The 72,089-nt window shown below is 38.7% G+C and overlaps 1 protein-coding gene across 2 annotated transcripts; it reads right to left on the bottom strand.

Annotated features, from left to right (window-relative positions):
- Positions 1-13,477: 13,477 nt before the first annotated feature.
- Positions 13,478-69,845, bottom strand: CNOT10 (CCR4-NOT transcription complex subunit 10). Of its 2 annotated transcripts, none has more exons than XM_081072108.1 (19): positions 69,566-69,845; positions 59,119-59,213; positions 57,718-57,879; positions 54,349-54,499; positions 51,747-51,889; positions 48,764-48,850; positions 48,070-48,153; positions 46,331-46,448; positions 43,582-43,731; positions 42,266-42,468; positions 38,803-38,924; positions 37,195-37,371; positions 36,178-36,258; positions 21,886-21,999; positions 19,034-19,164; positions 18,432-18,467; positions 18,114-18,241; positions 14,870-14,945; positions 13,478-13,951 (listed from the first exon to the last, which is right to left on the bottom strand). In XM_081072108.1, exons 1-19 carry the CDS (start codon positions 69,585-69,587, stop codon positions 13,800-13,802), a joined length of 2,232 nt encoding a protein of 743 aa, XP_080928234.1. In that variant the 5' UTR covers positions 69,588-69,845; the 3' UTR covers positions 13,478-13,799. The 2 variants fall into 2 exon arrangements, with proteins under 2 accessions (XP_080928234.1, XP_080928235.1); XM_081072109.1 differs by having other exon boundaries at positions 13,505-13,951; positions 36,178-36,255.
- Positions 69,846-72,089: the final 2,244 nt, after the last annotated feature.

Raw genomic sequence — 72,089 nt, 5'->3', positions numbered from 1 at the left:
ATCATAGCGGCAGATAAATGCTGATTATGACTTGGACCAGGGTGGAATTTGTAGAGGTAATGAGGGGTGGTCGAGTTCAAAACACTGTTATTTTATGGACCCTAAGACCCCACTGATTATAAGACACACTGTGGCTACTCTAAAACAGAACCACTCCTCTCATGGAGAGGTTGGTGGTCTGTATGTCTTCCCCTAGAATCTGGGCAGGTTTATGACTGCTTCAAGCAACAGAGTACAATGGAAGAGATGCTAGACCATCTCAGAGGCTAAGTCCTGAAAGACCATGCAACTTCTGCCTTGCTCACTGGAACATTTGCCCTGGGAACCCTGAGCTGCCATAATAGAGAGGCCATGTGGAGAGTCTACATGGAGAAGTCCTGAGAATATATAAAGATGATAGATAGATTAGATAGATGGAGGGAGGGAGGAAGGAAGGAAGGAAGGAAGGAAGGAAGGAAGGAAGGAAGGAAGGAAGGAAGGAAGGAAGGAAGGAAAGAAGGAAGGAAGGAAGGAAGGAAGGAAGGAAGATATCCTGTGGGCCCCAACTATTCATGTCATCCAAATCAAGGAGCCGGACATGTGAGTGAAATCATATCAAGGTGATTCTAGCCTCAAACCCTTGGAGTCACCCCATACATTTAAGCCTTCCCAGCTGAGATTTCAGGCATTGTGAAGCTGACACAAGCCACCCCTGCTGTGCCTTCTTGCGTTCCAGACTCACATAATCTGTGAGCATAGTAAAATGGTGGTGGTTTTATGCAACTAAGTTTTTGAGTGGTTTGTTAAGCAGCAATGGATAACTGAGGCATATACCATCATTACCCGCCACTAATAAAACACTACCAGTTTACCACCCTGTACCATCAATTTCAATTTCAGAAACATTAAGGTATGAAAAGAATATGCCTCTTCAAATTGATGAAATACACTATATTTTTGCTTTTTTCAAAAATTTGTATTCAATTTTTTTAAACAAAACCAATTCAGCTTTTTCTCCTCACCTCCACCTTGCCTCTTACAACTAACTACCAATCTGTTTTCTGTATCTATGAACTTGGTTGTTTTTTTTTTTGGATTTCATGTATAAGAAAGATCTTACAGTATTTGTCTTTCTCTGTCATACTTATTTCACTTAGAATAATGCCCTTGAGGTCCATCCATGTCACAAATAGCACGATTTCATTATTTTTATGGCTGAATAGTATTCCATTGTATATATCGTACCACCTCTGCTTTATCCATTCATCCATCTGTGGATGTTTCCATATCTTGGCTATTGTTAATAATGCTGCAATGAATATGGGGGTGCAGATATCTTTTCAATTAAGTGTCTTCATTTTCTTTGGATAAACACCCAGGAGTGGGATTGCTGGGTCATATGGTAGTTCTATTTTTAACTTTTTTTAAAATTTATTGGGGTGACATTTGTTAGTAAAATTACATAGATTTCAGGTGTACAATTCTGTATTACATCATCTATAAATCCTATTGTGTGTTCACCACCCAGAATCAGTTCTCCTTCCATCACCATATATTTGATCCCCCTTATTTAACTTTTTGAGGAACCTCCATACTGTTTTCCATAGTGGTTATACCAATTTACTTTCACACCAATAGGGCACAAGGCTTCCCTTTTCTCTACATTCTTGCCAACATTTGTTATTTCCTGTCTTTTTGATAACAGGTATTCTAACAGCTGGGAAATGATATCTCATTGTGGTTTTGATTTGCATTGTCCTGATGATTAATGATGTTGAACATCTTTTTACATACCTGTTGGCCATCTGTATGTCTTCTCTGGAAAAATGTCTATTCAGATCTTCTGCCCAGTTTTTAATCAGATTTTTTTTTGGTTGTTGAATTGTATGAATTCTTTATATATTTTGGATATTAACCCCTTCTCAGGTGTATGATTTACAAATATTTTCTCCCATTCGGAAGGTTGCCTTTTCATTTTGATGGTTTCCTTGGCTATGCGGAAGCTTTTTAGTTTGATGTAGTGTCACTTGTTTATTTTTGCTTTTGTTACATTTGCTTTTGGTATCAAGATTTTTAAAAATCATCGCTAAGACCTATGTTGAGAAGCTTACTGCCTATGTTTTCTTCTAGGAGTTTTATGGTTTCAAGTGTCATGTTTAAATCTCATCCATTTTGACTTAATTTTTGTTCATGGTGTAAATTGGAGATCAGTTTCATTCTTTTGCATGTGGCTGTCCAATTTTCCCAGCACCATTTATTGAAGAGACTCTCTTTTCCCCATTCTTGACTCCTTTGTTCTAAATTAATTGACCATATATGGGTGGGGTTATATCTAGACTCTCTATTCTGTTCCATTGATCTATGTTTCTGTTTTATGCCAATACCGTGCTGTTTTAATTATTATAGCTTTGTAATAGAGCTTTGTAATCAGGGAGCGTGATATCTCCAGCTTTGTTCTTATTTCTCAAGATTGCTTTGGCTGCCTTGTATTTTGAAAGTAGGAAGGGAGGGAGGGAAGCAGGGAGGGAGGGAGGGAGGGAGGCAGGGAGGGGAAAAAGGGAAGGAAGGAGCCGGAAAAAATTGCTGATGGATTGGTTGAGAGAAAGGGAAAGTCAAGAGATGGGAGTGGGGGTGACTCCAAAGTTTTGGCCTGAGCAGTTGGATAAACGGTGGTATTATTTCCTGAGCTGCAGAATGCTGGGGCATTGAATGAGTTTATGCTGATACTGGTACCAAAAGGACTGAGCAATTGACATACAGGACAGAAAAGAATTCCTGGAGAAGTCCTGACGGCACTGCTCCTGGGCCTGTGAGCGTTCAGATCGGTTACTTGCCCTCCCCTGCTCTGTTCTGCATCACAGAGGGGCTGATCCTTGCAGTGTTCCTGACTCAGTTGCCTTCCAACTGGGTTTGGCCAATAGAAGGCTGGCGGTTGGAGAATTGAGAAGAAGGGTATTTTCAATTGAGAGAATTGAAAAGCCACGGTATTTCTTCCCTTCTCTCTCTGGCTTGGGTAGCAACTCCAGTTTCCATGCATCTCTTCCGTGGCTCCAGCTCCATGCCTGTTGTGGTTTCAGCTTCCAGCAGGTGACTTCAAACGCTGCATTCTGGTAGTATCATCTCCTCCTTTGACGCTCCAGCCAAGGAGTTGTCGTAAGTTTCCTGCTCTAGCTGACCTCTGGGTTCCATCACCTGTCCAATTAAACCTCTCCATTAAATTCCCTCTGTATAAATATGTAAAGTCATTTCTGTTTTTCTAAGTTGACCCTGACCATTGGACTATATGCGGAGGACTTAAATGAAAGCCTGCAGGCTCAGGTGAGAAGCAAACACCTTGCACAACCCCACCTTGTGCAGACTCCTGGGCTCCAGGGTGTTTACCAGCCCTCACCTTGGGATTTGCTCTTTCCTGACCTCTGTGCTTTTGTACCAGACGTTCCCTACGTCTGTGTGTAATATAGTTTTCATGCATCCGTGGCAATCTCCCTCTTCCCATCTCAGCTCAGAAAGCCTGGCCTCTGCTAAGGCTTCCAGCAATGACTCATCTTTCCAGCCTCCAGCCTTTGCTCAATGTGCACTTGATGAAAATTGCCCAGTTGTTGCATACTGTCTCCTACCTCTATGCTTTAGCAGACTGTCCCTCTACCATTGCTCACAACTCTCTTTTATTGGAAAACTTCTACTCAGTCTTCAAAACCTATTTCAGGTGTCCCATCTGGGAAGTCAGTCATTTCTGGTTTGTTTCCTCCCCAGACTCAGACGTACAGTTCCACATTCATGCTGCCATCACAGTTCCGTCAAACTGCACTGCAGTAATTTTACATATCTGTCTCCCTTATAAAACTGCCAGCTCCTTAGAGGCAAGGGCTAAGTCACAAACTCTGGCCTGGGCACCAAAGGCCCTCAGTAACTCATTATTGAAAGCTGGCTGCTGGCTGCATGGATGCCCGAGGGTTTTCAATGATTGCGAGCAAGTGCCTCAGGTTTTCAGGTCATAAACCTCTCTTAGGAGGATTCCTAATTCTTTTTTTTTTTTTTTTTTTTTTTAAGATTTTATTGGGGAAGGGGAACAGGACTTTATTGGGGAAAAGCGTGTACTTCCAGGACTTTTTTCCAAGTCAAGTTGTCCTTTCAATCTTAATTGTGGAGGGTGCCGTTCAGCTTCAAGTTGTTGTCCTTTCAGTCTTAGTTGTGGAGGGCACAGCTCAGCGCCTGGTCCATTTGCTGTTTCTAGTTGCAGGGGGCGCTGCCCACCATCCCTTATGGGACTCGAGTAGTTGAGCCGGCAACCTTGTGGTTGAGAGCCCACTGGCCCATGTGGGAATCGAACCGGCAGCCTTCAGAGTTAGGAGCATGGAGCTCTAACCACCTGAGCCACCGGGCCTGCCCAGAGGATTCCTAATTCTTGTGCAGCCTGTTGGCACCTATCTTAGGGCATTATCTAGCAGGAGGAAACCAATAAATGTTGTCATCAGATGTGAACATTTTATTTCCCTACATCTCACCCCTTTCTTTCATTTTTTTAAAGCTTTTTCTCGTCTTAAGTTTATTTATTTAGTTTTACTTATTTTTATTTTTGTTTACTTTGTATTTTGAAATAATTTTAAATGCAGAAAAATACTACAGTAATACAAGGAACTCCCATATTTCCTTCAGCCAGTCCCGAAATGTTAACATTTTCCCCACTTGCATTATCACTCCCTCTCCCTCTATGTGTATGTTACATGTACATAATATGTATTATATATGTATATGTGTTATGTACATGTGTTATATATAAAATTGTTTCTCGGAACCGTTTGAGAGTGGAAACGATGCCCCTCTCTTCCTAATCACTGCTTTGTGCGTTTCCTAAGATTACAAACATTCTCGTATATAAATAACCAAAGTACAGTTATCTCAATCAGGAAATTTAGCGTTGATACAATACTATTATCTAATCCCCAGACTGCATTCACATTTCACCAGTTGTCCCAATAATGTCCTTTCTGGGCACATTTGTTTGTCCCTTCCCAGGACCCAGTCCAAGATGACGTGCTGCCTTCGGGGGTCACGTCTCCGTAGTCTCCTTTAATCCCGGACTGTTTCCCTGTCCTGCTTTGTCTTTCAGGACCCTGACGTTTTTGAAGAGTCCAGGCCAGTTGTTTTGTTTCCTCACAGATTTCAAAATGCCCCTAAGATTATACCTCTCACCACGTTGTTACCAAACTCTCTTCTCTCCAGACTCAGGGGAGGGACTCTTAGCAGGGCCTTGTAAAACCTTAAATAAACTACATGAACAAATTCCACTTTGACCACTATCTTGTTAAAATTCCTTAAAAAAGTTAACTCGTTGGGCTCAAAGTACCTGAACAAAAGCCAGGCTGTACTTCTCCCACTATTCACTGCTCCTCAAAGGGTTTTATGTGCTGTTTAATGATTTTTCACCAATAGTTTTTCTTGCCCTTAAAGTTGGATTAATTGAATTTTAATTCAGTAGGATCACCCTCTAAAAAAAGGAACACTGGTTATGCAGGTTGACTTAGGGGCTGCTAGACCTAATTAAGGCCTTTTTCAAGCAGGGTGGGATTTTGAAGGATGCAAAATCCAGCAGTGCAGCACCCTAATCTCATCTCTATTTTGGATCATAATGAAAAAGTCCCCCTTTCCTTCTCAGCGAAGGAAAACCTGGATGGCCTATGAAAGGAAACTAACCATTGTAGTTTTCTCAGGCTCAATCTTTATACCCCCTCCTATCCCTGCCCCTCTGCAATCTCCGTGTGAGCTAGATGTCCCCAGACATCTTCCACCGTTCCCCCTCCCTGTGCAGATGGATTAATCCCCAACTCAGGACTGCTGTCCACCCTGCATTTCACCAGATGAGCCTCAAGCATGGACAGCTAACCACTTCTCACCACTGTAGTCCATCTCCTGACCCCAGCTGGGTCTTTCCAACTGGCCTTTGCACTGTTGCTGGGTCTGCAACCACTTCCCATCTCCCAGATTCCTCCCTTTCCAGCGTTCAGTGCGAATGAAAGCCATAATAATGAGATGGAAATAGAAAGTTGACTTTCTCAATTTGGAAAAGGTGCCATTTTTAGAAAGAGAAACTTGGATGTCTTGGTGCTTTCCTTATTGGGTTGTTTTCATCGTGGTGTAAGGACAGGGGTGCTGGAATCTAAATGGACAGGAAAGCACGAGCAGAAAAATTTCAAGAAACCACAGTTCTGGCTTCTGAGGAGAGGTCCTTGAGCTTGGCGTGCATGTGTGTGTGTGTGTGACAAATGAAATGGGCCATCTTGCCATAAAAATGCATATACAGTGTCAACAAATCAGATAAATCTGGGTGGAGGAAATTTCTCCAAGACCACTGGCCTAGAGCCCTCAAAACTATCAAAGTCATGAGTGACCAAAAGAGCTGGGGGAATGTTCTGAATTAAAGGTCAATGCTGGACCGAGAGGAAAAAAACGCAATAAAGAGCATTTTGGGGGCAACTGAGGAAATTTAAATACAGACGGTGTATAATTAAATAAAATTATTGTATTAACTTTCTTGGGAGTTATTGTTATGGTTATATAGAGAATGGTCCTGTTCTTAGAGATACAGGCTAAAGTGTTCAGTGGTGAAGAATCATGTCCGCATCTTATTCTCAAAAGTTCGCTAACAAAAAAACAAAACATATACATATTTATGGGTGGCCATTAGCTCGGTTGGTTAGAGCCATGATGCTGGTAGCACCAAGGTTGTCAGTTCGATAAAAAATAAGTAAGTTAAAAAAATATATATGTATACACACACATATATAGTTTAATATTTTTCAAAATGACAGGTTGGAAAAGGTGAAAATTTAGAAACGCAATTCATAGTGCTTTCTAGGGAATCTAGGAAATAGTGACTCATTCTCCCCTTCCCCCAAATAACCCATAGTGTGTACATGGTCTTCCTAGCGTACATAGTGCACATGCTAAGACCCTCCATGGACCCCACATAACCATAGTCTGAGAACCGAGACTTCCCTTCCAAATGACCCCTTGCCTATCAGATTACAGACCACTTTCCCTCGAGCACCTAAGATTCTCTGCAGTGTGACAGAGACCTTCTTTCCTAGTTTTATTGATCTGGAACATGTCCCCTGTCATCCAGTCACTTGCAGCAGCCTCTAGCTCCTGTCTGTCCACCTGAAATGGCACTTCCTCAATGAAGCCCTGTTTGAATTCTTGGGTCCTTGTCTCTTGGGTCCTGTTTGGCTGGGAGCTCTTTACGTTGGACTATGTTCTCTCACCTTGACTTCTGCTCTGTATATGTGGCAATGTGCCTTGCCCACAGCGTGCACATTGATGGAGTTTAAAAATTGGCTTGTTGGGACATGCAATGAGTGTTTTATATTTTGTCGACTTAAGAAATATTTATTAATGACTTGCGGTGAGGTAACACATTTCCCTGGCCCAATTATAACCTCAAACCTTGTCCCTGACTTTCATTCAGGCGCTTCCAGTTTAGTTGTGGAAATGAGACAAACATCCTGATAATTAGCTGAGATAGTATTTGTTTTCACTATTTCTCAAAATGCAGAGGCAGGAAAACACATAAGCCTCAGAACACTATGCAAAAGGTAGACAATTTTTCCTTTCACCCACAAGTAAAGTAAAATAAAATAAATAAAATAAAACAAATTAAAGATAAAATGAATAAAATGAAATGGAAATTTAAACAATGTAATAAAGAAAAAAGACAAAGAAAATGAAAACAAAATAAAGGGAATTACGAAATAAAATTAGGAAATGAAATGAATATGAAATAAACCAAGTAAAATAACGACGTGGAATAAACGAAATGAAAACTAAATAAAAGAAAATAACAAAAAGAAAGTAAAATAAATAAAAGGAACTAAACAAATATAAGAAAATGAATAAAACGAAACGAATCGAACACCGTAATCATTGAAGGAATCTGAGCAGTCATTTGGGCAGGTGGAGTTTTCCCGCCTGCATCTCTGGGCCCCCGGGTGTCGGCCAGAGGTAAATCTCAGCTGTAGGAAATGCTGGGTCTCCAACGCGCCGCATCCCTCGGAAGCGGGTGGTTTTCCAAGCTGGTAAATGTGGAGCCCTGCTGGGGAGGAGGGGCGCTCCGGGCTGGCTCTTACCCCCCTCTTCCCGGGCTCCTTCACCGAGCCAGCCGCCCGTGCCGCCCGTAGGTGGCGCTCGGGGCCCCAAGGCCCAGGCCCAGCGCCCGCGGATCAAGTCCGCCCACCGCTGCCCGGGCTGCCAGGACAGCCACTATAACGCGCGTCTGCGCTCGGCCGCCTCTTAACCCTTGGGGCTGGGCGTCTGCCCCCTCACCCCCGCCACTTGGCCATCTCTCGGCTGCTCACTCCGAGGAGGAACCACGTAATGGTTAGTTTGGAGGCCCTGCAAAGTGTCACATCAAACTCAGGGTTCTTGCCACAAGAACATAAATGTGAAACTGGCATCCAACTCCTTGATCTTTCTTGGTGCAATAAGTTGTTTTATATAAAATAATTGAAACTGTTAAATAACATCTTGAAACTGGAGTAAAAAATAAAAGTTCACTTGCCTGGTGCCTCACCTTATAGATATTGATACAGTTCCCCAATGTGCTATCTGTATAGCCTTAGTGGGGATTAAATAAATGATGGCAGAGGACATTTGCAGACGGTCCTTCCGTCAGTCCCAGAGGTCTCCAGTAAAGCAGTGCTGGGGGGAGGGGAGAGATGGGGGTGGGGATGGAGACAAGGGGCCGCTCACATGCTAATGCAGCTGTGACAATCCGGCCGGGTGCCTCCCAGCCTCTCGGAGGCCGAAGTTGGAACAAAGCATTAGCATTTTCTACATGTGAAAAGCCCGCATTCCTGGGCCCGGAGGCCGCGAGAGCGCAGCCCCCCTCTCCCCATTCACGCTCCGGACCACACAGAGCGCTTCTCGCGCCAAATGCTCGAAGGTTCGTTTCAGCTTTTCTTTTGACCCCGGCGATGCATACGAAATGTAGATATTTCCCTAAACGCCGGCTTTGACATTTAATGCGATCCTAAGTAGTCTGAAATGTGGACCGGATTAGGACGAGGCTTGGGGCCCACAGGGACACTTGGCCAAATCCTCCTAAATCCTCCAGGACAATTGTTTGTCACCACACGGATCCCCTTTGCCCCAAATAAGGGGGCTAATGAACTTTGCTGCCTCCTCCCGTGGCACCCCCACTGCAACCCCAGCGCCTGCATTTCTGCCCTGTTCTTCCCAGGGAGAAAAGGAAGCCGACTGTGTCAATTGCTTGCTTTGTGTTACCTATGGGTCTGGTTCCTTTAGGCTGAACCTGCTGAGTATGACCAGTAACCTACCCGAACTGGACCACTATTTAACTCTTACTTGATAAGGCTCCGAGGGCCATGAGAACCCTGGGATGATGTTAATAGGCCATCCCTACCTTGAAAGTAGTAGTTCCTGTGGCACTTCCAGGCCTAGGAAGAGAACCTCATGAAAAATTCTGTGCGGTAGATTTTGTTGTTCATCTAGAACAATCCACACATTGTGTAATGCACAGCCCTGTCTTCAAAATACTCGCAATCCAGCCAGGGGACAACAACAGCTGACAAAGAACGGAACATACACTTGTGCTCACAAATTTGCCAGGTTACTATGGGGCTCAACAAAACGGCTCACCAGCCCAGAACATGCCCTCACTTGGTAAGCATGCGTGGAATGAAAGAAGAGTGGGGGCATAAGAGGAAGCAACTTGCAGGTTAGGGACACGGAAGGGCAGTGTGAAGTGGCCAGGATGTGGACACACTGAAACTGGAAGAAAAGTTCGAGGGAGTGGAGAAGACTGAAGCAAAGCGGTAGGGGTGGGAAATGGTGACGCCTTTTGGGAGACGGCAGAGAATCCAGTGTGGGTGTAAGGGAGGGATAACTAGAAGCTAAGTAGGGAGAGGTAAGCAGTTACCATGAAGAGACCTTGATGTTCCTGAAGGAACTCGGGGGCAGGAGTTAGAGCTGTGCTGTGGCCAGTCACAGGCAGTCAGAGGCGTGGCGACGAATGGGTGGGAGAAGGGACCTAAGGCAGGGAGACGTGGGCCCCTTGTCATCACAGGAAAGGGCCGAGGCAAGGTAGGTAGGAATGGGATGAGAACATAAGATGCCAGTATTTACTGAACTATGCACCAGACCCTGGACAGACCCAAAGTAATTTACCTCTAGGAGCCCCCCCTGCTCCCTGCCACCCACTCAGTGCTACCTCCACAATGCCAGTGGTTCAGGCAAGTCTCTGCTTTGGTATCTTTTACAGTACAGTGAAAATTGTGGAACTCCCTTTTGAACATGTGGAGTTCCAGGCACAGCCAGCAATAGCGACAATGACCAGTCCCCTACACTTCATTACAACCCTGTGAGGAAGGTACTGTTAGTTATCATCTTACAGATGAGGAAACTGGGGCACAAAGGAGCAAAACAACTTGTTCCAGATAGAACTTGTCCCAGTGAGAGAACCAACATTTGGAGCCAGTCCGAGTCTGGCTCCAGGGTCCACAATGCCATCCCTTTTCTCCAGGTGGCTTCCAAGAAGGGGAACAGATGGGAGACTAAGAGAGGGAACAAAGAGCTTACAGGGTGACTGGGCTAAGCAGGTCCTTTAGGTAACACTAGGGGCAGGTGAACGCACCTGCATTAAATGTCTACCCAGTGCACTTTGCATTCATCTCATTTGAATCCTCACACTGCACCCCTGAGAAAAGGGATCCTCATTTTTTTTGTAAACCAGTCAAAAAACCTCGAGAGATCAAGTCATTTGCTCAGTCACTTGGGTTGAGTAAGGGGCAGAGCTCCCACCTAACTAGTTAGATAAGGGACTGTAAGTGGTGGAAATATCAGTCAGGGCATGTGATGACCGGTACTGGAGGGTGAGAAAGGCCCATGAGCAGGCAGGTGGATGGAGATCAGGAGAGGACACTGAAGGTTGCTGGGCCGAGAGGCCAGCCAAGGACGTGGCTAGGACAGAGCTCTGTGGGGGGCCCTTCTAAAGGATAAGAGCCAGGGGGCAAAATGGAAGACTACCCTGGCTCTTCCAAGGCTTCATGCCTTGCGGTTTTGGGGACACCAGCAGTCACATTCTCAATGGGGCTGTGTAGGGATCCCTGGGGTGAATTTTGCCCCATTTTGCAGATGTTGCGAAATGGGTAGTGGAGCTCCAACGGAAGCTAATGGGGCTCTTCTCAGAATTCACACCCCCATCAAAGAAGACACCCTCCTTTGAGGCTGGTGTCCACAGCACCCACACCTGTTGAACTACAGAAAACCACATATCATAGAGAAAAGGGACGTATAAGGAGACATACATAGAAGGAAAAATTGGGGATGGCCAGATAAAACTTCAGAGAAGTGGCATTTAAAATCATTTAGCATAGTTACCGTTTCCCCAAAAATAAGACCCAGCCGGACAATCAGTTCTAATGCATCTTTTGGAGCAAAAATTAACATAAGATCTGTTTTATTTTATTGTAAGACCACATCTTATATAATTTATGTAATATGACTTATATTAATTTTTGCTCCAAAAGACTAATATTAGAGCTGATGGTATGGCTAGATCTTATTTTCAGGGAAACACGGTAGGATTACCTTAGTAGGTGATGTTAAGAAATGGGGGTGGGAAAAATAGGTGGGAAGAAGCCTTCGTGGCTGAGACGACCAGTAGGAACAGAGTCCCGGAGGGGAAAAGCTTATACTTAATGGGCTGGGATCTCCCAAGGGTGGGCTGTGGCAGGTGAAGCCGGACTGCTGGGGTGGTAATTTGACAAGGTATGAGCTACAGTCCTCAGGCTGGGAAAACATTTAACTGGGCTATCCCAGCAACTGCAGCCGGCACTGTTAGCGACCTGTTGTCTTTCCCAGCCTTCCCTGCAACTATGGATAGCTACGTGACTTAATCTGACACAGATGTAAAGTGAGGTCTGTTGGGGTTTTCTGGGAAAGCTTTGCTCCTGATTGTCTCCTATCAAGACAGGCTGCCTTGGCCCTCTTTTTCTTGCCTTCAATGTAGATGCTATGCTGGCACACCCTGTGACCATGGAGACAAAAGCCTACATGCTAAGGAGAGTGGTGTGGAAACAGAGTCGAGGCCCTGATGGCGTCACTGAGAACTAGACCCAAGGCCGGCAGGTAGCTGCCCATGTATCCCCTTCTCAAGTGGAAAATAACATTCTTCCTTTAAACCACAGATCCTTTTTTTGCTACTTGCGGCCAAATGTATTCTTATTTCACACAGTAACATGGGGCCTAACCTGCTTCATAGCTATTCCTGCTTTCCATAAACTAACCAGCGAGCAAGGAAAGTTCTAATCTGAGATTTCTCCAAAGATGTCCTGTCCTCGGGTATAATTATAGGCCTTTCCCTACACTGTGGGACCCTAGCAAATGATGAGGTCTGTGGATTCACTCTCCAGAAAATGGCCAGGCTAAGCAACTCTGCTCCCATCCTGCAGGTGAGCGGGTCTCTTAGAGCTGCTGCTTGACTGAGACTCGGGAAAGTGAGGCAGCAGACGTGGACCAACACCGGTGCAGCTTAAGGGTCCTCTTGTCTCATCTGGAAAAGGCTTCGAGAGGCCCAAGGAAGATTAAACACTTGTTTTCCGTATCTGCCTGACAAGAATCTACGCAGTGTATAAAATGACTGCAATGTGACAAATGAGCAATGGAGCCCCCGTGCACACATCCACGCCACGCTGAAGTGCAGGAAGAAACTCCCCCCATCTTCGAATCACTTGTGGGAAATGTCGAGCTCATCATATATACTCAGTTGTGATATATATCCTTGTTTTACTTCAGCCAGAATAATTCAGAGGAAGTTTTAAATAGATCATTGCTTATCCAAACACTCCTCTCTCTTAGTTGTGAAACATAGATACGGCTAGTGGGTTACACGTCCCTATCTGAAATTGGTCTCCAAATTAGGGAACTCAAGAGACATAGACAGCAAGATATGCACCTACATGGCAAGATTTCATCAATCTGCCCAATGTGATCTTAACTAGGAGGTCACCCAATTTTTCCAAAGCAAGTCTGTATTAGTTTTGTTTTTTTTTCCTACTTAAAAGTTAGCGTTATTGACCCTATGGACAAATTTTGGTCACGTCAATCTCGCAACACATACCTGTCTCTTAGAAAGGAGCGTTTACTTTTTTGTTTGCATTTGCAAAGAAGTTAGCAATAAATCTTGAGTTCCCACTAACAGACTCCAGAATCCGACCTTCTGCATAAGCGCCTGGGAGGGTGCCCCACAACCAGCGCCCGAAACCCTGTTTGTCTTCATGCATAATTTTTAAGCAAACGGATTTCTAATTGCCTATGACCTAGCCCTATGGGTTTCGGTACATTTTCTGGTCCTTTTAGTCACCACTAGGCATAATACGCATCAATCTCTCCGCTCTGCCTCCAGATCAGCTTCCGGGGTACACACCTACTGCTGATGTTCTCTCTTTTAAAACTTGAACACTAAATTTCAGATGCCAAAATAACAGTTGCAAGAAAGACAAAATATATTATGTAAGACTGTTCTGATAAGACCATGTTTTAATTGCCTATGACACAGATACATAATGACTCAAAATTAATAGTTTAGCAAAGATTAAAGAAAAACAGATGAAAATGAGTTTGTGAATCCCTAATTTCAAGTAAGCTTCCGGCAAAAAAATCAGGAGTTAGAATCATTTTAAATTGTGTCTTCAAAACTAGCACCCTTTTCATCATCTGTCTTTTATTCATTTTGCTGTGATACAACTAAAAAAGGTCCATAAATACTCCCCTGGGTCTCAGATAAGTTTTCCAAGAGCAAAATATCACTTTCTCTGTACAGTGAAAGCCGGCATTTGGATGGGCTGGATCGGGTGGACAGGCTGAAACACTGGCTTCTTTCTCATTTCAGAGAGTGTTTTCACTGTAGGGAGCAGTTGATTCCTTTTGATGATCTGTAAGGCCAGCTGGGTATTACCTACAAAAACACCTCCCATTAAAAAACAGCTTACAGCAACACTGTCACATACAAAGCAAGCCATCAGAATCCTGCGAGGGAGCTCAAAGACGACCTAGAAGGGCTGTGGTCACAGCCTTCCCTACACACTGGAATCACAGAACGCCTCCATCTAGGGTGTGACCTGGGCAACGGGACTTTTAAAAGCTCCGCAGTGATCTTACGGTAGAGCCCAGGCTGAGAACTTGTCTACAGGGAGAATGCACGGAAGGGATCCAGAACTGTGCGCTAAACCTAATCACGCCTTTCAGGAAACCAAGGCCTGCTGGGTGCCGGGCACTTATCGCCCCTTCTTTAGCTCCAAGGGGGAGCCTTGTAAGGATTCCCACAAGCCACAAGAAGGTACGACTTTCAACTCTTACTATTTCTGTCTCTTCTAATTTCTCCTATTGAATCACATCTCTTTTCCACTTCATGCTATCCCTTACGTAGGCCCACAGCCTTTCTTCCAGTAAGCCAGATCCTGGAGGCTGTACGTGCCCCAGAGACATATGCTGGACTCAGGTTTGGACAAATATTTCTCAGCCAGAACTGGCTTACTATAAAACTCATTAATGACATCTGTGTTCAAAACACTCCGGTGTACAACTCAGAGCAACTGGCATTCTGACTCATGTTCTCAAGTAGTCATATGGCTGCCTAAGCAAAAGGTTAATTAGTAGGGATTAACTGTAATTATCAGAAGTTATGCTATTCTACATTTTCACAGATAAAAGGAAATATAGGAATTGGTAAGATACCCAAAACTTCCCAGCCACACTTTTATTTAGAACTTGATGGGTAATATCTTCAAGGAAGGCAAAGTTTCAATTTTGAAGAGAAAAAGCTGACAACAAAACTCTTGGGCTCTTTGAAGAAGAAGAGAGAAGAATTACTTACCGTTCTGCAGTTCGAGGTAAACTGCCAGTAAGATGGCTTCAGGCGGCACCTCTTTAGGATGAATCATTGAAGCCGCCTTTGCTCAAAACAAAAGACACCCATGAAACCCAACAGCTTACAAACTCCAAGTAATGCCACAAAACAAACAAACAGAAAACTGCAGAGTATGCCAGCCTACTAATGCCAAGTTAGCCGACTGAGTCCAGTTCCTCCCCACACGACCTCTAAGGACCACTTCAGTTCTGCTCTGATGGTCCTCAGCCCTCTTTGCCTTGAGCCCTACCAACGAAACTAGACACTTGATTTTCAGGTAAATATTTATTTTCCCTTGCCCCATCCACAATGAGTTCTTCATGGGGAAAGCTTTCTTCCCTCTTGGTTTTCACCGGCCTGGGGTTCTTCCTGTCTCCTGGCTATATTCCGTTTATGAGATGGGTGGTCAGACACTGCTGATTCTACACTCCAATCATCCATCCACATCTGCCAGGGGCTTTCCTCCATAGATACCGCTGCACTTGTATTAAAACCTGTAACCCGTTCATCCTCCTAAGTAACAACTCAGTATTGTAACCTGCAAGTTCCCAATGTGGGTAATAAGAATTGAAACTTAAAAGGTTGGCGATATAGGAAAAAAGTACCACTAAGCGTAGTAAATGTCTTCATTCTAAGGACTAAAACAGTACAATTCAGTCAAATAAAATAAAATAATTTGTTTAGGCAACATGCTATCCTTTCCTAGGTCTGAGAGCCAATCACCAGTCAGCAGTTTCTCTCTCACTTAGTCCCGAGAAAAGGAAACCTGGACTGATCTGGTCAAAGGTGCTGAGGTTACAGGTTTATTTCCTCACCTTACTTTTAAATCATGTCTCTCCCTCCACCCCTCTTCCAGTTGGAGGTGCTCATGCTTCCAGACTGCTTTCTAACCAGAAAGTGTCCTTCTACAAATACTGATTGACCAGAGGTGGGTGCGGGGTAAGATGGAGACTTACCCTGATAATAAACGAGCATGCAAACTACTAACAATAGTCCACACAAACTGACCTAAGTGCTAGGGAGAGAGGAAAGGGCGAGTACTGTAACATGGAGAGAGAAAGAATTTCTGCAGAGTTTTGGGGCAAGGGAAGCCCGCTTGGTCCTTGCAGGGCTGACAGCTGATAGGCAGAAAATGGGGAGAAAGGGCATTGCAGGCCTCAGTGTGAATGCAGGAGAGGTCTGGGGGACCAAACACTTGCCCAAGGTCAGTTCCTGGCAGCATTAGAAGAAATCCGACAGACTAGAGGGGGATTCTTGTCTAGAGCATACTCCTACGTTCCTCATGAATGAAGCAGGGAGCTTTTTATTCTTCAGCACATCTGTGAGGTATAACAACTCAGTTCAGAAAACGCGATTTTATACTTCTGGGCCTAACTTTATACAGGCAAGATCACCTTTACAGCATTTTGTGAATATTAAAATCTCCAGTTTTCCCTCCAAGTGGCTAGTTAATACGTCACTTATTGTTCTTTGCATTGACCACAGTCTGCAGCTTTTTCTATTATGAGACTTACTGGTATTTTGCTTACTGGCTGTTCAGAATGGTTAGCGGTGGGCAGACAAGCTCTCAGACAGCTACTTGGGAGCCCTTTCCAAGCCCGTGCATCGTTATTCTGCCCTCGCAGGCAGGGTAGGCCTCCCAATTAACAAAGGTCCAGCCATTGGATTAACCTAAAAACCAGGGGACCAAAACAAACCCCCTTCAGCTCCGAACCAGGCCAGGCCTGACCCCATCTGTCTCTCCGGGAGTGGCAGCCGCCATGGCCACCTGCTGTACCAGGTCCTGAGCTAGGCCGTCTACGCTGTAACTTTAGAGCAAAGCCTTGTTTGCTGCAGTCATTGGAGTCCACGAGCACTTTCAGAAGAGCTGTTAAACACCCTCGCCTTGCCACTGAGAACAGCGAACCATTTAAACTCTTACCCAGTTAACTCAACTCCTAGATAATATCATATGTCTTTCCCTTGACAGTCCATCACTTAACTTTTCTGATTTGGATCAGAAATGCTGACCAGATGCCACTAAGTTGAGTAAACATCACTCCTGGTTATCTTCCACAGGGTAAGCTTCATCACTGCGAGGCACACAGTGGCCTACCTAGGAGGGAGATTTCCCAAAGCTACCCTATCTCCTGAGAATAGGCTTAATTTCAATTTCAGTTACTCTGACAAGCATATGGGGCTGTGGGCTCTCTCCTGTGCTGTTGGTGACCGTGCCATCTGGCACAAACTTTCTGTATTAGAAACCCTTAAACTCTGTACCACCCCTGACCTTGCGATTCCCCTTTTAGGAAGGTGTCTCCTAACCGTGAGGCCCGTGGGGGCAGGGCTCTGTCATGCCCCCTTACTTATTCCCACAGCTGAGCACAGAGGGGAGTGCTCTACTGATAACTGCGGATTAATATCCTTTGGAGGAGTCGCCCCTTTACGATTCTGTGAAATCCCTCTCGGGCTACCCACAGCGGGACATGTGACCCACTGCAGGTTAGGATCCCTGCCCTGACTGGCCCAGGGATGGGCACGTGACCTAAAGAAGCCCCATCAGAATTTTCCTGGAGACCTGCTAATGATGCAGCATTTCAGTGGTTGAATTCTGAGGTCTATTTTGTCAGTTATACATTGTCAGTATGTGGAGTTTATTTGGTACTGGCTTTCTGAACTCCATCTTTCTGAAAGGTGTATTTGTAATTTAACTTTCCAAATAGATACAGATTCACACAACTCAAAATTAAAAAGTCTAGGAGTATCTAGTGAAAAAGTCTCCCATTTTAGTGTTCTAGCTGCAGAGTACTTATCCTGCCACCCCTGAAACCAGTGTTAGCAGTTTCAGTGATCCTTTATGTATATACAGGATTATACAGAAACTGCTTTACATCTTGCGCTTTTCACTTAATATGTTGTGCACAGCTGCATTGTGTTCAGTTATATGGATGCACCATTATTTATTTAAGTAGTCCCTTATTTAGATGGTTTCCAATCTTTTGAAATTTTAATTGTTAAAATCATCAGAAAAAAACTCTCCATTAAATGCCTAGGTTCATTTGCAATGCTGATCAATTGTGTTCTTCGCAAAGGTATTTTTAAACTTGGAAAAGTAATATTACAATGTTTAACCAACTGACCAGGAGTCTCAAACAAAACAACAAAACCCAAATTCCACACCCTTTACTGGCTGCCTGTTAAGAGGGTCTGGCACTGCCCTTTCCAGCCTCACCTGGTGCAGACACTTTCGGGCTTTGTCATACTCGCTCCTTAGGCAGTAGGCGCTGCCAAGGTTGAATAGCATCACGGTCCTGGCAGAGTTGACAGAACTGGGGTAGCACTGGGGAGCCCGCTTCCCAGCTGGGGAGAAAGAGCAGAGACACTGGTGAAGAGGCTGGGCCAAAGGCAAGGGAGTAGCCCAATCCACGACCTCCTCGATAAAGCGCAGCACTGCTCCTCAGGCTGACAAACGAAGGACACAGAAAGCTCACGTCTAAATCTTTGGGACGCTGGCCAGGCTACTTAAGTATTTACAAAACTTCTCACTTACAGGATTCCATGGCTTCATTTTCTCCTTTGTCTGATCCTACAAAAGACATGAAAACAAATCTGAGACAGGACAACAGAGTATATATTCTAAAAATCTAATTTTCTTTATGAAATGGAAATCTAGTATCAAGGCAACTGTCACAGTATTTACTTTTCTTGTAGTTCTATTAAAAGACATCAGAATGCTACCACCACCTACCATCTTATGCCTGAGAAATAACCTTGAATAAAATGAATCCCAGTCTCGGTCCTCAAAAAAAAACTTAGCCATGATTTAAAACTAACTTTTGAATGAAGTATTTTGCTTTTCCTCTGGATTGTGGAATCCCTCCAAAGAGAAAAATACAGTATGAGAATCAAAATGAATTGTTCTAACACTATCAATCAGCCTTTCAAACACGAGAATTTAGAGCATGTGGTAATCAACTGCTAGGTCTACTCAGCAAACAATTACTACAATTTAAGTACAGCCAAAAATGTGGACAGCCAACCTAAAACTTCCTTCCCTTCACAACTGTGCCCTTAAATTTCTACACATCCTGAGATACAACAGGAAGGCAGTGGAAATGGTGACCAGTTCCAATCAAATGTGTCCTCATTGACCTTGGTCCTGCTCGTTTGACGAGATCCCTAAGGAGACATCAGTGACGTTCTCTGGGTTCAAGTGAGTAATGGCATCAGATATTCTGTCCAAAGAGATGAGGGCTTCTGCAGCGTATAAATGGCCCAAAAACCTAAAATGAAAGAGATTCCAAACTAAAAAGTAGGTCATCACAACAATACCTGAAGTATAAGATTTGGTATATGTTTCATATATTTCAAGTCCTTGAATTGAAATCTAAGTTTATAAATGGATCAATTAAGGGTCACTTAAATTTTATCTCTTTAAAACTACCTTAAAATATACAATGGTCATTTTTACATTAGTAGGTAAGTCGGAACAAATTACACATATTAATTAAGAAAGCACTTCACAATTGGTCAATTTATGCATTCTACTTCTACAGAAAATAACATTAACAAAAGAAGATAATGAGGGTCTAAGGTAAGAGGCCGGTTCTAGGAAGGATGCCCACCAAGCAGGGCCTTAGAATCAGAGTCCTCAGCGATTTTATGCCCACGGGCCCCGGGCAGACATGCATCCTTCTGGCTTCCAATAGCCTGCTTCTTCCAGTCTCTAAGCCCTTTTCCTCATGATCACCTGATTGATGTTTCAAAATTAAAACAGACTTAGACATATTACACCCTAGCTCAAAATCTTAATGACTTTTTCTGCACGAGAACAAAACTTTCATAGATTTAAAGCTCTCCAACAATTTGGTCCCACTTTCCTATATCCAATCAATATTCTCACTCCCCTACACATGCCTCTTTGTCCCAGTGTCCTGGGCAGAGCACACCCACTGCTCCCGTGACCTTGCCTTCTTGGGCTCAAAGCTAGGCCTCATCTACACAAGCCAATATCTAACTCCTCCTTTGAAAGGGCCAGCTCAGGACTCACCTTTGGCTAGCCTGACACAACTGAGTGTCCACATGGATCTTGGGTCCTCAAATCTTAGGCTCTTTTCAATTTAAACATTTTCTGGGATTTATGCGTATTAACCACTCCAAAGCTCATTATTAAGCAATTTCTTTCTTTGTTCTAACTAGCTGAGGCTGCAATGACCTCTTACTTTGCTCCCCTATCAAACATCCTACCAGAAATGACATTAAAAAAAAAAAGTCAGTAACTGAAAGTATATTTTGAAATATTTTAAAGATTTTATTAAAGCAGTATCCACAAACCAATGATCACAAAACACAAACACATGAATTAAAAGAACTACTTCAAATTGTTTTCTGTGAATTTATAAAAACAAAAATTTTTTTAAACAAATGAGAACGCCTTCATGACACCTGAAGCCCAGTATCCTTGACTAGGTGTATAGAAGGCAGCAAGCAGTGGGATAAAGTTGCTAAAGTATCTAGGCTTCCAAATGCCCAAAGACCTGCTTATCCTCAGTGGGAAGGCAGATTAAGAAACCAATGCTTAGGATAGGTTCGTTAAGAGAATTAAAAAGGAAATTACCAGACACGGCTTGACCGATCCCTCAGAAGGAGGCTAAGAAATCACCGCTAACCTGGAAATTTTGTTTCTTTTGACATTTGGAGGGATGAAGTTAAAAACCATCCAACAAATGCCAAGTAAAGAATCTACATGGGATTATTTAAAAATAGTAATCACGATGTCAACCAAAGGATTAAAAAAGGCAGCAAGAATTTATGTTTCATTTTTGTTAAAAAGAAAAACAAAACACTGCTCTCATAATGGTTGTGCACAATCTGAACCCTGCAAGTCACAGCGGCCGCAGCTTCCGAATGGGCAGGACAGTGGTGAGGATGGAAGGCGCCTGAGAAGTAACCCAACTGCCCGGAAGTGGAACTCAGGGTCCCCCCCCGCCCCCCCCGCCCCCCCCCCGGCCTGAAAATTGGACAAGTTTTTCTCAAAGAGGAGCTCCCTAATATTTGAATTGTGACAGTCTCTTATGTTACTGGACGCACAAGGTATGTTTGGGAACGCTGGTCTCAAACAGCCTTAGTCAATGCTAATGTTAGATGCTCATGTAAAGTAATACTTTTCTTTTAAAAGACAAAAATAATTAAACATTTACAGAATCATTCCTCAGAGTATGATCTCACTATTCTAAGCACTGCGTATTATAAACAAAGACCACTAAAAGGCAAAAGAGTAAATAGTTTTATTTTGGAGATTTGAGTATAAAGATATGCCCACAGGACGGATGAAAAAAAAACAAAATGAAAAGAAAAAAAACCTGTTTCATATTATGCAGAGTACCTGTGGCTTTCGATAAAATTTCTAGTATCAGCATGATAAAAAGATTCAAAGCATGCTGCAAATTATTCGATTCCATAAAAGACAAGATGATGTGCTTTTGAAAATTTTGAAATGACAATGACATTAATATTGAAGAGGCATCTGGAGAGTTTGGGTAAAACTCATGTACTCAGGAAATGGTACAGCAGTTTGAAAAAAATATTTAAAAATTCTTTTTTTGTCGATTTAAGTTGTATTCGTCAAAGCAGATTTATCATGATGACCAGACTCCTTTTCTAATGTGGGTCTTCTGAGGACCTCTCTTATGCTGTGGCTAACACGTGACAACATGTTCCAATGACGTGTTCTAGTGAAATCTAGCAGCGGACCCCACAGAGTTCCAAGTTTCTGCCTCCTAATGCTGAGGGCAGCAAATGCCATCTCCACTCATCCTGAGGCGCAACAAGTGTGAAAATGTCACTGCCAAACACGAAATTACTAAATTAAGACATTTTTCAATCAGTTGCTTTCCCTAGATAACATTTATTCCACTGGGGGGAGTAAAGAGAAGCGACACGCACCCGAATTGAAAACCTGTACACAAAACAAACCAGGGACACACAGGGCGAGTCGCACTTACTTAAGGGATCCTGACAGCTTGGGCTGCTGAAGAAGTTTATCTGCATGATTCAGAGCCATAAGGTTATCGCCCAGAGCCAGGGCCACGTAAGCACTACAGGCCAGTATAGAGCATCTGGAACACAAAAAAGAAAGGGATGAAAACCTGAGTTACAAAATTGACAATGGTTGTATTTGTTAAATAGGAAAGAACACCCTAATTGTAACCGTGACAATCTGGACACCAGGAAAAAAGAGAGGAGCCACAATACTAATGGTTAAGAATTAGGATGATGTGTATAAAACTACCGTCTGAAGCACTGTGGAGCTCTTTATCTGAGTCATCTTTAGCTTCCATCCAACTGACGCCCATCTCAACTAAATGGAGTTATAATATATATTTAGCCTTTCAAAAAATAATGAGGTTAATAGCCTAGTGAGAACTTACTCCTGTAGGACATTTTTTTTAGCATCGTAGAAATAAAGCTATAGAAGCATACGTTATTCTTTCTACACATCTTTGTGATTTTGCGAAGAAACGCAATTAACTTACGAAAAATCCATTTCACTTAGCTACTGTAGTATTCTTCTCTGAGCCTATTAAGAAGACTGTAGTTCTTGCTAAGCAACAGTATCAAGAGTAAAAGAATTTCAGTCACATAGGTACTATTATCTTAAATAAATATTCAAGAAAAATACCCCGGTTGAATAAAATACATGGGAAGGTAAAAAATTTAAATTACACTGATTTGCTAAGTTGGGTTGGAAACTTAAATTTCTATTTGGTTTTCTGCTTAACGGGCAGCTCATTTAAAAAACAGGTCTAGCTAAAGACTTGACACTAATAGATCACTTGAATGTTAAACAACCGCTCCACAAAGCAATCTTAAAATAAACCCTTGTCAAATAGAAATGAGGTCTGAATGGCCGGCCACAAATGACCTGACTTAGATACAGGGTTTTGAGTTATGTTTACAAATTACAATACATATGTATATCATTAAGTGCATTTGGGCTGTAATTTCAGTCTGAGGAAGAATGTGACCCATCATATCACCACAGAGTTTTCTAACACTGAAATCCTCTGACTAGAAATGGCCCTTCTAGTAAAAGCAGAGTGCGGCCAGTTTAGAAGTACTCTGCTGTTTCCTCTTCACTGGCTCGCTCCTGGTTGCTGGAACCTTAGGACATTATCCATGAAAGGAAAAGTAGCCCCTCAGCTTCTAACACAGAAAAGTAGACTGACCCCAGAGAAGACAAAAGGAACAAGAGATTTTATGGCCTTAGGCTACAACGGTAAGACTGAAAACACTGCCTCATGCGGTTCCTTGTTTTATTAATGTAGAAACTGAGATTCAAAGTAATTAAATGTACTCTTCTCTAGCTTACAGTGTGTGATTAGTCAGGCTAACATGCAGACTCCCAATCACTGCTCTTCCTATTCTGTGACACTGCTTGGTGAATTCACGAGATCGGCCTAAAGATAAGGTAGAAAGATTCTGATATGATTTTCCTAATACATACATAACTGTGCATACATATGTGCTCTCACCTGCCTTTTTAACAAGGGAGCAAACATCAGAAGTTTAAATTCTGTCGCTGAGCACCTCATTTCAGATCTGAACCCTGTTCATAGAAGAGCAATGCTAAGAGCAGGCAGGTAGTGTCATTTCCAAAGGGATCTTCCTGACAGGCCCACTGCCAATGCCCCTGTATCTCCAAGAGCTGCTTTTACCAGCAAGACCGACCTGTGGTGACGGCCTGGGGAGGGTTCTGGCCCTGACAGGAGACTCACAGGCCCAAAGGAGGGAGGCACTGGCTAGTTAGCTCCCATTTTCAGAAGCACTTCAGTAGTTAGTTCCAGGTAGTGAGATTAGGGTAATTTAATTTCCGGTTTTGGCTTATTTTAAAATGGCAATGTACATTTACTGATCAGCCAGGTATGTACTGCTTACGAAAAAAAGACTTTTAAAGCCCAATATCAGGTTTCCAGAAGCCCAAGAAGACCATCAACTCAGGGCCTATAATGAATGACAACCACAAAGTTTAATATCCATTTTCATTTATGACTTTGCCAAAGATGGAGGAAATACGTAAGCTCCTTAAAAGCAGAAGCCCACATCTTTTGTTTCCTACACAAACACCAGAGCAATTTCTCACCATCTGCAATAGGTGTTTAATAGGTATTGGCTGAAGACCAGTTTTCCAGGTTTTCAACTGACTTCTCCGGGCAGCAGCCCCCACATGTCCTGCTGGCAGGCCACCTAGCTGACCAAGTGGACTCCTTCCTGGCTCACAGGATGGGCGTCACCCTGAGTACTCTTCGTCCGAGTCCAGGACAAGGCTTACCTCAGGCAGGCTGGGAAAAGCCTGCCCTGGCCTCTCCCGACAGTAGGGGGGCTATTACTGCTCTAGTCCACTGTCAAGCCCACTTTGGGTCCAGAAATCAGTCATGTAAGATCTGCACCACGATTCTGTGTCCCGGGAAGTCCAAAGTATAATTATGTACAAGGTAAAAATCTGTTTTTCCTCAACTTCTGTCTCTTTCCCCCTAAGACACCATATCCAATCACAGCAGGGTAAAAGATGCTAATAAAACACTCCTATAAAAAAAATAAACATGTGAACGCAAAACTTTAAGGCTGGCATTCTGATCAAGAAACATTGGGATTAAGCAAGTTTCATTGCAGGAAACTCAGACTAACATTTATGTTCCTCTTTCCTTAGTGCCTTACAATTTACCCCAACTCACTTCTCATCACCCTCTGACTCATCCTCATTTTCTTTTTCGAAAACTATCCTGCACTCTGCATACAATATTTCCCCCAAAATAAGACATAGCCGGACAATCAGCTCCAACACGTCTTTTGGAGCAAAAATTAACATAAGACCCAGTATTACATTATATTATATCATATCATATAAAACACAGTCTTATAGTAAAATAAGATTGGATCTTATATTAATTTTTGCTCCAAAAGACGCATTAGAGCCGGCTAAGTCTTACTTTTGGGGAAACACAGTAATTCTCACAGACTGAACACTAGAAAGATGCATGGCTTTATCTTCTAAGCCCCTGGAAAAATCACTCTACTGTTGATAGTTGCTATTTAAAATACTGACACCCCCACCCCACCCGTCCCTCTACTTCCTCGAGTCACTGTCCAATCTGCTTTACCAACCACTCAGTGGATCTGACAGTGCAGCAGACTGGAAGAACTATACCTCAAGGGAAGAGCCACATTACCTTCTATCCCCCCCACCCGCCGTGGAAGATCTGACACAATCCACACTCCCTCCTCCACATGCTGGAGGAGCTGGCTCTAGGGACACAGAACACCAACCCTTGGAAATGAAAAAGATGAAGAAGGAAAAAAGAAAAACACAAAAGACCCCAAACAACTTTCCTTAAAGCACCAAATTACAGCAACAAGCTATACAAGACTGGGCATTAAAATGTGTCAAGCCATATATTCTGTTAATTAAATAAATCTAAACCAAGAATTGAAATAGTTTAACCCTTATTAAAAGAGGTTAAAACGGGTAAATTTAGAAAGTCACCAATTGTCAAAAGAAAATAAAAATTTACAAAGCAATATCATAGCAAACATTATTTGAAAAACTGGCTGCAAAAATCCAGTAAGAGAATTTCTTCCAATAAACTGAATATGAGACTGGATTAAAAAAAAAAAAACCCTCTAACTGTTTTCATTTATCTATAACCATCTAGAAAATGTTAAAGTTGTCAACTTTCAACTCTTAAGAAAATGTAAAGTTAAATTAGTAAGTTTTTTACTTCGTATCTTCTGAAAATGTTTTGCTTTCTAATAACAGTTCTGTGCAAAAAGAATCTGACAAACACACCCAAACCCAACACAAACAACCCCAGCACAAAGAAGGTGAAAAAGTTTTTCTCTTTAAGTAAATCTAGCATCTCAGAGAACCCAGTCCTACCCCAGGCAGCAAGTAAAATGCATAAAGTCACAGACGTGGCATTTCATACATGGACAGGACCTTAACATCACCCAATCCAATTTACTTATTTGACAGAAGAGAAAAGTAAGGCCCAGAGGGCTTAAATGATTTGTTCAATGTCAGCAGAGGCCTCGTGGGGTTTCCACAGAGTGGCAGACCACTGAAGAATTATTCTAACCCTGGCCTGTGATCAATCTGATCACCAGTTCATCTAAATGAAATCCTGAGACGCAGATGTGAATCATGCCAGTGTGAAAACAAACTGCTGATAACATGTCATACAAGCAGGTTCCTTCTATGATAAAGTTTATTATTAGACGGACAGGTTTTAGTAGGACTACATTCAGTTGTAAGACTGACATGGGACTAGGTCTCTAACAAGTACAATAGTATATTCAAAAGATTATTAGCCATAACCCTGTTTTAGGTATGTCTCACGAGTTACAACAGAACCACTAGACTAATACCATGTTTCTTCGAAAATAAGACCTAGCTGGATAATCAGCTCTAATGCATCTTTTGGAGCAAATATTAATATAAGACCCATTCTTATTTTAGGTAAGACCAGCTCTTTTTTTTTTTTAGCTATAAGTAAAATAGTAAAGTAAGGCCGGGTCTTATATTAATTTTTGCTCCAAAAGACGCATTAGAGCTGATTGTCCAGCTAGGTCTTATTTTCAGGGAAACACGATACCAAAAAATATTATTCCTTAAGTACACTACAACTGCCTATAATGTTATCAACCATTGGTCAGATTCATCTTACTTTATAAACATTGGGCCATGGGAGGCCCCTTTTAACCGAATGGGAAATAATTCACTGAGTGTCACATCAGAGTCTAAATGAACTAAATAATTAAGGTTCCACAATTTATATTTGTGGAATAACTTAACTGGGCTTAATTAAATTTGGTCTGAACATTTCCTTTGATCCATGTTAAGCCTCTTATTAAAAAACAGACAAATTGAAATTTCATTATTTGTACGCTTTGATTTTAATTTCTCATACAGACATTTTCCATGTTGGCCTCAACATTATTTCCTACCCTTTACCAGTTCTGCTACACTCTTTTCCAGGTTCTAGAGCAGCCTCCATTTTAGTTTTAGAAATTAAAAGTTCAGCTATTATCACAACCTTAGAATGAATAACAAAGATATCCTATAGAATAAGTAACATGGAAGACTCACGACAAATCCATGAAAGTGAAGTACAATGCAACCAGGAAAGTTAATATGTAGTCCCGCATTAATCCTATGAACGTATTTCTTTATTACTAATAAGGTAACAGTATACAAAAGAATTAAGTTGAGCCCTTACCTCATATCATATCTAAATATTAACTCAAAATAGATCAAAGACCTAAATGTAAGCATTAAAAGTATAGAAGTCTTAGAAGAAAACATTGGGGTAAACCCTCATTACCTTGGATTTGGTAAAGGATTCTTAGATACAATATGAAAAGCACAAATAAAGAAAAAACACATAAACTGAACTGCATCAAAATGAAAAACTTCTGTGATTCAAAAACACCATCAAAAAAGTCTCAAGACGGGGCGGCCGGATAGCTCAGCTGGTTACAGTGTGGTGCTTTTAACAACAAGGTTGCTGGTTTGATCCCGACATGGGCCACTGTGAGCTGTGCCCTCCACAACTACATTGAAACAACTACTTGACTTGGAGCTGATGGGTCCTGGAAAAACACACTTAAAATAAATAAAAGTTAAAAAAAAATAAAATAAAGAAGTCTAAAGACAATCCAGAGAATGGGAGAAAATATTTGCAAATCATATACCTGATAAGGGTCTTCTATCTAGAATATATAAAGTACTCTTACAACTCAATAACAAAAGTATAAATAACCCAATTAAAAAATAGACAAAGGATTTGAATAAACATTTCTCCAAGGAAGCTAAATACACAAATGCCTAATACATAGTTGAAAAGATTCGTTACATCATTAGTCTTCAAGGAAATGCAAATCAAAGCTACAAGGAGATAACCATTTCATAACCACTATAATAAAAAAGATGGCCAATAACTGGTGTTGGTGAGGATTTGAAGAAACTGGAAGCCTCATACACTGCTGGTGGGAGTAAAATGGTACAGCTACTTTGAAAAAGTCTGACAATTCCTTAAATGATTAAACAGAATTACCATATGACCCAGCAATTCTACTTCTAGGTATACACCCAAGAAAAATAAAAACATGCGTACAGAAAAACTTGTATATGAATGTTTGTAACAGTATTGTTCATAACAGCCTAAAGATGAAAACAATCTAAATGTCCATCAAATGAATGAAATAAACAAAATGTGGTGTATATATATGTGTGTGTATATATATATATATGTACAATGAAATATTATTTAGCAATAAAAATAAAATATGATACATGCTACAACTTGGATGAACGTTGAAAACATTATTCTAAATAGAAGAAGCCAGTCTTAAAAGCCCACATATTACATGATTCTACTCACATAAAAGTCTAAAACAGGAAAATCTATAGAGAAAGTAGATTAATTAGGACCGAGGACTGGGGGCAAAGGAGTGACAGTTAAAAGGTATAGGGTTTCTTTCTGAGGTAACGAAAATGTTCTAAAGTTGACTGTAGTGGTGGTGGCACCTGTCTGTGAATACAGTGTATATCTCCATAAAACTGTTTTAAAAATAGAAGGTATCAGTAGACAGTCAATAAACGTTTGACTGTTTTAAAAAAATAAAATCTTAACAGTACACCCTTAAAATCAATCACGGTATAAGAAAATCATTATCTCCAAATGCATGCAACATTAATAATTAAATCAAAACATATGGCCAAAATATCAATCCTGTACAAGCGTCTACATTCTAAGATTCATTTGGACATCAGGCCTTTTAAAGACAAATATTTTTATGAAGAGCAATTCAGCTAAAATTTGTGGCATGTGAGGAAACTGGCATAGTATCAATACCACACATTTGCAGAAACCGTGTATCAACAAACACTTCAAACATAGCTCTCAAACCTCAGAGCAGCACTCTCTAACAGAAATACAACTGCAGCCATTAAGGGTAATTTTAAATCTTCTAGTAGGTACAATCAAAAAATGTCAAAAGAAATAGGAAAATTAATTTATATATTTACATTAATCCAATGTCAAAATATTTTAACATATAATCAATATAAAAATGACTGAAGTATTTTAAAATTTGGGGGGAGGAAGTTTTGAAATCCAGTATGACACACTTAAACAGCACACCTTATACCAGACACATGTAACGTGTTCAGCAGCCACGTGTAATGAATAGATCTGGTACTGAAAACTGACTGCAGCCTTAGAATCTGAGAAATACACGTTCAATACAGCAGAGTTTTCTTTTTTTGGGGGGAGGCGGTTTAAGAAACCCATTTTCAATGCCATGCTACCTCAGAAATAATATGTAAAGGAAACTGACCATTTTTCAGTCATTAGTGGTTAAATTATATTTCCCAAACGGATATATTTAGAATTGTATTAATTTTGTAAAATTTCAAAATACCTTAAAAAATTTAAGAGGAATAATTTATATACATTAAAAGACATGATTTTAAGTGTATAATTTGATGAGTTTGAATATATATATATATATATATAATCAGCAACTTAAGATACAGAACATTTCTGTCACCTTAGAATGATTCCTTCCAGTTAATTCCCCAACCACTGTTCTGATTTCTATCAATATAAATTATTTTTGTATAGTTTTGCTTGTCACACAAATGGTATAAAGGAATCATACCGTATGTACCTTACACTAACTGAAAGAAACACAAAATGAGATTCAAAACATGTTGATTTGGGTTCCTTTTTATAATTAACTAGTACCCTGATACATAGAGTGACTACAATTTAGTTATCCATTCTCCTATTAATGGATACCTGGGCTGTATCTAGTTTTTTTCTCTCATGAGTAAAGCTGCTATGAAATTCTTGTGTGGACAACTTCTCATTTCTCTTGTGTAAATACCTAGAAATAAAACCACCTTTATTTTAAAAACTCAAAATCAGAGCACTTATTTAATTCAAGGCTGCAGAATACTCCCATGTGAATGAAACTGATGGCTTTGCAGAGCTCTGAGTGGTTCAGCAACTGAAGCAATATTCTAACAGTGTCATTATATAAAACACACACACACACACACACACACACGCACACACCCCTTTCATGATTCATTATATCATTATATCAGTACCTCCAAGTTAATCTGAGCCTCAGATTTAAACTATTTAATTTCTGAGACATTTCCCTGATTTGGGAACAAATTTCTGTTTTAATTAGGAGAATATTTTTCTGAAACCTACCTTGATTTTAATACAGAATTTCCCAATTGCTTCAGGTGTCATATGCCTTCTGGAAACATACTTGTAACCTGGTTAGAATGAATTTTTTTTTGGCACCACCTTCATTTATGTACACATGAAAAAAACTGAAACTATTCAAGAGGCTGTGAACCCATACCGTGCGAAATGGCCATCAGAACAGTCATGATAATTTACTGCATATTAGTTATGCTGGAAATAGGAAATGAGGTTTTGCATCGGTGTCTTGGGTATTATAGAGCACACGGGGTCAAATATAATAGTCCATAAAAAGGAAACTATGTACTAACCACACATATTTCCAATCACATAAAAGAATTCAGGTCAGAAACAGACGCAATTGCTATGAAGTCCGCAATCTTCAAAGAATCAATGTGCTCAGCTCCTTCCTTCTATAGGGGACAGCTGGCCCCTGCCACAGAGCTGCCCTTTAACACACCCAACAGCATTGTGAGCTTTTATAGCTTTAAAAATTACGACACAGATCTTTTATGACTCCTTCCCCCTGCACCGTTTGTCTCTACATCACTGTTGCTACTGTCTTGCATTGCACTTTTTATAAACCTACCCTAAGGCTCCTTCCATCTTGTTCCATTTCCTTTCTCCCATCTGTTCCGTAAGAAAAAAAGGTTAATATATACCAGCGAACCCATCTTCGCCTCACTTTATGATAATGGAATTCCCTATGGAGATCCTTTGCCCCTTTCCACAAAAATGGGGAAATAATTTTATTTTCTCTGAAACTCACCAATCTGCCTACTATGACATGTAGAAAGCAAAGAGTTATGCCATGAAAAGCACAAAACTCTTTGAGAAGTTATGCCACGATGCACATATCTTTCTCTTTAATGCCATTTTTCAGAATATAAAGTTAATTGACACAACTCTGCAACTGTTCAACGATTATGGGATAATATACTTCTTAAATTGCATGCATAAATTAAGCAATCCTAAGATTAGTACTCATTCAAATACATCTGTAAAAATTAAATCAAGTTTAAAAATGGTTTCAAATACTTTCATTCATTAAAGATTCCCCTTAAGAATTGTGTAAAATGATGTCCGCTGCAGGATTTGTAATAGCAAAGACTGAAACATTATAAACAGCTAAATATAAAGGAATGTTACATAAATTATGTGATATTCATATAATGGGATTCTATGCACCCATTAGAAACAATGAATCAGAGATCTGTATTGATATCAAGCAATCTCTAAAGATATACAGTGTTGTCCAATGGGAAAGTAAGGTACAGAGCAGTGTGGACACCATGCGATTGCTAGTGTAATAGAAACCCCACCATAAATACATATGCTGGAATAGGTATAGGAAATCTCACCGGAAGAACATAAAGAGGGTGCCAAAAAAAATGTACACACATTTTGAGAAAGGAAAAAACTGTTATTAAAATTGTAATACTCGGGCAGGCCTGGTGGCTCAAGCGGTTGGAGCTCCATGCTCCTAACTCCGAAGGCTGCCAGTTCAATTCCCACATGGGCCAGTGGGCTCTCAACCACAAGGTTGCCAGTTCAACTCCTCGAGTCCCGCAAGGGATGGTGGGCTCTGCCCCCTGCAACTAAGATTGAACATGGCACCTTGAGGTGAGCTGCCTCCCGGATGGCTCAGTTGGTTGGAGCACATCCTCTCAACCACAAGGTTGCCGGTTCGACTCCCGCAAGGGATGGTGGGCTGTGCCCCCTGCAACTAGCAATGGCAACTGGACCTGGAGCTGAGCTGCGCCCTCCACAACTAAGATTGAAAGGACAACAACTTGACTTGGAAAAAAGTCCTGGAAGTACACACTGTTCCCCAATAAAGTCCTGTTCCCCTTCCCCAATAAAATCTTTGAAAAAAAATTGTAATACTCAATATATACCAGTAACAAAAGATGAATACAAGTCATGTGTATACATTTTTTTGGTACCCCCTTCCCCCCCTCCCCGCCGTGACAAAAAATGGTCAGTGGTTGTACGTCAGGGGAGAGGAAAGAGAACTGGGATGGGACAAGATTTACTTGACACCATGTAACTTTTTGTGCTACAGTCACACGTAGCTTAACACAGGGATATGTTCTGAGAAATGCATCGTCAGGCGATTTCGTTGTGTGACCATCAGAGTGCGCTTACACACACCTAGGTGGTACAGCTTACTACACACTTAGGCTGTATGGTATAGCCTGATCTCCTAGGCTACAAGCCTGTACAGCATGTTACTGTACAAAACAACTTGAGTGAGAATAAATCAAGCACAAGAGAAAATGCCATCAAGAAAAGTCATCAAGAGACACGGTAAACACAAGATGTAGGGGGCTGTTGCTGGCATAACATTTTACAGCAAGGTTTCTTTTTAAAGAAGTAGAAAGAGTACTATAAAATAATGATAAAGAATACAATAAATACATAAACCAGTAACACAGTAGTTTTTTATCAAGTGTTACGTAGTATACATAATTGTATGTGCTTGCTGTATTTTTAGACTATTGGCAGTGCAGATTTGTTTACACCAGCAGCACCACAAACATTTGAAAAATGCATTGTGCTATGATGTCACTAGGTGATAGGAATTTTTCAGCTCTATTATAACCTTATGGGACCACTGTATATATGCAGTCTGTGGTTGACTAAAATGTTATGTGGCACATGCCTGTACTTGGATTTTTACCATATAAAATTTCCTATGAAAATATATGAACCCTTAAATAAATATGAAGTGTTGCTGGCTCCATAAACAGAGAAATCTCTAGAAAACATTAGGCACACTGGGGGAAATAGTATATTTTTTGGCAAGTTAAAGCAAGCATTTTCCCAAATATCCTGGCTGAGCTTTACAATCCACCTCTTCCTCATCAGCTCACTTTATACCAAATAACAGTTTAGCTTTACTCAATCTGCTTTGTTTTTACACATTTCCAGTCAGGACAAAAATTTAGTATTTTAGTTATATGGTTGAAATTTGATTGCTTTGTAAAAACTCAGTTTTATTTCACTCAACAGCAATATTCTTCTGTATATTTTGTTTTTGCCATTGTTTCACTGGCAATTTGTCATTACTTTTATTTTCTTGCTATCTTATGACTCACTCATACAAGAAATAAGAATTCAAGAAATTTTAATATAACTGAGAATAACTGGAAAAAAAATTACCTGTGTCAAGTTTGAGAAACCAAAACCCTACTTTCAAAATCTTAAATGATCAACTCCTCATTTCTAACTAAATTTGAGATTTATGATTTTCCTCTACATAATCAGAGGATTACTACTTTCTTTCTGACAATAGTATACTGTGGGGATACGGATGAATGCACACCCACCCACCCAAGATAGAGATGGTATTACTGCAAAGTGGGAATTTACGGTATACTTTGACAGAATAAAATAAAACAAATAAAAAGTTGCTGCTTTGTTGAGCAGGATGCTTGGAGCCCTGAGCTCACTGACAGCAGTGCCCTGCCATGAACACAGATCTGACAATACATGATCTGCAAACGGCACATCTGCTGGCCAGTCTTTCCTCCAAAGACATGCGGTATGGAAGGAGGGGTATCAGTAATATTAATAAAATATCTTCATTTTTAAAAAACCATAAAAATCAGATATCCAGTAAAAAAATAAGTATTAGCTATCCCACCATTCAGGGATAACTACTATAAAGGTTTTGATACAGATCCCTCCAGATTTTTTTTTGTAAACAGAAGTATACACGCTGTTTTATAAAAATGTAATTTTAAACTGCTTAGACATAAAATCTTAGTATTTTATAGTTGTTCCATGCTTTTTCGAAAGTTAAAGTTAATCAAAAGTTAATCAATGGACTATATGATGAAAAATTACACAACATAAAGATAGATCTGTAACTTATTTGCTTATATAAACTAAATTCGATTTAGATTGGTGGTTATTATAGTGTGACAGTGACAGTGTTAGATGAAAACACGGATAAATTATTTTTAAAATCTTAGAGGCAAGAAGGACTTTCTTCTAAACACTTAATGAAAAAAAGTGGGAAAAAAAGTAAAAGAAATGATAAGGGCCAATTTTCTTAATACCATGTTTCCCCGAAAATAAGACCTAGCCAGACAATCAGCTCTAATATGTCATTTGGAGCAAAAATTAATATATAAAACCAGGGTATAGTATAATATATAAAATTAATATAATACTAGGTATAATATAATATAATATAATATAATATAATATAATATAATATAATATAATATAATATAATACGGGGTATACTATACTATACTATAATATATTGAATCTTATATTAATTTTTGCTTCAGAAGACGCATTAGAGCTGATTATCGGCTAGGTCTTATTTTCGGGGAAACACAGTATGTAAGACTCTGATAAAAATGAAAAGGATGAAAAACCCAATATGAAAATATTAGATTCTACAAACAGAGGTTCACAGAAAAAGAAATATAGGTGATCAATAAACTATGGCATCAGAATGAGTACCTTCAGCAGACCGAGAGAAACGCAAAATTTTAAAGTGAAGTCATTTTCTACTTATAAGGGTCATAAATCATCCCAAGAAGAAAAGACATTCCAAATCTCACTGCCTAATAACTAACCTACTAACTAATACCATTTTCTCCTAAGTTTTTGCCATTTGCTTTTGAGAGCAGTGCTTTTCCTTTTACCTCCGATTCCCCTGCACCTCCCATAGGACTAGCACTAATGTTTGTGAATAAGTGAAATGTTTTCCAAAAATAATGCATCAGTTTGTAATGTTACCAGCATTATATAAACATTTTAACTGTACTCTTGTCACTCTTTTGCAACTTAATAGGCTTAGAAATGTAAGAAATAATGGCTTGTTCTTTCCATTTTAATTTGTAGTTCTAGTGTTGAAATAATTCTTAAAATACTTTTTTAAATGATACTTAAAAAGTATCATTAAGCATAGTTCCAAAAACTGTATGAAGAAATAATGGTCAAAAATATCCCAAATTTGCTGAAAGATAAATTTATAAGACTTAAAACAAAATCAGACTTAGGCTCATCATACTCTAACTGCTGAAAAACAAAGAGAGACAATTTATCTTGAAGAGGGAAAAATGTCACCTACATATTCTAATCAGAAACAATGGCTCCGGAAGATAATGCAGTGACATCTTGAAACAGCAGACTGAAAGGGGAAGAAAAAAACCCAACTACCAACCTAGAATTCTGTATTCAGTGAAACTATCTTGCAAAAATGAAGATGAAATAAAGACAATTCTAGATTTAAAAAAAAACAAACCCAAAAACCTAGCAAAAGAAGACCTGTATTATAAGAAATGCTGAAGGGAGCTCTTTAAACTGAAGGGAAATGATAACTTATGGAAACTAAAATCATCAGGAAATGGTAATTATGTGGCTAAACATAAAAGACTACTGTGTTCCTTTTAATTTCTTTAACATACACAGGACCTTTCAAAGTAACAATAAAGGGACATATAACGTGCATAGATAAAAACATAACTTACTCAAACTGATAGAGAAAACATAACTTACTCAAACTGATAGAGATGAAATAAAAAATCTGAATAGCACACACTTATTGAAGAATTTGAATTCATTAAAAAAGAAATTTCCCACAAAGAAAATCCCTAGGCCAGAGGGTTTCACTGGTGAATCTATCAAACATTTGAGGAAGAAATACTATTTATCTTATACAAACTCTTTCAGAAAACAGAGGAAGAAGCACTTCCTAACTCATTCATATGTTCAGCATAACCTTGAAACGGAAACCTTACCAAAGACATAAGGAAAGTGTGGACCAAACTTCCTTGTGAACTTAGAAGCAAATATTCCTAATAAAATATTAACAAATCGAATCCAATTAATTTGTAAAAAATACATTTTGACTAGTGGTGTTCGTACAAGATTGAAAAGTTGGCTTCACATTTGACATTAATATAATTTATAATATTAACAGAAGATAGATTAAAAACAATGTGCTTATTTCAACAGATGCAATGCAAATCATTTTGTTTAGATACTCACTTTAAGTTTTCTAATTCCTGTTTTCTTAGTGGAGAAGAAGGTGGAGCTGGAATGAATTTATCTCCATCATGGCTTTTACTGCTAAATAAAGAGCAACAGGTAAACACTTAAACGTAGAATTTTGTTCCAATACTCCCATACCCATGCAATTTTTTCTGACAAAAGTGCAAAAGAGCCGAAACAATGAAAGATGCTCATAACTTGGTATCACTAACATGTTAAAGTTATATGTGTTCTTTTCCCCAGTACGCAACACTGCTTTTCAAAACTTCTAAATGAAGACACTATCTTTACTATAGAGAGAAAACCACTCCAAGATTTTTACACATTTCTCATTCTTCTGATTGCCTTTTATCAATTACAGTAACACATAACCCCTTGGTAAAAATGAAAAAGTTCCACAATTTTGTTTCAAATTTTCTATATTAAACACGTATTTCTGTTATAATCAAGAAAAAATGCTGAGATGGGAGACTTGAGTTTAAAGGGGCCATGTGTAAAAAGAACTTCCTATATATAAATTAGTATTTGTTTTATTTATTACTAGATAAGATCTCCCAATTTCTATAGATTTGTATAATATTTTATACTAGAAGATTACAGATATTCTAGAGGTTAGTGATTTACAGTATAAGAGAAAAGGCAAAGGATAATAACAAATAAGAAGCTTTGGGATTAAAGTATTTACTTTAGTAAAAGTAAAAAAATGCTGTCTCAAAAAAAAAAAAAAATGCTGTCTCTGATAGCAACAAAAGATTTCCTGCAACTATTCCTCCTGTTAATAAAAAGCTGTTACTTTCCACTTTTCTTGTTTCAAGGTTCTCTCCTGGCTTAGCCTTCACCTATTTTTCTCTTTCACAAATACTTAAACATTCATACTTTCCTTTCTGATTATTCAAAATAGAGAATTTTGGCCATTCAGGCTGAAGATTTTAGACATTCCCCCAAAGGACAAGGAGGCCTGCTAACAAAGTCCTTCCCACTGAGGTCCCATGGGAAGTTTCACTGCTTTCATACCTGCAAGTTTCACTGCTCTCACTGCTCTCGGTATTCCCACCTAGCTGAGTACTGTTCTTAGAACCATTTTCCTGCTTTGGATCTTGCTGTTCTTCAGGTAACAGCAACAAGGCATTTCTCAGACAAATGGCTGCAAACTCCATACTGGCTACTGGGATGGCTGAAGACTGTCCGTCACTTAAAAGAACAAAACCAAATTAGCTAATAACATAAAAATGAACAATATTTTTCTATCATCACAAATAAAGTACGAGTGTAAATGAACACTTACAACTTGTTCAAGTAAGTGTACTTGTGTACACTTACATAAGTACAAGTGTAAATGAAAACTGTGCTCTGTGTGCTAGGTAGACATTTTCATATTAGCACTTATAAGAGAATGCTAAAAACCCAAATCCCAAATATTATGTATAAGGTGTAAAAAGTATCGATTGCAAATATATACATTATACACATGTCTGTAGCAATGGGACCAAGGACAGGAGACAACTTGACGGTCATCTGTAATATCAATGTTAATTGTAACAGGATTTATAAACAACAAAAATTGTAATGAGTGCCAGGACAGGTATAATAAGAATTGGAAACAAGGGAAGAAAGTAGATTTTTATATTTGAGGCTTGTTTTGGTCGATTTTTTACTTAAAAAAATGCCTTTATTTTTTGTTTTGAAAAAGCAGCATTATCTAGTCTTATAATTTTGTTGAGATTTTATATAACTTTTTATTAATTTGATATATCAAACGGAGTCAGCTTTATTAGAAAAAACCAAAAATATGAAAATTAGTAACAATTTTGAAATTGTGGAAAAGTGATGCTTTATCTGGTCTTAAAAAAAAATCTGCATTATAGTTGAAATAAATTAGGACCAAAACATTGTGTGCCAGATACTATTTAAAAATTTTGGAAAAACTGTAGATGGTAGTGAACAATTTTTATTTTTTTATTTTTTAGAAAGGAAAAAAAAGCAGTAAATTTTTTACAAAGCCTACTACTTCAGAAATAATGACAACTCCAAATTGGAATCCTTATACAAGATAAAAATGTTCATATTTAAAAGTTGTCCAAATGAAGGTTCTTACATGTAACAGCTTTACGTAGCTTTGGATGCTTTATGTACTACTGTGTTTCCCTGAAAATAAGACCAAGCTGGACCATCAGCTCTAATGCGTCTTTCGGAGCAAAAATTATTATAAGACCCGGTCTTATAGTAAGATTGTCCAGCTAGGTCTTATTTTCGGGGAAACACGGTAGTCCTTTTTTCTGCTAATACTGAGAATTCGCTTTAGGGACTATGAGAAAATACCTAAATGAAAAATAACAATGATAAACTATAATCAGAAAACATCAAGATGCCCTCTTCTGGACATTCTGAATAATGGCACTGACTGGACCAAAGTTTCTTAGGCCAACAATTTCAGCACCCATGGATGTAATAAACCAAAATCACATGTCGGATAACAGTCACTATGGACCTATGCTGAAATAGCAATAAAACCTAGCTACAAAGTAGCTCCTCCTATGAAATAAGTCTTAAGCACATTTTTATACATAACAACATTATGTGAAAGTGTTAAGTATATGTACTTTCTCTTTGCAGAATACTTACTTATATACAGTGTTCTGTATGGACTGTGATGCCAGAACTATTTTACGATGATAGCCTTGACCGACAATAGACTGCACAATTCCTTTTTTACTTGGAAGACCTTTAGTTTCTTGCTCAGAAGTCTATAAAATACAAATAATTTCCAATTAAGTTAATGGAATTATAAAACGGGATAAGAAAAATGCTCCAATACCTTTCCAGTTACTCTGGAGAGTTCTTAAGATCCATCAATGTGGATAATAAAGGAAATACATGATAAAGGAAATATATTCAGCATTAAAGAGTACATAGGGCTGAAAGTCTGACGTGCTATATTTTATGAATATGTGGTAATTCTAATGAAAAAGGTAATTTAAGAATTTAAAATTGATTCAAGCATTTATTTAGAACTATTTTTTAGAACATTCTACACCCAGGCACCATGCTGCATATTAAAGGCATTTTGACACCAGAGTAAAGAAAATAAAAGAGCCATAAAAACACAGTGAAAAAGGGAAGCAGCTCCACTTCTGAAAACACAGATCTTTTCCTTTTTAATTGAAAGTACTTATTAAATTGTCAACAACATATAAACTCTAACAAGCTACATATGTTAAGATTTACATGGGCACAATTTTGCCTTCTAGGAAATTAAAATCCCCAAACTCTGTAAGCATTAAACTAAAAAGAGTAAAAGCTACGTGTGTGTGTATGTGTGTGTGTGTGTGTGTGTGTGTGTGTGTACACGCAGAGAGTCAGTTTTAGGGTATTTCACTAAGATACATTATCTTGTTATAGGAAGCTTGATGGGGCCATTTATCTTCCCCCTTCAACTATCTGCCTCTGATTTATCTGCAGGTGAAATCTCAACTAGTTATTTTATAAAGTCATCCAGATTCTCCTACATAGGAACAAACTGGAGCCAGTGCATTAAGAGCCCTGCAAAAAGTCCTTCTTAAACAGTGTTTCTTGCACTGCAACTTATTGCTCACTAACGTAACTTTATTATGGTTGTTTCCATGTATGACTTAATAAAACAAGGATTCACTGTATATTTATTTTTAAAAATATATATAACTCTATGCTTAAAAATACAGTAAAACCGCTCTGCTGGGAACCAATTTTGTGTTAAGGAGGCAGCCATGCATTATTAATGAAAAATAAGAAAAAGTAGATATTCTAAATCATTATTGGAAGGACTTCCATTCCAACTTCTTTTCCTAGTGGTGGTGATAAGTTTATAAGGATTCATCCATACTTTCTTCAGACCATTAAGGCTATGCAAGATGACAAGATGGCTAGCTCTGGCGATGCAACAGATGAAAACATTGATGCAATGGAATTAAAAATCCACAATAATAAACCATACATTTAATAATACACTAATAGCCAGAAAGTGTGCCACATCAGTCTTAATGTAAAAGAATCATATATAATTACAAGTTATTATTTTATAGTGCCTTGGCAGTAATAGCACTAACAAATCTGACTTTTTAGAACTCAGAAAAATAAATGGTACATTTTATGGGTTTTTTTTTAATCTTTTTAATTTATTATTTATTTTTATTGGGGATGTTGGAGAACAGTGTGTTTCTCCAAGGCCCATCAGCTCCAAGTCCAGTGGCTGTTTTCAATCTTAGTTGCAGAGGGTGCAGCCCACCATCCCATGCGGGAATTGAACGGGCAACCTTCTTATTAAGAGCACAAACTCTAACCAAGTGAGCCATCCAGCCACCCCTTTATGTGTTTTTTTAATAGCCTTCTCTTAAATTGGTTAAATACTCCCCCTACAATTGAGCCTATGTTTTCTATAATGTAGCAGATATTTTCTCACACATTAGACAGTACCCTCGTATGCATAAGTCCTGCTTCTGCCAAAAGATGTCTGAAGCAACATGTACCAGGTAAACAGGACAAAATGATCTCCTTAGCATCACCAATTTAACAATCAAGTTGCTTCTTTTAATTCAAAAACAAATTTATTTCTCAGGGTACAAACTGCTTTGTTTAGCAACCCTTCTGTGGTGACTAAATAAGTTTTATAGAATTTTATTTGGAGTTTATTATTTCTCCTATTGGGATTTTGCTCTCTGATTTTATTTCAAGAGTGCTTTGGGGTTGTTTTCACCGTCCTTTAGGTCACCTCAGATCATTTTTAGAAGGAAGACACAAAGACAGACGATGAGTACTTAAGGCAAATTTTCGTTAGTAGCACAGACTGTGAGTGTTCTGGTACCCACCAAGTTACGGCACCAAGTCATCTTTACACATATTTCAAAAATTACAAATTTAGAACTTTGTAGAAGAAAATGGGGGGAGTGTGTCCTAGTAAAAATATCCACAGAACAAAGACAATCCTCAAAGTACTATTTCTAAAAATTAATAATGTAAAAAGAAAATACTAAACCTTACTGTATGTCTCTACTCCCAGGAAAATGTAATTCCCTGGTGTCTAATAACTGTACAAAATCAAGGCCTCCAACACTTATACTCATGAATGGATTAAAGAGAATAGCAAGTCCTAGAGATCCTTTTATTTTAAAAAAGTATAGTTTCTGCCTAGAGTTGTTTGTTGGTTAATTTAACAATTATCAAATAGGAACATTGTCCTGTAAAAGGAAAAGCACAATGGAATAAATCATTAAAACCTTTCAAAGACAACGCTCATCTCTTTAGGCAGTGGTGTACTCAAACTGCCAGGCAAACATACTTCTTTAAACCCTTTAGTTCTTGCAGTTGTGTCTCAGTTGGTGCTGTTTAGCAGCAGGAGCAGAGCTCCTTGTAAGCATCTTATACCACCTATGGCAGGTAATGCCAGGCAAAATTTCATGCTATACCTTCCCAATCTCCACACACCTGAAGAGCACAGCAAGGGTAGGGGGTGGGTAGGAAACGGGGTGACACCAGACATCTGTAATTCTGATACAACTTGTCTTTCCCCTACCTCCCACTGACCACCCCTCCCTCACTTGAGATATAAAAGGCTTCCACCAGCTGCCATTTGGAGATGATGTAGGCACGGACACTGATGTGAACGGCCCTATTTGTCATAGCCACTGTGGACAAGCACGTGTCAGAGGCAAACGGCCTGGTAACCACGAACTCTAAACCATTTACTGACTCAAAAGTAAAGCCCCAGGCACTGAAGGAAACGCAGTTGTTTCCATGCTCACTAGGTAGATGGCATGGCCCCAGCAACCAGCAGACCCCTGTCCCAACAGATATGACTTTCTTATTGGCTTCAATTCTTTAATGTGACTTCTGATACATGGTGCCATGCTTACCAAGAACCAGAATATTAACCAACGACTTTATAAACCTGAATTTTTTACCCAACTGTTAAAGAACCAAAAATTATAAAATCCCTGAGTTTAAAGGGGGATGAGGTCTTGTATGCTTCCAAGCAGTTTATTTTTTGCTTTCCATGTAACAGTGAGGGTGGGAGAGGGGGGTGGATTCAAAAAGATACCCAGGCAGCACTCACCCCCTTATTGGCAGCAATGCAGCATTCAGCCAGCCGCAGCCAGAGGCGGGGATTTGCATGATAAACCTGAACAGCCTCAATCAGGCACTCGAAGGCAGCAAGAGGCCTTCCAATGTGAAGAAGCTGAATTCCACAGTTATACAGCAGCTCGTACCGCTTGTTGGTTAATAATGTACACATGGGCCTTCCTGAAAATTTTTTGCCTAATGATAACATTAGATGAGAATAAATCATTAGACTTAAAAATAAGTTACACTGAAAACATTTATTCCACTAAGTACTTAAACACTACCTTGTTTAATACCAATGACTCCAATTTGAAGTTTAATAGCTCTCACCAATGATGATTGCCAGCCCAACCCCACAAATATCCTCCAGTCACTGCAGTTGCCTGTGCTAGAGGGGCCAGAGATGTCTCTTCTCATTTGCCAACAAATGAGAAGCTCCTCAGGCAACAATGTTCCAGGAAGGCAAAGGGAAGAGACAGGACCCACTCCCACACCTCGGAACCTTACCCCGCCTTTCCACATTTTTAGAGCCTGTAAGAAGATTCCACTCTTTTTACTTTCAGTTTGGTTAATCAATTTATCATCGTGTGCTTTTTCTTAACCAGAACTATTTAATTATTGTTAGGCTGTTAGGGGGAACCTGACTATGGAGATAAAAATTAATGTACTATACCTATGACAACTACTACTTATTCACTCACTTATTCAAAGTTTCAGAATCCATAATAAAATAAGACTACTTGTGATTTTGGATACATTTTAGTCAATTAAATAGCTTTTTATTTTTTTATTTTAAAAACCTAAATGATTGCTTGATTTTAAGCATTTTAGATCAAGGATCTACATAATATGAAAACTAAAGGAACAAATTTCAGGAATTTGCTCCAAGATTACCAGGTGCTGTCAACAGTACCATATGTGAAACCCCGAAAAGAAGCTATAAAAACAACAAAAACAAATCGTGGGGGCAAATGGGGTTCTCTTGAATTATTAAAATATTTGGTGAAATTAAAAAAAAAAAAAGCTATAATAAAACTAGTTTGGCACAGTCAAGAAATCTTAGCACAATATTTTGTTTTTTAACGTTACCATATGGGATTCCTGATTTTCAAATCCATGAAAAAGTGGTTTAAATTTATTTGATAATTACTCAATCTACTAAAAACCCCCCAAGTCAAACCTGTTGGGGAGCATCAGTGTTAACTGTACGTAGGTATGCATGGCATGCATTTTGACCAGACGCTTGCTCCTTTAAATCACACTTTGCCTCAACTGGTAAACTCCAAACTGTCCCCCAGCCAAGCATACCTGGATCAGTGCTACCTGCACTGAGCTGTGCACAGACATTGTCATTCTCCTGCAGAGCCTTTTTAAAGTAGAAAATTCCCAAATTGTGCTTGCTCATGGCGAAATGGATACAACCAAGATTATTCCAGAACATGCATCGCAAGCATTCACCTAAGAAAAACACACATTTGTCCACAAATTTTATTGTTGGTGTACATCATACAAGAATTAGGCTTATGTGGCATGAGTCAATTCTACGAGCAATTCCACTCAGTCCCTATAGAACAGTTTACAAGGCATTTGAAATTTAGGAAACACCTAAAAATTTTGTAAACTCTCTTTTCTTTTAAAATCTTTTATTAAAGGTGATAAACCAACCCTGCACAATGACTTGATTAGCCTTTTTGGTATTTAAAAAATTTTTAATAACCATAGGCAAGATAAAAAACGCAAAACCAAAAATATGAGTAAACATACATGTATTGCATCCACATAACAAAATACTATGTAGGAACTGGAAAGAATGAAGTTAAGTATATATGGAAATAGTGAAACTATAATTAAATGAAGAATATGAGAGTAGGATATATAAAATCCTGCTTTTGCCTGTTAAACTGTAAGTCTCACCTATTCTTTTAGTTCACACTTTAAATGTCACTATGGCAAAGCATCTATCATGTTTGTTGGGCATTTGTAGTTCTTATCCTGTACACTGTCCCTTTTTGTTTTTTACACATTTAAAAATTTGGTTACAGATGTTTTTCCATTGGTTACCTGTTATAGAAACCTTCTGTCACATCTGTTTCAAATATGTCCCCCACTGCCAGTTTGTCATCTGTCTTGTAACTTTGTCAAATGTGTGTATTTATATTTATGTTTTTAATCATAAAAGTTTTATATTTTCATGTGGTCAAATTTAGTCATCTTTTCTAAGTGCTGTGGTTCTTGGATTTGGATAATGTTTAATCAAGGCTTCCCCACCACGAAATTAAAACGTTCATCTAAGTTTTCTTTTGTTGCTTTTATGATTTTTTTTTTTTACATTTTAATCCTTCATCTCCCTGGATTTTATTTTGGTGTAATGAAAGCAATCTAAGCTTTAGTTTCTTTTTTCTAAATGGTTTCTCAAACATTCTAAAACAATTTACTGAAAGTCCATCATCTTTCCCTCAATGATATAAAGTGTATGACTAGATTGACAAAATTTATAATTAGGACATTCAATGCTTAATACTAAAAACTAAAGGTTGGCTTTTGATATATTTTAAAATTAAGCAATGATAATATTTTAAGAAGATAAAAACTATGCTTAGGAAAAAAGATAATAGGAAACACACTAAAATATTTAAAGGAGGTTGCTTCTGAATAGTGAACGATTTTAAAAAAATGCTTATCCTACATCTTCTCTAATATTTTATCAGCAACCAAACACATGGGAAGGAAATTCAAAATTTTAAAATTAATAACTATGAAAAAGTCAATATATAAAATACACAACTATTATACAAAAATCTTTCCTATTAGATTATCATAACTGTTGAGTAGTCAACTACATGTCCTGCTCCTGACACCAAATTTAGAGATTGCCAATATCAATTCTGAAATCTGTGTCAAGGCAATCCTAAAATTTTCTCAAAGTTGTTCAGAGAGGTCATTTCGGTGTTTGGGTGTTTGTGAGCCTCTGAGGGGAAGCCATGACAATAACAAAATCAAAAATTAAAATTTAGTAGAATTAGAAATGGGTACTCAGAACAAATGGATACCCAAGAGAATAATAATGGAAAAACTGCCTTTCTCCCTCCTCTACCACGCCACTGAACTGAAGGAAGAAACGGGGAAGGTTTGAGTATGCTTGCATGTGTGTTCCGTGCATGTATATGGAATAGAATTAAAACAAATTTTAAAATGTATTCATTATTTGCATTTTAAACTTGGTACATTTTCAATAGTTTAACATCATTTCTTGAATAAATTGATTTTCTTCCTTCCTCCCCAAAAAACAGCAATGATCTGATATTAATTGACAGCCACAAATTTTACCAGTAATACAAGCAATTCACTAAAATGTTCTAAATAGAGGCAGGAATAGCTGACAGTAATTATCTTCCTACCTTCATAGAAATATTTTTGTTATAGTTAATGGTCTAAAGAAATCGTCATATTTTTCCACTGCTTTTATGGGAGAAAAGGGAAAAGTAAAAACATTACCATCTCATTTCCTTAAAAGGGCTCATTTTATAAAGCAAAAGTCCAAGGAACTTATGCCCCAGACATAATTTCTAAGCTGACATTAAAAAACAAAATGAGGGGGTGGCCTGGTGGCTCAGTTGGTTAGAGCACAAGCTCTGAACGACAGGGTTGCCAGTTCAATTCCCACATAAGCCAGTGAGCTGTGCCCTCCACCACTAGATTGAAGGAGAATGACATGGAGGTGATGGGCCTTGGAGAAACACACTGTTCCCCAATATTCCCCAATAAAAAATAAAAAAATAAAAATAAAAATAAAAAAATAAAAAATAAAAAAAAATTAAAAAATAAAAAACAAAATGAAAGAAAGAGCAAGTGAGGTCAAAGAAAAGTAAAAGAAGTGAGGCTTCTTCTAAACTGGAAACAAATAGTAAAATTCCAGGAATTTTTTGCAGCAGAGTAAAACATTTTCATTTAAAAAATTAGCAAAGATCGTTTTGAAGAGTAGAATGGGTATAAAACCAAACCACAAAGGGTAGAAGAGCCAGGAAGAAAACACTAAAATGTCACAATTTTCTTTTACCTGTTTTCATGAATCCTGGGTGTTCAGCAATGTTTGAACTATTAAGTAGCTTCACAGCTTTTCGATAATTGCCTCTTAAGTACTCAAAATTGCTTTTAAGAAACAGAGAGGGTGCAGACTGTAAAGAAAATATAAATTACTTTCAATTTGTTTTTAGATGTCTAGTGAGATCATAATCATACTGTCGTGCTGGCCTGAGTTCAAGAGCACAAAGGAAGCAGTTAAGTCATGGTCACAAAAATTAGTCTCTGAATTTTTCATTGTTCTCACAACCTAAAACAATGGAACCTGTCAGACTGCACCTTATAAATTAAATTAAAGGTCTACCTCAAAAAACACATTCAACATATATGTTAGAAGAATACAGTCTGCAGCATTTTATCAACCGTATCTATTACACTACTAACTGGAAACTGTATTAACAACACAAACTAGGACATTCATTTTAATGGGTATTAGAGAGATTCTTATTTTTAGGATACAAATGCACCTTCATTAGAACACAAAGAGATACAATTCATCAAATACTTTTCCAAGTCAGAAAAAAAAGAGTGAACGCAAAATTTTTAAAGAGTGCCTTATTTTTGAGAGCTAAGCTTGTTACAAAGATCACCTTTTGGATTGCAGACCACCTTTCGTTTGTCCTAAGAATCCTCATGGTGGCAGATCATGCAGAGATCTGGGGACTAAACATCATCCAAGAGGACATCTGGAATCCTTGTCTCATTTATTTTTAGCTTAGTTACAGGTTTTCCTTCTAAATCGTTTCTACTTTACTCTGCTTCCTGGTCACTGAGGAAATAAGGGCTTTCAAAGTTTATTCCAGGTGGCAGTACTTTCTGATTCAGGTACGATTATTACTTTTCATTACAATGATTTATTTTCCTTTTTGTTTCTTCCCTTGACTATGAGATCCTCTAAAGCAGTGATTTTTTTTTTTTTTTAAATCTCAAAGAAGTTTGATAATGACTGTCTGGCTACTTAAGCCTTTCTTTCCCTCTTAGCCTCAAGTTTCCTCCTCAGGTCGAGGCTTCAATTGTTCTAAAAATATCACTTGAATACTGACCCAGTGGCTGAACTGGAACCTGCCTGAGATTTGTAGGGTCAACTTTCCTGAATTGTTCCTACTACAAACCATATCTCCTCATGATTTCACACTTTTAATTAATAGTTTTCCTAAAAGCATCAAGACTGTTCACAATTCTCTCTTCCCACTACCATCTTAAAAATTCTCTCTCAGTGGAGGGTTGGGTGAAGGCAGTGGAAGGAAGGAGTAATTATACCTCAAATACTCTAGCACGAAACAAACTGAAGCTATTGTCAAGCCAAAGATCATTTGGAAGGGCAGGTTTGGGTTACACTTGACTGTTAATCTTTAATAAATGTTTTGAGTATAATCCAAAAAAACCCTAAAGTGTCTAGTAACAGTGAATGTTTTAAGTGAATTGTGATAAACTACTCACAGAATACTAAGTAGCTATTTAAAATGGTGGTTTTGAAGTCTACATGCCAAGGGGAAATGCTTGTTACAATTTTAAGTGAGAAACACATTACATTACATTGTAGGACATAATATGAACACCATTTCACAACTCACTATCAAGGTTTATGCCTGGTAGTATATATACACTATAGTAGACTAAGAGAAATTATTTAAAATTCAAATACATATTGTCCAAATAAGAAAGTTTTAGGACATTAAAGCCATGAATTGAGAAAAAAAAAGTTAAGAAACTTACATTTCCAGCTGTGTTCATGACTGACTTGATCTCCCTTTTGCATGCTTTCAGAGACTTCATTTGGATATAAGCTCTTACTTTATACTGTTGGGGGGAAAATGCTAGTATGTAAGAACTATGGTGGATTTACACAGACTGAAGTAGTTTTACTTTCTAGTTAAGGAAATTAAACCCAATCTATTTACAACATAGTTATATCAATTATTTGCAAAAACAAATTTAAAATTACTTCAGTCTATTTTGACTGTACTCTTGGAATACACTCTAAAAAACTAAAAACATGGTGCAATAAAATTTATACTTAAGTTCCAAGCAAAAATCCTATCAATTCTTATCTGCACATGGCAAATTATTAGGTTGGTGTAAAAGTAATCGCGGTTTAAAGCATTAAAAATAATTGCAAAAACTGCACCAACCTAATAACAATGAATTTTAAAATCCAACAAACTTATTTTATCACCCAAATACAACACCATGCCATTTCTCTCAATCTTCTATACAGTAAATAAGTGATATTGCATTATCATCTTAATCAAAATATATTTACGATTAAATGTACTTTAAACTACAACACTTCAAGTCAAATAAATATACATGCCTTAAGTGAGTTACTGCTTTCAGTGATCTGTCACATTCTTCAGCATTCAAACTACAAGTAAACACATGTGATATATAACCGTAAAATTTACACTACCTGATGTATCTTTGATTTCGCAGCTTCTATTAGAGCTCCACTCTCAGCTTTATGATTAGATCCGTCTTTGTTGGTGTTATTACCAGTCTGTAGGGTGGTGAAACAAAGTTAACCAAAATTAAGTCTTTGTTACCATAATTTAAATCACTGGTCTCCAAGTGAGCTAATCTGAATCTCCTAGAGAGCATTTTCAAAATTCAGAATCACAGGTCCCCCTCCCAGACTCTGGTTTAATAGTGTGGAGTGGCTGACAGGCAACTACTGACGAGAAGCTTGCCGTTGAGCATAACGATAGACTAGATATAAAAAGCATGGATGTTATTACTTGGACAAAACTCAGATTCTTTTTCTAAAACCCGGAAGAGGTCATGCCTCTTCTTAAAAACTTTCTCTTCTTAAAAACTTTCTCTGGTATAAACACTGCCAACATTATACTCTAAATTCCAAGTAAAGCGTTCAAAACCCTTCACAATATGACACTGATATTGTATTATCATCTTAATCAAAGATTGGGTCGCCAATTTCCTCTCCTGCTGGTGTCCACTGCATCGCTCAGTTCAGATGACCAGAATTCCTGCAGCACACCACCTACCCTTCTGTGCTGTTTCTTCCGCCAGGACAGTTACCCTGCTCCATCCTTTCTTTTCTGATTTGTTGAACTATGACATCTTTGAAGGCCCAAAGCAAACATCCAAACTTCTCTGACATTCCCTAACCTCCTTCCTCCGAGTCCCTGAACAGATTTGCTTACTCCTCCTTCCAGAGGCCCGAGTTCCTTGAAAAGCAAGAACTGCAATGTTTACATTTTTGGTCACCTTAGTACCTAGCAGAACACACAAGCACCTCACCTATTGACTGAATTGTATTTCACCAAGTACTCAAGTACTGAATATAAAAGTGAAATATTTTACTACAGAGTTTACAAATAATGCTAAGATTATTTAACTGAACTCTTATATATACATACTTGTTAAATTGAAAACAAGCAATGCTAGATGTTTATTTTTAAATCTCAAGAACTTACACAGATAGAAAGGTATTGGGCATCTATTTTACACAAATACTCCTTTTTTCACAAAAGGGCAGGAACAGGAAGAAAGAAGGACCATCGCACGGGAACCAGAAGCACAAGCAAAATGAAAACATAACTAAAATATATTCTCAGTGTGTACCAAGTCTCTTATCAGAGCATGGTGAAGCTCAGTCGTCATAAACATGCACTCTTTTTAAAGAACTTTAAGGATAAAATTTTCCCTAGTGAAAGCTACCCTGTTTATCCAGATTACAAAATTTTATTGTCTTACTTCTAATCTTTACATTCTGTAAAACTGGTATATCACATATGAAAAGATGCTAACAAACATCTTTAGTCATTAGGAAAATCAAAACTATTACAAGATCTCACTTCACACCCATCAGGATGGTTACAATAAAAAATAATAACAACAAGGGTTGGCAAGAATGTGGAGAAACTGGAATCCTCATCAAGTTGCTGGTAGAAATGCAAAACAGTGCAGGTACTTTGTAAAATAGTCTGGTAGTTTCTCCTAAGGATAAATGTAGTTACCATATGATCCAGCAATTCTACTCTTATATATATATATATACCCAAGAGAATTGAAAATATATGCCCCCACAGAAATTTGAACATAAAATGTTCATAGCAGCATTATTTATAACAGCCAAAAATGCAAAACAACCCCAATGACCATCTACTGATGAATAAAAAAATGTGGCATACCCGTATAATGGAATATTATTCAGCCATAAAAAGGAATGAAGTACATATGCTAAAACATGGTAAACTCTGAAAATATTATGCTAAGTGAAAGAGGCTAATCACAAAAGGCCACATAATGTATGATTCCATAACATATGAAATGCCTACAGTAGGCAAATCCACAGAGATAAAAAGTAGATTAGTGATTGCCAGGGGCTGAAGGAAGGAGGAAAAGAGAATGACTGCTAAGGAATATAGGATTTTGTGGGGTGATAAAAATGTTCTGGAATATAGATCATGGTGATGGTTGTACAACTCAGTAAGTATAGTAAAAACCACTGAACTGTACACTAGGTAAATGGTACAACAGTAAATTTTGTGTATCTGAATTAAATACCGCTCTTTCCCACCTACTTTCCTTCTTCCTTCCCTTCCTCCCTTCCTTCTCTTTCTTTCTTGTCATTAATCAAAACTTTAATCCATCTGTTTTTCTCTACCTACCTTGTGGAACCTCCTGAGAGTAGGCATAATTCTTTTGATTTTTATTTATTAAAACAATTTTTTAAAAATTGAGGTTATAGGGCCGGCCTGGTGGCTCAGGTGGTTGGAGCGCTGTGCTCCTAACGCTGAGGTCACCAGTTTGATTCCCACATGGGCCAGTGAGCTGCGCCCTCTACAGCTAAGATTGTGAACAACGGCTCTCCCTAGAGCTGGGCTGCCGAGAAAAGCCAGAGGTTGGCGTGAGCTGCTTGTGCTGCCGTGGGCTGCTGTGTGCTGCCAGCAGCCAGTGTGAGTAGCCATGGGCTGCTGTGGGCTACTGTGTGCTACCATGAGCGGCCGATGGCCAGCATGAATGGACGGCAGCTCTCGCTGGCTGCCATTAGCTGCTGAGGGTGGGGGGGGTGTTACCGGATACTGCCTCAGCCGGGGGAGCACAAGGCTCATAATACCAGCATGGGCCAGGGAGCCTGTCCTGGACAACTAGAGTAAGAAACAATGGCTTGAACCTGAGTGGGGGGCAGAAGGGGAATGCGGAAGACGGGGAGGAAAAAAAATTGAGGTTACAAAATTTTTTGTGTATGTGATGAAGACTTTGAAGATCTACTCTCTAAGCCAAGTTTCAAATATGCAATACAGTGTTATTATTACTATAGTCACCATGCTGTATAGTGAATTACATTTCAAGAAATCTGTTAAAATATTGAATAATTACAAATGTTAATCATTATTTAAATTTTAGTCTGATCACTGCACGACACTCACCTCATTCTTTCCATTTTTGTTATTGTTACCCTGTGAAATCATTTTTTCTAGGACTGCAAGAAGATGCAAAGCTTTCTCAGCTTGGTAGGTTAATATATACAAGTCTACAAGCAAAAAACACACCGCTTGGGCGAATTTTTCTTCTGGGGGAAAAAAGAAAAGAGGAAAAGTCACAATTTACAGTGAAGCAAACAGCTCAGACCATCTCCCCACCCGCCTAAACTCTAAAGAGCAAAGCCTAAGTCTACTAAAATGAATGCTTATCATCTACAGCAATGAAAGGAAGCAACTTGCAAAGTCAACAATGCCATTCTATCAGGCATCATTCTCAGTCTCTCATTTCAGGGATTCTAGCGACCGAACTTTGTGGCAAAATAACTACCAAACACCGGCACAAGAAATGAGGAGTATTACTTTAGTTGGAAGGAAACCTCAAATCCAGTAACTGTTCAGCTACTTACTAGATGTGTGTGGCCTTCTCCATATCATCAAACTAATTTTTAGACCTCAGCTGGCTGACCTGTAGAATGAGAATACTTTACCTGCCTGAAGGCAGGGGGGGTGGACCAGGTGATCTCTTCAGGTTCCTTTGAACTCTAAAAAGGTCTGACTCTAGGAAATAGATTTCCTTTTTAGGCACAGAAATGGGAAAAAGAAACAAACAGATTACAGAGACAGAAGAAGCAAGTTGTGGATTGGAGTATATCAGAGAATTGTAATAGCCAAGAGGAAACTATAAAGACAACGACTTCAAAGGAAGAAGAGCCCAACCAAGAGAGGAAGGGTAATCTGCTGTGACATAACACTAATTCTTTTCTTTTCAAAAGAGAGGATAAAAGGAAAAATAAGGTCTAAAAGAAGGCTGCTATAATCAAGAACAGAAAATTTCAAAAGCCCTGAAGAGCCTCCTAACAAGTCCTCCTGATTCCATTCTTGCTCTTACACAGTAGCCAGAGTGGAGTCTATTTAAAACTAAAATCAATGCAGTTAAATGAGCAAAGGTCACATCTCCGCGGGCTTCCCACCCACTGAAAGTCCTTACCCAGGTTACAATGCTTTCCTTGTTCGGCTCCTGGCTACTTCTGAGTTCCTTCCCTCCCATTCTCCCCAGCCAGCGCCAGTCACAAGGGCCCTCCTGCTATTCCTCTAACACGCCACAGTCAGTATCACCTCAGATCCTCTGCACATACTATTACCTCTGGCTGGAAGGCTTTTCCTCTAAAGAGTGGCAAGCCTCACCTCACCTTTCCATCCATCTCTTTTCAAACACTGTCTTATCTCAGGCATTCCTTGATCACCTTATCTAATAACACCCCCAGCAAGGCTTTGTCCTCCTACTCAATTTTAGATTTCTTCAGAGCATTTAACTACCTCACAATATATTTATGGTGTCACTCTCTGTCCTAGTAGAATATAAACTTAATAAGGGTAAAGACCTTTTCTATTTTATTCACAGCATTATCTTCAGATTCCCGAACAGTGTCTGGCCCATACTAAGTATATACTTAATAAATACATGTTATATAAAGAACTCAAGTAGAAAAGTTAGACAAACACTAACAATAATAATTTTCAAAGAAGAAAAACATGTTTGAATACTAGTTGGCTGCTAGATGCTGTTATACCATAGTACGGAGTAACAGGATTTCACGAACTGTTCCGGAAATTCTAAAAACCAGCTTTACAGGAAAACACATCTGTGCCATCCTAGAAGTATAATTCTGACTTCTAGCTTTTCAGAAGAAAGGAACCGGCCACTCGTTACATAGCCCTTCACCATAGACGTCTCTCCCGCCCAGTCTGCCCAGCTACCATGCCTTCATGGTTGGGAAGAGAAGAGAAGCACGTTAAAATGTCTCCCTGGAGCCGCAATGAGCAGCTGTCCAACCAGCTGTTAGCAAAAGGGGGCCCTGTAACTCTTCCCAAAGCATCACAGAGGAGCCATAACACTCTACCACATCAGCAATCAGGTATTTATAAATCAGGAACCTGCATTAGTGTTTTGAATTTAAAATAACCACGGAGAAAAAGACAAATATGTGACTCACAACTGAAATCTGCCTGCTGGGTGGAAACCAACAGCCCTCTCTAACAACCATTTCTTGAGTCCAGCTTTGCTTTACTTGCTCCCATTTTTCCTTTTGCCCTTACCTTTCTTCCTACACTTGTGGATGATAATTGTAAACTAGTTAAGATAACAAAAAAGCTAACACAGTGCTGTACTATCTACTCTATTTCAGTTAGGCAGTAGACAAAATACTACGCTGTCCCCTAACATTTCAAAACACTCTTTTATTAATATATTACTTAAGAAAGAAAGGATCAGGTATTTAAACAGCAATGAAAAAAAATCAGCAAGTCTTTCTCATTAGTAATGGCATATCTAACAGTTATCAAAAATTGGGGTGGGCTGTGCTAAGAGAAAACCTGGATTCATCTAAAAATGATACAATTTTTATCTTTCTAACCATTAAGAAAATCTGACACAGTTCTTTTTCTTTCTTACTGACATGTAATTCTCTGATTTAGGTTATCTAGGTAAAACACCAAAGGCCTTTGTAAGTATAAGATAGGGAAATTTTTGACTTGACAGATAACATACCAAAAGGTTCAATAAACTGATAAAGCTTTTCGCCAACTGATATGGCTTCTGTATACTGCCGGAGATGATAAAGAATGACTGCCTGATTGTAATACAACATGCTGTTTTCAACATCATCTAATCCATCCATTTCTTCAACAGCTGAGTGGACCTATAAAACAATCAACAGGGATCATGCTCTAACAGCACTAAGAAAATAAAGAGCAAAAGTGAAAGAAATCTGTATCAATAAACTGGAACACAGGCCAACATTTCTTCCCCTCCCTTTGTTCCGTCCCCCCCCAACCCCCCCCCCCCGCCCCATAGGCCAACATTTCTTACTAAGAATTTTTACACATTTTCAACAGGACCTCTAGATTTTAATTACTCTCACACACTAAAAATTATTCTATTCATAATAAAGTTCTGTTTAGTGAAACAATTTGATGGGACTTTATTAAGTACCTAGCAAGGTGATTTTCTCCTTGCCTCTGTGAAGATATCTTCAGTGTTTAACTGTCAACATGGTTTCTGAGTTGGATTCCCACTTTGTAGCCTTATGAACTGCAAGAGGCTACATGGGGAGTGGGCAAAACTCAAAATGACCTTCCCTGTGAGAATGTTATGCAGTATGTACACATAAATCTTACTGCAGTTTGTAAAAACTAAAGTAAAATTTAAACATTACCAGACAATAGCTAACTACCTAACTATGTGCTAGGCCTGGTACATTAAGCTTTTTCACAGAAAACACCGCATTTAATCCTCACTTTGAGAACATAGATAATATTATCATTCTTATTTTATAAATAAGGAAACCACCATGAAAAGCTAATTATCTTACCCAAAGCCATATGGCTAGGAACCATATTTTCTGATTTTCCTGTTATGTTCAGGTTTTTTTCCCATAATAAAAAGAATAGGTTTCTTTGGAGTAATAAACAACAAAAATACACATTGTCACACACAGTGATAAAAACTGGCTTTTAATGGCTTTACTAGAACTCTAACATGCACATATGATACCAAAAGAAAAATATTACCCCACTGTGTGCTTTCAGGCTAACGAGTGGCAGCAATTGGCATTCAAACTTTAATCAAGTTTTGCAACCATTTTGTAGTTCCATGTAACACATGAAACTGGAATTCTACCTGTATTAAAACGAATCTTTCTTTGCCATTATGAAGATTGCAACATATTGTTGAGCAATGTTAAGTAATTAATTCTAAGACTGACATTTCCCTAAATTAAGCAGAACTTTGATACACAGGGATTGACTTAACAACCTTGGTTTGGCTAATGGCAAGGAACCGGAAGGTTCCCGAAACATAGTGATTTGTATTCTGACTTCTGAAGATTTCAATCACCCATGTGGAGAGCTTGACAGTGGGGTTCAAAGTTAACAATTGGTCCTCGCTAACCAACAGCAGGTGCATCTCAATGAGTTTGGGGGTTCCTTCACTTACCAAGTCACTATCTTCAAGTGATTAAAAATAGTCTCTTTAAGTAGAGAAAACTCAATTTTCAAAGAATAACTTTTTCATAGTTATGTAATAAAGAGAAAAATGAGCTAAAGAAGGGTTAATTCTTAGCCAGCAAGAAGGGTTTTGGATAAATTAAGGAGTTTTGGATTCAGCAATGGTTGAACTTATGACATGAATAACTTTACCACATTTTATGAGTCACCAAAATAATCTAGTAATTACTCCAGCCAGAACAAAACTGACTCAGTAAATGAGATAAAACATTAATGAAAGTGGAATAGGTTGAAAAGATGTGTCACTGCCCAGGGCATGTGACTGAATGGAAGTATGATTTAGAGAAAGCCAGGAGACGCAAGTACAAACACTTCTAGGAAACTCGAGAGCTGGAAGGCACTGGGGGTGAACGTAAGTAAACCAACCTTATTAAGAATAAAGGCTGGTGAAAAAATTTCAAAAAGCAGTTTTCTTGGCTTAAGTTTGTAGGAGCCTCTTATTCTTAAAAAAAAAAAAAAAAAGTTTTAAGAATGAATTTGTGCTCAAAAATCAAATGAATGTTCCCTGGAAGAAACTGTCTAGGAGGTCACAGGGCATGTATATGACGTACATCATCATCTTTCCTTTGATTCTGGAGCTCCAGATAAAGTCACGGCTAATAATACTAGTGTAATGATGAAATATGATGACGTATAAGTTTACTAAGACTGAGGTAGTTACAAGAACAGGCTCAAGAGTCAGAAGGTCTGTTTCATACAGCCAAGAATTCCTCCTCCCCCCATTCTTGGCTGTATAAATTAAAACTATTAGGTTCCCTAAACCCGCCCGTTTCAAAACTGAGATAACAAGTACTTATCTCAATGGTTGAACGTGAGGCTTACATGAGATAAGGCACAAAAAGCACTTAATGTGGAATTTGGAATCAAGTAAGCATTGAACAAATGTTGGCTATTATTCTCATTTTCATTGAAGAATTTTAATAGGGTTGAAAAATTACTTTATTCCTACAAAGACTTATGAAGAGCCTGAAGGGGTCACTTATTTCTAACTACATCATAGTTTAGATATGTATCTACAGTAGAATGGTACTCATGAATACCGGAAAGGGGCTCAAAAAGGTCTCAAGACCTTCTACAGCACGAAACAGTAATTAAAAGCACAAGCCCTCGTCAAACAGAACTGGGTTCACATAGCTCTGATGACGTAAAAGCTTTGTCTTTGGAAAATTTATACAAACTATCTGTACCTATGCTTTCCCATCTGTAAAATGAGAAAAATGATAGTAGGTACTTCATGGTGTTCCTGGGAAGAGTGAGATGTTATATGCAAGGTTCTTAGCAGGGCCGTGTTACATAGTAAGCTCTGAATGTCTGCTAGCTGATCCTATCATCATCATCGTCGCCGTCGTCGTCATTAGCCTTCCTGAGTATCAATGGTCTACCCTGTGATTCGAGAAATGTTGCCATTATGATCAGACCAATGAAAAGAGGCAAGTCCTAAACCAAATATAAGTCAGAATACCTTCTATTTAATTACTCATCTCCTGATCCGAAATGCTAAAGCTATCGGACATTATTAATAACCAGGTCTTTGCAGTTATAAATCAATGTCAGGAGCTACGCTTCTTCATATTATTTGTACTTTAATTCTTTCTTAAAACTCCAAAGCTTATTCAAGTTTGGTATATTAATCTATTCTGTTCAAGTTAAAAACCCAACAGAAAATAAAATCATACAATATAACTTTCATTTCCTGAAAAAATTTTTATATAAATAAAATACCAGCAGATGTTTCAGATATATTAGAAATTATGCTATTAGACAAGAAGTCACATTAATTTTCTTTAACTATTTTTTGTCTAACAATTTATAGAGAGCACCACAATTATTGCTAAATTCATTTGTGTATTACCTGATTCTTCAGCTGGTTGAGTGTTTGTCTCAAACTATCTGTTGTTGTTTGGTTACTTTTAAAAAACTCAGCTACTGCTGTATTCAAAATTATTTTATAATCATCTTTGTTTATATCTTGTAGGCAAGCAAGGTGTTGCAGACAGGCATCATAATTTCCAGCCTAAAACAAAAATAAAAACACACATACATAAAACTACACACCAGCTTTAAGAACTACACAATCCAAATATACTTCACTCATCTTTATTTATTTTTTAAAAAATTTTATAAGAGTTTATTTGAGCCAAAACTAATGACAATTGCCAGGAAAGCAAGATCTCAAATTTTTTCTTCCCACCTATCTTTATTTTAAAACTCTTAAAAAAGACAAATAGAGGGCGGCCGGATGGCTCAGTTGGTCAGAGCGCAAGCTCTCAACAACAAGATTGCTGGTTCAATTCCCGCATGGGATGGTGGGCTGCACCCCCTGCCACTAAAGACTGAAAATGGCGACTGGACTTGGAGCTGAGCTGCGCCCTCCACAACTAGATTGAAGGACAACGACTTGGCTTGGAGCTGTTGGGCCCTGGAAAAACACTCTTCCCTAACATTCCTCAAAAAAAAAAAAAGACAAACAAAATTCCCCCAAAGACACTAAAGTCACTACATGAAGCAATATTTATATCAATTAAGAAATTGTGATATGTCAATCATATCTTAATAAAACTAGAAAAGAAATTGTGGATATTTATTTCCTAAGAATCAAACTCTAACACTGATACATGGGCATCATAACTATAAGACATATACATAAATATAAACTATATGTATGTATGTTGTAATCATATATGTATATCAGTATATCCCGGTAAAATGGCTAGCAGGGTATAATAGCCAAGGCTAGCAAAGACAGGTAATGTGATTAATTACTCCAAATCTTAATTTCTCGTGAATATACTCCGAATACCCAAGTATCAAGTTCTTTGCTTACATGTATGTAACCTGATAATCAAATAAGGTTTTTTTTCATATCGTTTAATATCAGTAAAGTTAAAGTTTTGACAAACTCTGGGCGTTCTATTTTAAAGCAGTCAAGAAAAAGAACTGAAGAGAGTAGTGAAAGGAAAATATTGACCCTCATACTTACAAATCTAAATTTAAATAACTTAAAAACAACACCAAGAGTTAAAATATATTTATGAAAACTTAAAAACTTGGGAATGGCTCAAATTACTCCCATTCCTTTCACCGTATTTAAAACTCTAAAACGTTTTTATTTTAAAACTAAACCTATTCTCTGACTTGCACTCTTGAATTAGTACAGAACAAAAATTATAAATTTAAAAATGCACTGTGAAATGATTCACACTTGACAGATCCTAAAAATGGAACAGATTAATTAAGAGACCCCATCTCTTACCGTGAAAGCCTGGAAAGCATTGGTGGACAATTCCTTCTCTTGGTCAGTGATCCCAGAGGACTGACCTGTCCCTTCCTGCTTCTCTGCTCCCTGATCTGCAAATATACAAGTTCCACAGTTCTTTAGAAATAAGTTTTGCAGTGAATGTGTTCCTAGTTTTCTTGTCTTCTTAATGAAATTGCCAGTTAGAACTCTCTCAACTACAACAGTTAATTAGTATTAGAAGTAAGAAAGAAGCCACTCTCTGAAAATTTGACAAAGAACTGTTTCCCTTAGCCCTGGTCAAATACAAGTAGTACAATGAAAACCCACCATTACTTACGTAAGGATTACAGCTCTGTCCATCAGGACATTCAGGCTGAGAATGTTGTACTCTTTTAAAACTATTAGACCTGTGTACCCAGCAATATACCAAAAGCAGGACCTGGAGACACAAGATTATATGTACATGTACAATGCCTTCTAAAAGTTTATAACCCAGTTGGAACATAGTAACATTTAATAACGAGAAAACAATATTGATAAGAACACAGAGATAATTTCCAAGCAAAGAATGTGTTCATAAACTTAGAAATCCAAAAGCCCAGATTAACACAAAAGCCTCCTTAAGATGAGTAAGTGTCCATATACATTCTAAGATTAATGATTCCTGCCCCACAATTTACTACTTTAAGAATTAGATTCTTTTTTTTTTTAAATTTAAAAACAGACCCCAACATAAATGTAAAAATATGAGCTGAACGAGTCTAACACTACTCCATTATGACACCTGTTGGGTATGAGTGTAAACTGGTACAACCTCCTAGGAAGCAACTGGCTACATACACAGCCTCTGACCAATCAATCCCACTTCTAGGCATTCATCCTACAAACACACGTGTACAAGTACACAGAGATGCTCACTGAAGCACTATTTGTAATGGTGAATGTCTAGAAATAACTTAAATATCCTTCAGTTAATAAAACTGTTAACTGAATCATAGTATAGGAATACAATGATACACTGAATTGTTCTAGTTGAGTAAACATGCTTAGATATGAAAAAAAGATCGACATCTTGTCATAAAAAAGAAACAGATTGCAAACAGCTTTACACAACTGAACTCCATGTTTTAAAAAATAGATACATAGATATGTATTTCTGAATACGTACAGAATCAAGTTTGGAAGGACAGGCATCAAATTCTTAGTGGTTATCTCTAGGGAGTAGGATGGAGGGAGAGATTTTACTTTCCTTCATACTCCTCTTAATGTTTACATTTTTACACTGAGCATACATTACTTTTTTAAAGTTGTATTTTTAAATGCCTACCTAAAACTAATAGGTTTTAGAACTCCGATGAATGGTTACCTTCAGGAGCCTAGCAAGATGCATAAGGGGGGCTTCCGGGTGTGTGAGAATTCCTTTAACTGTATATACACTTAACGACATGGGCCTAGAAATCTACATTCCAGGAGCCTTCAAGGAACCAGTCCTCAGCAGAGAAACCCTGGCCTGGCACGTGTCAGCAGTAAGTAAAGATGCCCAAGTTCCCCCTCTCTGAAGAAGGCAACATGCCACAATGAAAACAGCACAAGTCTTAGAATCAGCCACATCTTCAGTCCAGTCTGCCGTTGGCCACCTAACTATTTGCTTGGAGATGCTAAATATTAGCTCCCTTCCCCATTTCCTTTTGCCAAAACAACGGAGGATTCTTGCAGTTATTATTATTTTTTTCAATATACTTATTTCTGCACTTTAAACATACAAATTAACAACGCAATTAGATTTAGGGTGACCAACTATGGGACAGCTCCTTAGATCACTGTGGAACCCCTAGATCATACACTCCTGCGCATCACCACTCACACTAAGAACCCAACTTGGGTTTAAGTGAACTGATCTAAGATCTGCCCCACAAAAAGGGATTTGGGTACTTGGGTTTATTAGAAGTGCTACTTCTGATACTTAAGAGTTAGCAGATAAATTAGTATTTCATTCCCACGTTGGCATACATATAAATAAGAACTGAGTCCTGATAGGGAGGAGGAGGAACTAATACGTAGTTTAATGGAGAAAGGTTACCAGTTTAAAAGGACAGTATTCAAACAGCTTTTTCTTTAGAAAGCCAATAAAATAACAATGACCTTGACTGCAAGACTACTGTTTACACAGTATATCTGTTTTGCAGAAATTTCAGCTGCACAGTAACAGCAGCTAGTGACCAATTACTCTAAAATGTGTAAAAATGGGACAGAGGATTTCAGGCCCCTCGACAGCAAAGTATGAGTTTAGAGTGAAACAGAACCCTCAGCTCCATGTATACGCATCATAAAATTTTAATAATAAACACAAGTACTTCAACTTTTTTTAGGAAACATGAAGTATTTTAAGAATCTATCTTCCCTTAAAAGAAAGGTAGATTTAAACCAAATGACAAAAATTATTAGTTTGCCATCAAGCTATCCCCATCGCATCTTCTAAAATACACCCTGACATTCTTTAATGGGACTTCTGGGCCCAACTGTTAAAGAGTGAAGCATAAACATAGGGCAGAGGGAAACGCAACAATTTAGCGTTGAAGAGTTTAAGCTTCTATCTACTTTCCACCCAAAGCAGACTGGCTCAAATGATCACTGCTATACTATCCTCTAGGAACTGTAAAAGTCTCCTAAAATTGCAGAAAAGGAGGGAAATTGGCTTTAAGATAAATAAATAAATAAATAAATAAATAAATAAATAAATAAATAAATAAATAAGCTAGGCTCTAAGGTTGACAAGAGACTCTGAAAATCCCATTTCTACAGACATTTCAGAGAACTGAGTCCAATAATGATAGCCTTTACATGTTAACCAACCCTTATTGTACCTACACTCTTTTACATCAAGATAAAAACAAACAAAACCCCAAACTTCAATGGGATTACTATTTTTATTTTCCTTGTTATCTTTTTCCACTTTTCAAGTTTCTTCAAAGAATGGGTATTCTTTCTCTATGATCCGTTTTTAAAATGTTTTTAAAACATTCATTTTTTTCGTAACTGCTTACTTCTTACCAGAGAGAGTCTGCACGTAATTCCACAATGTGTCTTTATTTGTCCAAAAGTATTCTCCATTGCCAATGGAAAGAGTGTATGACCGTTCATCCATAAGCTTGACTTTCCTTCTACCCTGGCCGATTGGACATGGCTGACTTTCTAGGCGTACAGAGCTCTTTGGCGCACAAACCTTAATGCTCTTTAAGGCAACAGTCTTCATTTCTAACCAAACAATTGCCTTTAGGTTTGAACGAAGGAGAGAAGAAACATACTGCTTTCCCCAAACTGAAAAAAGTCAGTTAACTGAAAGCACAGACACATTCCATTACAGAATATTAATAATTCAAACCTGATTGGAGGAGGGGGGCTTCCATATAAGCTGCACTTTTCAAAATACAGCTTCAATGATGTTCAAGAAATTTTTTTCCAAAGGAAAAAAGGACTGCTAAGGCCTAAGGAAATTTACTGCTACACTCACAAAATTGTGTCGACGCCTTCGTGAAGGAAAATTTTAAGTAAGGATGCTATTTCAAAGAAAAATAATTCAGGTTCACCAAAGTGACCATATAGCTAAGGCTAACACACCTCACTTGCGGTTTTCTATCACTTGGAACAAGTACACCTGACTTATCAAAACGCTACATATAATGGCTGAGTTCTACACAACTCAGAGAAATAACATGTGATCAGCAGTACTACAGACTTGAACGCCCTGTAGAGCACGACAGAAATAAAGGATCAACATATCGAGCATCAAGAACATCCGCATGCTTTGGGGAAGACAGACCAAGCAGATCGCTACCAATGAGTATTTTTATTTTCACATCTCAGAGTAGATTTTATGTACAGAAAAAAGATTAACTTTGGTTTTCAAATACTTGATTAACGTTACAAACTCAAAAAGCCTAGATTTTCCTCAAACTTTTTCATTCAATTTAGACATCTTATTCTATTTGGAATTTTCATTTTAAAGGGCTGTGATGAATGTTTGATCTCATTTACAAAGTTAAACACTTTCAAACATAAATTTTAACTACTTCAAATAATTTTAATACATTCAATATGAAGTATAATTGTTTGACTTAAAAAGACAAATTTTTCTGAAAACTTATAAATCTAAAAAATTAAACTTATGAAAATAGTAACTCAGGTACTCCATAATGTCAGTGCCCAATAATATAAATATATTAAGGTTTCAACTTCTATTATAAATCAATTATACACTTTAAATTGGAATCATAAGACAAAAATATTACTCTATAAATTTTTAAACATGAAAAACACTTAAAATATCAAATATCACTACATCAATTCCCTAATCTGAAAACTGGTAAAAAGGATGAATTAAATTTTTAGCATTTAACATGCCTTTCTGGGAAGAAATACAATTCACCCAGTAGAGAGAGCTATTCTTTACAAAATACCAGCTAATAAATGTAGACACAGTAACAGAATTAGGAAAAACACATTTTTGCAACACTTAATGTTACGTGATTAAGGTTAAGATCATCAATAGTAAATGTTTACATAATAACCAAATTATTACACCATAGATTACTTGTTTTATAAAAAAACAGAAATATAATTGACGTATAACATTATATTAGCTTCAGGGGTGTAACATAATAATTTGATATTTATCCATATCACATGATTACTTCTAATTGCAAATGGAAAAAGATGTTCCTGTTACCGTCTTAAGTGATCAAATTTAGCATCAGTAATAGTGAACTGACAATATGTACTTTATAAAAAGTATACAGAATTACCTACAAAGTATCTTGCAAATATGTTAAACCTAAATCTAACAAAGCCTGTAGAAACAACTTTCAGTTTACAAAAAATACAGGAGATAAACAATTCAAGGATACCAGGAAGAAACAGACAAATTCAGAATGTAGGATGTTCTACAAGGCAAGTGACTTAAGTCTCTTCAAAAAAGTCACTGTCGTTCATTAAAAAAAAGGAAGAAAAAAAAAAAAGAATTAAGAGCCATACTTTCTAAAACACATTTTTGAGTAAGATTGCTATTACTTGAAAGTTTGGAAGAATTCACTAGTGAAGGCATTTGGGCATCAAATTTTCTTGGTAAGAAGGTTTTATTTTTGCTCTTTTTGTTTTTGTTGTTTATAAATTCAACGACTTTAATAAAGGTCTTCCTGTGTTTTCTATATCATCTTGCATTAATTTATTCGTGTTTTTCAAAGAATTTGTCCATTTCATCTAAATATTCAATTATTTGCATGAATATCCCCTATCTTTTCAATATCTGTAGATTATAAGCATGTATATCAATAAATTTTCTTCTATACGTAAAAAAAAAAAAAAAAAAAGAGCCATCCTAAAATAAAATAGATGAACCTTAATTGGATCTTAATTTGAAAGGCACTGATTCTTTAAAGCTTTAAGTATCATTTTTTGGTTCAACTGGGAAAATCTGATATATTCAAATATTAACTTTCTGAAGTATGATAATGGTATCATGGTTATGCAGGTGAATGTCCTTATTTTTAAGAAATATATGATGAAATATTTAAAGATGAAGTGTCATGATGTCTACACCTTATTTAGAAATGGTTCTGTAGGTAGAGATAGAGGTAATAACAAAATGTAACAATTGTTGAACTAGGTGGTGGTTATACAGATATTCATTTTATTGCTTCAATTCTTTGGATGTTTGAAATCATTGGTGATAAAAAGTTGAAAAAATATCAAATGAGCACAGATTTTTGTAATTATGTATATGTAGGGTGATTGATGGTAACTAAACTAGACTTACTGATCATTTTGCAACATATACAAATTTTGCAATATATACAAATATCAAATCATCATGTTGTACATCTGAAACTAATACAATGTCAATCATACCTCAATTTAAAAAACAGGAACCACCAACCTATACTACTGAATCTTTACAACATTTTTCAAGGACCTGGAAAAGATAATAATTATAAAATTGTGTGATTCTATCAAGGATGTTTTTTAAAATATAAAATTGACACTAACCAAAAAATGCACAGATTCCTTATTGGACATTGAAAACAATGGTAGGACAGTACTGTATAGTTTATTTCCTCATCTGCATATGTATATATATACTTAAGTCAATGTGAGCTTGGGTAGGCATAGAAAAAGTCTGGAAGAACACACAAACTCAGTATGGGTTACATGGAAAGTGGGGACATAGAGGACTTCATACTTTTTACCATATACGCTTAACAATAATAAAGTTTTTTAGTGCTTTAGATAAAATAAAAAATAGCCTTGGCTTCAAGTTGTTCCATTTGTTTGTTCCTCCTACCAGTTTTACAGTCAGTCTGGCTCAGTTTCAAAGACCTTTTGAAGTCCTCTTCGCCTGAATGTCTCATTCACCTGGTCCTGTCTTTCCCTCATGCACAGCGTCAACCTTTTCCTATGGAGCCTATTACTGCCATCTTCATAGTGCAAATTCTCAGATAAATTCAAATGTAAGATTTTGTTTTCTAACTCCAGCCACTTTCTCCTTTCAAATAACTACCAAAAGTAAAGTCAAATAAATCATTCTAAAACATTGCTGGTATTCCCTTAGTCAAAAATGATATTGGTCTCATACCACTTTTATATGTTATTAGTATATAGGGACACAAACCTTGTGAACCTTCCACTGCCCCTTCAATTTTTGTCTCTGGTTGGCACCCCATCCACCCTGGGACACCCCTCGCTTTATGACTTGGTAGAAATACAATTCAGGATGTGAAAACCGCTGGCTGACAGTCACTGAGAAGCCACACAACCTAGATGCACAAGTAACTTAGTTCCCACCTGGAGTCTGGACCACCTGGAAACAGAAAACAGGAGGAAGCTGGACAAATCATCCCTTCTGTCTCTCTTATGTGGACTACTCTGAAGTGTAGTTTCTCTTCGAAAACCTTCCAGAAAAATCCCACATGTAAGTGACCCGCTGTGTGTCTTCCTGGCTCAAGGTGAAACAGTAGCCAGGGATGGAATGTATTGCGCTCCCTCTGCCGATTTCCTTCTCTCCCTCCCTTCACTACCCTGGGCTGGCTCCTTCCAAATAAAAAGTTAGCACCTTAATTGGGTTCTGCTTTCCAGAGTATGAGGGCTGAAACACACACCCTACCTACCTCAGTTGATCCTCACAAGCTACAACCCTGTGAAGTAAATAAATTAGAAGGCTATTGGGAATTAGAAAACTATTAGGACCCCTATTTTACAAATGAAGTAACTGAGGCTCAACTAAGAACCTTTTCCAAGAAAAGGTTCTGCTCACCTACTGCATCCAATCAATGACAAATTCTACCAGTTTTACTCCCTAAACATTTCTCACGTCTGCCTTTGCTCTCCATCCTACCATTAACTACCCTAAAGTAATATTAGTCATCATTTTTAAAAACCAGGGCCTGAGATGATCTCATTTAACTCTTTACCAATCCTGTGAGGTAGGTAATATCATTCTCTTTCTACACATCAGAAAGCCGAGACTTTAAAAAGTTTCCTAAAATGTGCCCAAGGTCTCACAAATACCAAGCTAGAATGAACCTACACTGCCTGATTTCAAACTCCATCCCCTAACTGATCAGTTGTCACCTGGCTCAGTTAAAATCTAAATCAGATCACATCATGCCCTTGCTGAAATCTCCCAGTGGCTTCTCATTAGTTAGAATAAATTTGAACTTCTTCCATGACCTACAAAGCCTGACATAAACTGTCCCCTGCCACATCTCTGACTTCATCTCTTGCCATGCTTCCTTTGCTGACTTAGCTATAAATACGTAGTGAGTGCCTCCTATAAGCCAGCCATTGTTCTAGGCGCTGGAGAGAGAGCATAACTAACACAAAAATCTCTTCCTCAAGGGGTTTTCTCGCTGTTTTCAAACATTCCCCATTTCTTGCTCCCCCTATCTGGAACATTCTTCCCCCACATGGCTGGCTCTTTATCTTTAGGGTCTCTGTTCAAATGTCCCCTCTAAGAGAGCTCTTCCTTCTCTAACCAATCTATTCAAAATAGAGTCCTTGCTCTCAGCCTCCTTTTCTTCATTTTTCTTTTCTTCACAGTATTTATCACAACTTGAAATCATAATTATTTCTTATTTTGTTTACATGTATACCTGTCCTTCATACCACATTATAAGCTCCATTACAACAGAGACTTTGTAGTGCCTGGCAGAGCAGGCCATTGGTGAATATTTACTGAATATATAAACATGACAACATTAGCTGGTCTTAGCTAGTGTCTGGGTTTCCAGTCTTGTTTCACCTAAACTCACCCTCTACCATAGCCAGCGTGATCATGTCACTTACCTTCCTAAACTCTTTCATGGGCTTCTTTTTTTCACCTAATGAAAAACAAGTACATAAGATCCTCTATGAAAAGGGCCCTGGGCTCAGGAGCTCAGAGACGAAGGAGCATATAAACTAGATTTTGAATGAGGAGAGTGTTCACCAGACAGAGAAGAGGAAAAAGGGCATTACTACCCAGAAGCTCAAACGAACACAATGCTTTCCAAGAGAGTCATTTGTGGCGTGAAGAGCTTGATGTGTTGATAAAAAACTTCAGCTGGAAACAGATTGTGAAGAGCCTCACAAATGACATTAAGGAGTGAGGTTTTGATGCACAAAAGATGGTAAGGTCTTAGAAAGTTTATAGGTAGGGTAATAGTATGACCCAATTAGTGTTTTAGAAATAAAATGAAAAGGCAGCAGTGAGAAGAATGGATTGGATAAGAAGAGACAAACATCAGTCAAGAGGCTGCTTTATGTGAAATCGATCACAACGAGAGATAAAGGCCAGACCTAGTACAACTGAAATGGGGATGGAGAGGAGCAGAGAGCCATACTAAACACTCACCCACTTAACACAGATTCAACCTTATTATCAAGATAGGAAGTTTCCTACAATATGGCCTATAAACTTAAACCAACCAAAGAAACAGCCCGCAAGTCACTGTGGACTTTATTCTTCTCCTATATATATTACATAGCTTGTACCGAACGGGAGTGTCATTAGAGGTGTGTCTCTGGCAGACTGAACAGTAGGTCCTCAAAGGCGGAGAGTATGTCATATTCATTTCTTCAACATGTAAGGCAACACATGGCACTTAATCTTGGCGAATGAATGAATGAACAAGTAGAAGAGTGCTTTATGACTGGGGTACGACTTGAAAATTAGATGGGCGTTAGGCCTAAAAAGGTCATTCCAGGCAAGTGCAATGGTATAGGCAAGTAGGTAGGGGATGGCAAACCTGGTGAAGAGAGTGAGACACTGTCCTAAATTAAGAATGACGACGTTGGTTCCCCTGGTCCAGCCTTGGGCAGGTCATGCTTATTCCCTGAAACGTTTTCCCTACCCAGCCATTCCCTATGGTTTACTCCTCCTTTCATTCAGCCGTCTGCTCACATATCATCTCACCACAGGCTTTCCCTGAGCGGCCTGTCTAAACTTCTATAACACACTCCATTAGCCTCAACTTTCTAAACCTTTTTTCTGTTGTTTTTTTCTTTTCAGCTGATGACCGAAGACATCCTCTACCGATTTTATTCATCTGTACTTGTATTAGGATGGACTCACTAAAATATCAAATCAAAAAAAAAACAAAAAACAAAAATAAATAAAAATAAAATAAAATATCAAATCAAGTTTATCTGTCCGTTACCAAGATCCGGACCTAGGACAACTTACAGCACACTGAGTTTTTTTCCCCTTTTTTTTTTTTTTTTAGTAATTTCACTGTAAAGTCTAAGTGTGGACCACTTCCAACTCTGTGGATGCCACAGAGAACATTAACTTCTTTTAGGAAACATACACCACACCGACCCAGAGGTAGGCTGGAAATAATTATATATTCCTTAATGCAAAAGATTCTAGGAATAGGGCAGGAATCCATAAACAAAAATCAACGAGATTAAATTAGCTAGGCCTGAGGAACTGGGGGAAAACAGGTTCTAAACGCAAGAGGTCAGAGAGCACGGACCAGGGCGACACACCATGACTCCACGTCCACGTAAATACGTGGCTTGCACAGAGCTAATTACATAGCATGTACCCGACCAGAGGCAGGGTGATGAGGCCAAAACAGCCCGGGGCAGTCTTAGCCCGAGCAGCTGGGTGCCTGCTCCAGGGTGAACTTCCCTTGCTTTGCCGTCCCCATTGGGAAATCGAAACAGTCGGCGAGGCGGCCAAATAAATGCAAGCTGTTTCGGCCAGCGATATTCTGGGACACTGGGCCAAGGCGGTCCGCAGCGGCTTCCAGCTGCACGTGGGTAAAACAACTATCGGGCCGTAGCCACGGCCGAGGGACCCGAGAGGGGAGAGACATGCACGCCCGAGTCACAGTCGCCCTCGGGTCCTCAAGCCCTCGTCCTCACTCCGGGCCCCGCCGCCTCCGCGCGTCCCGCCGGCTCAGCGAGAGGGGCGCGGGCGCCTCACCTGAAGGCTTGTCTGCAGCCATCCTCCCGCCTCGGCTCGCGCTCTTCCCCGCAGGTGGCGTGGCCTCGCCTCCAGCTGCCCGCCGGCTGCTATCCCGGACCGCTGAGGACGACTCTGCCCACCCCTGCTGCAGGCCCCGGGGTTCCGGCCAGCGGAGTGCGCAGACCGAGGGCTGAGGAAGTGACGAAGGCTGGTTCACGTCGTCTAGCAACTGCAGCACCGTCTCCACCGAGCTTTCGCCCCTGCATCCCGCCTTCTACAGTCTCCGCCCCGCCGAGTCACGGTACACACTACTTCCGGGGGCCGCGGCCGGCGTGGGAACTGTGGCTGGCTCCGCCCCACGCTGGCGTCCTCCCGACCCCACCCACTGCGGCAGGTGCGCGTGCGCGCGCGCTTGCGCCTCTGGGCATGTGCGGGGTAGGGTGGGAGGGGCCTGCGTGCCACTGCCTTTTGCTTATCCGGACTGAAATACTTAAGTGTCCAAGCAGCTGTCCCTCATTTTACATAAAAGCACAATAACCACACCCGACATTTATGTGCTAAGCATTGAACCTTGCACTTGGCTTTAGTCTCTCATTGATTTCTCACAACTCTGTGAGAAAGCACTGTTGGGGTTCCCGCTTAAAAACAAAACGTTTCATTTTAGAATAGTTTTAGATTTGCAGGGTTGCAAAGATGATGCATAATTCCTGTATGCTCCCCACCTAGTCTGCCCTGTTATGAACATCTTAGTTATTAAATTACTGTGGTACCTCCGTCACATCCAAGAAACCACCTTGATCCGTGCTATTACTATTACGGGAGGGACTTCTCCATTTTCTGAACAATGTTCCTTTTCTGTTCCGGGAATGGGATACCTCATTAGATTGAATGCGTCACGTCTCCTTAGGCCATTCTTTTTTTCTCTTAATTTGTCTAATTTTTTTTGTTGAGGTACAATTGACATACAACATTATATCAGTTTCAGGTGTACAACGTAAGGATTCAATACTTGTATTTATTGCACAATGATCACCACAATGTCTATCACCATACATAGTTCCACATAATTTTTTTCTTGTGATGAGAACTTTTATGATTTACTTTCTCAGCAACTTTCAAATATGCAGTAGAGTATTACTAGTCACCATGCTCTGTATTACATCCCCATGACTTATTTATTTTATAACTGGAAGTTTGTGCTTTTTGAGCACCTGCTCCCATTGTGCTCCTCACCCCCACCCCTGCTTCTGGCAACCACCAATATGTTCCCTGTATCTATAAGCTCTTTTTTCCCCCTAAGATTCCACGTATAAGAGATCAGACAGTATTTGTCTTTCTCTGTCTGACATATGAGTATTTCACTTAGCATAATACTCTCAAGGCCTGTCCACATTGTCACACAGCCATCATCTTTACCCCCTTCTCCCCCTTCCTGTTTTGAAAACAGCGAGGCGAGAGCATGATGCTCAGAGCTGTGGCAATTATCTTGGGCCCGCTGGAGAAGACAGAAAGAATCCCAGGAATGTCAAACTGCATCCTGGCATTGTTGAGTCACTGATTCAGCAATGGAAGAGCTTACCTGCAGATTTCTCATCAGTGAGATACTTAATGCCTGTATCATTTGAGACTTCAGGACCACTGGCACTACAGCACCTCCTCACACTGTGTTGTCTCAAGAAGGCCCATTCTGCAGGTTTTAATTCTGACACTTTCTAGATCTTACCAGAAGATGTCACAAATGGTAGGTTTTCAGATCAAGTTCATGCATACACAGGGAATGACAAACATAACACAACAGCCATCTGTCAGACAGTGATTGTGAGACACTATCAGTTGTGACAAGCCTGCCAATTTTAGAGATGATAGAAATATTGTGTCTTAGAATCAAAGAAGTATGGTGAATCTTTCCTAGAAGCCTCTCACCAAAATGTCCCCTAAGATCTCATCCGTCAAATTGGTTGCCTGCCCACCACTAGGCAATTACTGGCAAAAAGAGATTCCAATGCATGCTTTGGCTTTATCATGATGCATCCACAAAACATTCCCACGAGGGATAAATATAATCAGAATTTTATTAAACAGGAGGAACTGGGAAAGGCTGCTGACAGACAACCTCATCACATTACCTCTATTTATCTCTTCTTTTATTGTTTTATTGACAAACATTGAAGTCAATTCCAATTTCATTTTACAAACACAGCTGCTGAACTCCCTCTTAAACCTCTTAAACCTGTGCACAGTTAAAAGAGTTTTTCTGTAATAAAGGTGTGCCCATAATTTTTTGGGAAAATATTATTGTGAAACCTTCCAAACATACTCAAAAGTAGAAAGTCTAACAAATCCCACGTGTTCATTCCTTACCTTCATTTAACCATATGCATGTTTCATCTATCCTGTCCTCATTACTATGTTTTGTTGCTGGAGTGTTTTAAAGCAAATCCCAGATAGCATATCATTCACCTCTAAACACTTCAACATGCAACTCAAAAAGCAATATCCAAGTATTTTCTTGCAGAACCACAATACCATTATCACATCTAAC

This window comes from Rhinolophus hipposideros (genome assembly GCF_964194185.1).
Source record: "Rhinolophus hipposideros genome assembly, chromosome: 14".
Classification (NCBI taxonomy): Eukaryota; Metazoa; Chordata; class Mammalia; order Chiroptera; family Rhinolophidae; genus Rhinolophus; species Rhinolophus hipposideros.
Note: the sequence above shows the minus strand (reverse complement) of the source record. Positions and strands in the feature narration are given on the sequence as shown.

Excerpts from the sequence above, each read along its gene's own strand:
- CNOT10 (XM_081072108.1), bottom strand. The coding sequence starts at position 69,587 with ATGGCTGCAGACAAGCCTTCAG. Across the intron at positions 42,469-43,581 it reads TGCAGGTAGCACTGATCCAG|GCAAAAAATTTTCAGGAAGG; the intron begins GTATGCTTGGCT and ends TGTTATCATTAG. Across the intron at positions 22,000-36,177 it reads CAGGAATTAGAAAACTTAAA|ATGCTCTATACTGGCCTGTA; the intron begins GTGAGTATCTAA and ends TTTGTGTTCCAG.